Below are 67,467 nucleotides of genomic sequence, written 5' to 3'. Positions count from 1 at the left end.
CACAGAAGGGTCTGAGGTAATGCAGGCTCAGCTATACTGCAGTCTTCTCTCAACAACATTTTGTGTGCATTTCCCAATCATCACCCAAATGCAGATATCCTACTTGTATTTCCACTATGTGAAAGGTAAGGGAGTTTCCTGTGTTTCCACAGCCAGAGTCCCAGCAACTACTGGATGAACTGGGTACAAAGGGGAAAGGAAGAATCGCCTTGATAGAACAGTTGCTTAGTGAAGTAAGTTACCATTTCACCTTACAAATCTTTGGCCACTTACTGCATGAATATTAGCCTGGCACGTGATTTCAACTTCACACTTAGGAGGTAGCCTCCTCACAGTACAACCATCTTCAGGAACATTTTAAATGAGAAACATCTACTTTACATTTATATTATTTGTCCCCAAATTTCTATTTAGCGGGTTCGTAAGGCATTCTCCTCTAGGTTTCACCAGGCCACATAGAAAGAAAAAACGAGTGTTGGCGGAAGAGTCCTTTACGCAGAAAAGAAACAAAGCACACATCCTCTGCTTTTTGGCTGTAGAGTAAGCACAGCTTGACTGTGGGAATCTGTTTGGACTGCCCTTGTTGCATACACGTACTCTGGTTCTGAGCTAGGAGACAACAGTTTTCAGACAGAACATGAAGAATCAATAATATAATTTGGATATTTCTGTCCTGAAAATAGAGACCACTTGCCAGTATAAATTGATGTAACATATTAATGTTAAAGCACAGTGGAAAAATACGGCTTGTAACAGCTTACCTTCCTCCTGCATGTTCTAGGGAGCTGACCCAAACTGCACCAACACTGAGGGCCGACCTGCTCTGACGGTGGCTGTCCTTAACAGGCATGCAGAAGTGATCTCTCTTCTTGTACAGAAAGGTGCTGACATTGACCAGCAGTCAGGACTGTAAGTGAGCTGTGGTTCTCTGCCTCAGGTCTTTACCAAAAATGTACCTGTATCATTTCAATTAGAAAATCTACTGTTCTATTTAATTTCTTTCCCATCAACTTCAACTTAATACACTAAACCACATCGAAGCACACAAAAGAAATCAGTGCAACTTCTTGTATATTCTATTCCTATTAATTTTCCTTAGTTTAATCTGTTATAACATTTCCTTGCATACCAGGGTTTCCTTAGCAAAGAAGTACATTGCTGACTCCTTCCCTGCAGGCACAACAACACCGCTCTGCATGAGGCAGTTCTGCTTGGACTGGAGGGAAAGGAATGTATCCGAGCCCTGTTACGGTAAGTGCTGCAGCTGGGCATCCACCCAGTGTACCTGCACAGATCTAGCAGCAGTGGTGATGGACAAGAGCCTGCCCAACACTCAGTGCTGCCCCCTCACAGCTGGCCTTGCAGGAAGAGGCATCCAGGAAGTCTAAGCGACTCCACGTCAGTGCCTACATAGAAGCAACTCAGCTAATTCCAGTAACTTGGAATGAATTTAAGTAGCTTAAAACAATCTATTCTTTACTTACAGCTGCAATGCAAGTATTAAAAAGAAGAATACAAAAGGACAATCGGCATATGATTTGGCTGTTACAGCTGGAAGTAACGAAATTATTTCATTGTTTGCAAGTGAGCTTGGACAGGGAATGTTGGATAGCCTCACAAAACCAAGGGACATTGGTCTTGTCAGCATTTGATTACAACTGCCTTTTCTCCAAGATAGAGCTCAAGGTTCTCCGAATTCAAGAGAACTTAAACTTGCACATCCAGTCCAGTTTGGCCTGCAGACTTTGCTGAATCATACAATAAACTGATTATTTTGTAAAATATTCTCCCACTTACTCCCAGCAGTTCAGAACATAATTCTTCACTGTCTGTGCACTGGTGAAATTTCCTTCCCTAACTTACACAAGGAGAATGACCAACCTTGTCTTACAAGGCACAGCAACATTTCAAGGCAACCTGGTGAATGCTCCTAAAGACAATCTGACACCTGAGCAACAGCCCTGCAAGCTGGGCTTCGATACCATTATTTTTCCATTGTGAGGTTAAAACTGCATTCAGTTTGCTGCATTGCCTTCCTCTTTTACTTATAAATGCTTCTACATGAGACAACGGCCAAGTCTAACAAAAACTTGTAAGGATACTAAGCACACTGTGGTTTGGTATTACTAGACATTATTAGCCACCACAATCATATGTCCCTAAAGGAGTTTCAATCCTTTTTATTTCTAAAAGTAACCATAAGTACCAGTAGCATTCAGTACAAAAATGGAAAGGTCTGCTAGCTCTCACAAGTTTTTGCAGCAGGGCTACCAGCACTTCTCAAATGGGAAGAACTGAATTTACAAAACAGAATTTAAAAAAAGAACAAATAAAAGCACCAGTAACGGAAGAATAAAAGAATCCCTGCTGAAAAAGACAAATCTATGCAATGCACCACATCCCAGGTACTTCTCAGACCGACTCAGATAAGTAAAGAAGAATTCAGCGCTGTTTTGCTACTCAGAGGTGTGGCCATTGCAGAAGTGGTCCCAGGAAACAGCTTTTCAGACAGCATGGCAGTGTCAAGGCACACACACCCGGCACAGGAGCCTAAGGGCCCACGTTCTCTATCGCGTGCCGCACGTCCTTGGCTACATCTTCGATATCAGTCTCCTTCTGAGAAATCGCTTTTTTCTGCAAATGAAAACAAAGCCTTATGCTGCCTTACTGCACGGGGCACCAGTCGGTACCAGGGCCCCATAAGGGCTGGAAGCAGGGCAGGGCAGGGCGGCAGCAGGGAGCCGGGCCCGGAAAGCAAACAGCTCTTCCAGCCTCGGCGGTAAGGGAAACAGCACGCTGCCGAGGGGTACGTACAATTACGTTTTTGGCCCGCTTTTTATCCAGCTTCAAGAACTCCTGCACTGTCAGCTTAGCGGGATCTTTCTGAAGAGCGGCAAAAGCGCAGCCCGCGGAGTGCTTTTTGTGTTCCTCCCTAAAAAAAAAAAACACAAAAACAACGCCCAACAAGTTCGTAACGGCGCCCGCTCCCTTCCCCGGCCCGGCCCCGCCCCCCCACTCACAGCGGGTCGTCGTCGGGCTCCCAGCCCTCCAGCTCCTTGAGGCAGAAGAAGCACTGCACCACGTCGGGGCTGTTCTCGCTAGGGCAATGCACGAAGCCCGCCGCCGCCATCTGCGGGCACAGCCAAGGCCGTCAGCGCCACCCGGACCCCGCCGCCCCCCCCCCATCCCCATCCCCATCCCTCCGTTTCCGCCCGGGAAGGCTCACCCGCTCGGGCGTGCAGGCGCAGCCCTCGGTGAAGGGCCAGTTGCGGAAGGTGGCGGCGCGGGTGGAGACGAGGTAGACCAGCCACTCCTCGGGCAGCGCTTCAGCGTAAGCCGCCATTTTTCAAACGGCGGCTGTTGGGCGCGCGGGGCAGGGCGGGAACGGAGCGGCGCGGGGGCTGCTGGGAGATGTAGTCCGCGTCGGGGCTGCAGCCACCTTGCCGGCGTGGCTTAGGGCAGAGCGAACCTTAACGCCCACCCAGCGCTGAGGAACGGGCAGGACAAGCTCATCTCTAGCAGCTCCCCGATTGCGAAGCATCAAAGCACACACAGGCGCTTGGAGAGGTCTGGGCTTCGCTGTGCTCAGCCTCCGCTCCCACGTAACAGCAATATGTCAAGAGGCACAAATGACATCTGGTGCTCAGCTTTCCTGCAGCTGCTTTACAGCTGCGTCAAAAGCTCCCTCATCCTGGTGCTCATCAAGCGAGGGCAGGCAGAGCTCTCTGGCAGCCCTGGTGTGTTTTCACAGGGCTGCCAGCCCGTATGTGAGCACACACCTGATCTCACGCAATGCCTGTTAAGAGTCTGGCCCCATCATCTCACCCTCAGAAGACTCATGCTGAAAGCAAGGGGTGAATTTCTGCTCAAATAGTGCCTCCTTAGCGTGCTGTGCTCACCCACACAGCCAGCAGAGAAGTAGATATCATCTGTAACTGACATCTTGAGCATCCAAGATATGCCCCACCTGCATTCTGAACAGGTACTGCCAGCTTCATCAGTGCCCTTCAGATCTGGTTTGCTGGGATCCCTTCACCAGTCACAAATGCCTTTTTAGATCATCGCCATTTGTTTTTGCCCAAACTATCAGCAACACAATCTTTAAGACAGCTGCACTTTCTTCTCACTAAAGCCATTAGGATCAACAGGAAAGGACTTGATAGGGAACAGTTCAAAGCCATTTGAGACTTTCACAGGCAACACTAAGGAACAGGGTACAGTTTCCCAGAGCACGTTAAAATAATACCAAGGGATCAAAACTAAAGGCTACAGAGTCCCACAGATGTGGAATGCAACAAATACAACAGGCAAGTGGCTGATTTTTCAAGAAATAGAGGCAAATAAGCATGAAACAAGTCATCTCCTCCTTCAAGCTGCAGAGCAATTTCTTGCTCCTCAGCCTGCAGAACAGCAATAGCTATCTCCAGCCCCTATAACCTTTACTGAGTCCATTCCAGAAGCTCCTCAAACTCTTAAAAGCCACCTTTGAGAATGTGGTGCAGAATTGTTCTTCTACAGATTATCTTTTATGCCTGATCTGGCCAGCAAGGATAGAGCCTGCTAGGTCCTGAATGCACGGCCTCTGAGTGGATGCCCAGCAGAGAAGTAGCTACAGGGGAATCCTGCCAGCGCTCCTGTGGAATTTTGCCTTAGAGGGATGCTTCTTGCTTCTCTATTTGCCATAATTTGGTTTGCCAAGTGCAGAAAGACAACAGAAAGTCAGCTTAGCAAACAGGATAACTACAGATAGGCTCTTTCAAGGGAAGGGCTTTACTTTAATTCCATTCAAAAAGACATTTTTTTCCTTTCCAAGTACAGCTAATTCCTAACACCAGTAACATGGAAAATTTTCACAGTCATCAAGCAGGCTGAAATGTGCATGGATGTTAGGTCACAGTTCTTGGATGGGTTCTTATTTCCTCCCACTAACACTGGTTTTGATTGGATGGAGATACACATCAGCTACACAAAAGCATACTACATGTCCACCTTCCTGCTGTTACCAACATGAAGAGGCCATTAAGGCAATACAATAGCCAAGTACCTAAAAGGTATACACAGTAGATTTAAAACATATATTTGTTGTGCAGCTCTCTGTGGGTCTTGATGCAAAAGGTACAAGGCAGAGAATATGATTCATACTTAAAACACACTGACAGCCTTCAGTCAGAAAGCAGAGAGAAGTGCCAACTTCCTGCTCTTCTGCAGTTTAAAAAAAAAAAAAAAAAAATCAGAGAGAAAGCTGCTGCTGAAGTGTATAAAAGGGCTGGTATACCCTGGTATCAGACTAACTGTTGTATTTTGTTTTTCCTTAAATTCTTGGCTATTATTTTTTATTCTTTGCTCTCCTCTTTACTACGAGCCATGAAAACAGAATCTAAACGCTTCAGTGAACTGGAACCAGCTCACCTCTGCTCTTTCTCTCCAAGCTACAAACAGGTTGGTTCTACAAACCAGAGCCTGAATTTCAAACCACTGACTTTTGCTCCTGCTTTCTTCTAGCCAGAGTGCTCCTCTACAGCAGGAGGAGGCAGATACTGGCTGGAGCCTGTGAGGCTGGCTCTGCGGTTAGAGGTGAGCCCAAAAGGCTGATCTTCAGTATCAAGAACCGGCAGATAAGCTGTAAGATCTCAAAGAGCTCATGTAGCAGCTGCTGTATTCTATCTCACCTAGCTACAAACCCACCTGACATCTTGTTCCTGAACTCAAAACACTGCGTGTTACAAGAACTTCACAATGAGCACAGAGTCAACAAGGGTGAAGAAGGCCACAGGGAAGGAGCAGAACAAAGACATCTCCTCTGGGTCTTCCACTTAGGATCACGCAAGTTCACACACACTTCATTATTCTAAAACACAGCCTCAGTATTGCTATTCTGGCCCATGCAGAGCTTTCCTAAAGTCTGAATCCAACTATGTCACTGATATTGGACTCCCCTTCATGGATTCAAGACGTGGCTCCTAACAGAGCAATCAAATCACAGAAACACTGTAGATGACTTAAGTTTAGATGTTCATTTTCCATAAACAAAACATAAACAAAAACCCTGTAACTTGGGATAGGTTTCAAAATTTGAAATCCATGGGGCTCCTCTGAAGTGACAAGTTCTGGTGTTTTTGTTTTTTGGGTTTTTTTTTCCTTCCCTTTTTCTCCAGTGGCAATCCCCAAAGTGTCAGGAAAACTGCATAAGAATCTCTGTCTTTCAGTGGCTTCAGCATGTTTCTGTTGGCATTTCTGGGCCTGTCCCTCAGAGAGTGTGAATCAATCCTCTTGGATTGCACTTGCAGCACACAACATAGCACTGTTGATCTTAGAAGTCCTATCGAAAAAGGCCAATGTGCGTTCCAGCTCTCCTGTGACAGCCAGCATCCTCTGCTGAAAGCCACGGTAATACCTTGCTCGACAGGCTGGGCTTTTCACAGATCCCACAGTGGCTCTGGTAGATCAGCGCCGCAGTCTGAGAAAGAATGCATGCTTGCACTCCTTACTGTCCAAGGGATAATATTTGTCATAAAAATCCAAAATGTATTCTTCAGTCTTAAATCCAAATTTTTGGTAGAGCAGCATGGCGGGGTTGCTTGCAGAGACGTGAAGGGTTACATCTTTGCCCATGCAGGTCTGGCAGGGGAGGAGAAAAAAAAAAAAAAAGGCATCACAGCAAGAGAATGAAAAGCCTCTGGGGAAATGCGGAGGTGAAGAGATTCATCAGCTTTGGTATTTAAGTTACTGAGAAAATGTGAGAAAAATCCTAGGCCTCAACACAGACATTATCACACATAACACCAGCTGAAACATGAAGGCAATACTGCTCTTCCTCAAAGCCTTTGTTTCTGGGAAACACGGACTCTGACAATGAAATCAAAGCTTTGGATTCTCATCTGTAAGCTTCCCATTGTCAATTTCTAAGTAATTGTTAATTAAAAATAACCTCAGTGTACTGCACTAATCTCAAATACTTAGTGACAACAGCCTGAAGAAAAGACAAAACACGCCAAAGGATCAAGTGCTGTCCTCCTCCCCATCAGCAAACAGGGCTGAACTCTCTGGGACTGTGCTATAACGCCAGTGCACCTCTGGGCTGTCACACTGGAATTCCTCCACATAACACCCAGCTCCTCTCCCATCCTGCAGGGCATGGCACGCATCTCCTGAGAAGGCAAGAGAATTCAGTTCTGACAGCAATTGGCATTGCTGAAGTTACCATAAAGATCCAAGGTCATACTGGGCACCTTTCTCTCTGATAATCTAATAATATCACAATGTTTCCTGCTTTCCTTTAGTGCTTTAATAGCATCCTATATATGTTGAACATGTGGTAACTTTAAGTAGTAACAGCACTTAAGGAATTCCACACAGCATATCATTCCAAGTGAAAAGCTCTCATCAGGATTTAAGGAAAAGGAAAAAAAAACAACAAACTGAAATACTCAGGAACCACCTTGGGGAAAAAGAGGCTGAGATCATCAAGAAGATATACTTTGGCACTCTGGGCCAGATGCATTAGAAGGTAATTTCTGAAAACAAGTCCATCATCAAAGCACTACTTGCTTCAAAGCATTTTTTGTTAGATTATGCTGTTCCCAATAAAGCATCCCCAAAATAAGCACATTGATCTTTACCTACAAAGAATGAAACACTACCCTCCATCCAAACAGTGCACAAAGGTGGCCTTAGCTACAGAGAACAGCCCCTGGTGTCAGCCCATGCTGTCTACCACTGACAAATGTGCAGCAATGCAAAAATAAATCTAACATGAGCCAAACACACAACAGTGATGTCTCATTGCTAGTGAGTCCAATCAGCCTCAGCCCTACTTGGCTCTCCTCAACACGATAAGCTTTTTTGCTAGTTCACCTGAAAGTAGAATCAGAATTAATTGGCTGTGATGGGTCCTAAAAACATTTGTGGTGATTTTGCACAGCTGACTTGCAAACACATCCCAGCCAGGAAAGAGTCCAGCTGCTGGATCCCTGCAAACCTCAGCTCACCTCCCATGCCTGTTCCCACTGGGAGCTGACATCTCACATCAGCTGTCTACAGTTCACAGCAATTTAGTTAAATGCTTTAAGGTGGAGATGTTCGGGAAAGGCAAGGGGTGAATTTAAAATAGATTGCCCTATGTGCTGACACAATCTAACAACCAGTGAGAGGTGGGCACTGCAGAAAGCTTTGTTGGTAGAATTACCCATGGGTGGCCAAGAAGAGCTACTCGCAGTAGAAACTGCTTTTCTGAGGTACAAATGACTGTTTCTACAGATCTGCTAGAACTCATTCTCTCTTTAACCAAATAAACATTAGTGAAAGCAGTTTCAATGGTGAGCTCTTGCTAGTGCAACTTATCTCAACTAAACCAAGTTAAGGAACACTTCACAACAGCAGCTCTGCCAAGAGAGCTCAGGGAGTGCTAAAACTGGGTCCTGAGGAAGTACAGCTGGGCTCTGATAAGGACATCTGTCTGTACCCTTACTCAAAATTACGCTGGCTTTCATGCAATTCAATTCAAGAAAGTAACGGAATTAAGGATACCTTAATAAGAGCATTCATTCAGTGGTTTCATGAAGCTTAACTACTTTAATTTTTAAGGAGTTGTCCTTAGTTAGCTCAGATTAATTTTCCCAAGTGTCCTTGTGCAACAAAGCCTGGTACAAGCTGGTCTGAACAAATATGAATGAGGTTGCAAACACTTATTCTTTATCTTCAACTCCGCTGGATTTTATCCAGCATATTAGAAGTGAAGGAGAATGACTAGGATCAGTTAAGTGATTTAACACAACTGCACTGGTCATGGAATAAGCTTCCAGGTGTAGATAAGAAAAAATGCCATATATACCAACTGCAATATTAGCACTATTTTCCCCTTCCGTTCCCAAATTTACAAGATTGCTGTTATGGGAACTACTGACCACTGGAATAAGCACACCTAATCCCAAAAGACCCCATCACCTCACTAATTCTGAGGACCTTAGCAACACAGTCTTCTAAGCACATTTCAGTTTCTGCTTTTCAAGCAACTTCTCCCCATAAATCTTCCTACATGACAATCTGTGCAGCTATATGAGCAAACAAAGGGCAAGGGGAAAGGGGGAACACAGCACTACCTACTCTTGAACATGTGCACACGTACATACCAGGAAGAAGGGAGAGCTGGTGCTTTAGCAAAGACATGGGATTCTTTTTTTTTCCTATTACCTGGATAAGATGATAAATCATGAAGGTTGCAATTCCAGCTCTTCTCCACTCAGGGTGAACAAACAGAAAAGAGATGTAAGCTTCATTGTATTTCACATCTGGCACCATAAAGCCAAAGGCAATGATAACTTTTTTGTAAAGGACAACAACACTGAAGTCTGGATACTGTAGGCATTCTGACAAATCAATTCCTACAAAAAAAGAAATAAACAGTTGAAAGCACTACAAACCAAATGGAAAGCAGGGCTACACTGTCACACTTGCATGTAAATTTACATTTTTAAGCCCAGTTACTTGATTTCTTCCTCTTATCCATTTCCAAGCCCTGTGACTGACAGATGTTTCAACCAAACACTTAAACAAGATGAGACTTTTGCCACTGGTAACAGTGGACGCAGCAGTTAGAATGCACAAGGGGGAAAAACCTGCTTACCTGTTCTGGAGAAATAAACTAAAGCCAAATTAGCTAAAGGTAAAACTCAAAATCAAAAAAGGAATGGTTTAAAAAATATTTTACAAATTAATAACAATCTCAGTACCCAATTAATCTTTCCTTGGTTTGTATCCTGAGCCGTATCAGCAGTCTGTTGGATCCAGTCCTAAACACGTATATGGATTAAGACACTTGCACATACGCAAATATTTTCTGGATCAGGTCCCAGCAAATCTGGGATCCCCTTTGCCTACGGCTCTTGGGGCCGCAGTAACATGGAAGGACAAGGGCTTACTTCACCCATCTGTGCCTGCCAGCACCAGGCAGACACACACCGTTACTACCGCAACCGGCAAATGCCAAAGGACTTGTCTGCAAGCAAAGGGGAGCAACACAGAGTGCACCAGCTGGCTTCTGTGTGGAGTTTGTAACCTTACCCAATCACATGGCTGGTGCAGCCTAAGAGCATCTAGACAGCATGCTAAGGCCAAGCATTTAGCTCACAGCACAGAGAAGTGCTCGGTAATTTGTCTGCGTAGACAGGCCCTACACGAGGTGCAGGATCACACTATTTCAGCCTCACATAGGCAATCTGAGATATTCCTGTAACGGGGTAACAAAACAGCAGAGTACGTTCTGCAGTAATGTTTATCACTCATAATGAGATGTGAGACTTCAGAAAGCACTAGGCTTAAAAAAGTGGGTGAATTATTTTCTTGCTCGAGAGTAAGACGGGTGGAGTAAGACGTAGGAGGAATTGATTGGCAATAGGGAGCAGCGTTAATTATCTCAAGGCTGCAATTGACTGTGAAGTGCCTCAGAGCATGTCTGTACAGGAACACCACACTGCCCTGAGTGCTCCGGTGGTGGAGCAGCAGTGCCGTACCCGCAGGAAGACGCTTAGCTCAGTACAGTTTACCACTCGTCTGCTCAGGAGATGTTTCCCATTGGGGCATGAAGGCACAAGATACCATGAGAGACAAGGAGGAATCTTGCTTCACTTCAGCTCATTTGAGGTAACTACCCCTCAGCTTTTTTCTGCCTTGAGATAAACAAGAAAAGTTTTGACAGGAAGGACTTAGAGATGTGTAAGAACTAAGGTCTGGACTCACCCCACCTGGGGAAGTGCCTATGACTTAAGAACTCAGTCGGTGAGACAGTGTCTCTACTAGAAGGCACTGAGTGCTCTGAAGTGCACTAAACACAGTTCAGTGACAGTGCACCTGATAGGTCAAGTTGACAGCTGGCCTTCATGATCTTGTAAAGTCTTTTCCAATCTAAATGATTCTGTTTCTCTGAACACCACTGCTATGACATCCCCACAGCCGTGCATCCCATCCCCAGCTAATCAGCAGCTGCACCAGCCCAGCATAAACTAAACCTCTGGTGCCCACACAGACACTGTGCTTTACATCTCCTGCTAAAATAGACCAAGCTGCAATAATATTATAGCCCCAACCTCAGAAAATTTACACCTTGGAAAAGATTTTGAATTTTAGAGACTGGGAGTGTCAGCTTTCTGATTTAATGATGCACAGTCCCTAGTAGGGTGGAACACACCCACGCTCCTTATGTTAAATAAGACAAGGTGAGTCCTGAAAAGCTTGATGAATGCACAACCCAACTTGGCCAGAACTTCAAATGCATTATCAAAAGAGGATAGACTATGACAAAAGGGTTCTGTCTCTGTCAGGATTGCAGTATCTTGTGAGCTCCCAACTTGGCATATCTTGCCTTTCACAAGCCATCTTCCCCTGGAATGTACAGTTTGAACAATAAGTAGCACAAAGAGCTCTGATCCTGACTGCAGCTTAGGAGCACAGCTGAACTACAAGCAACGTTGAATCATTATCTGCAAATCAAAATGTAAAGCAAACAGTTATTCGGAATAAAGGCGTGGACTGTTTACACTGGGCTTTTCCGAATTACTCTGCAGTGTTGACTTCTAATCAGAAGCTTCACTGCTGTTATTTCACAAGAGTTAGAGGCTACAGTCTAACTGTTGCCCCAACTCCACCCAATAAAGGGCAGCCGCTGCCCCAGGGATCTTACAATTAAAGAGATGATACATAAAAATCAATATTCAAACTCTCTCATACATTGCAAATATCAAGCCTTGAAGAAATAAAGAACACAACACTGAAACTTGTAGCAGTGTGATTCCTAGATTTCACTTCAATGAGCATTAGACCTATGGTATAAAATTGTTTACATTCAGCCCACTCCCAAAACTCCACAGCAAAAGGTTCAACTGGTTCCTTTATTTTAGTAACTGACTATTTCTACTGGCATCAATGATGTTACTCAAAATAACCTATTTCTTTAAGTGCTGTGCTAATTAGGGCCTAATTGCCCAGTTCTAAATGATCTCAAAAGACAAAGACACCAAACCCACGTCTCCATCTCAACCACATTCCTATGATGTCAGATAATGGTTTTTTAAGAACTGAGCCAGACACCAACTGAAGAAAAGTTTGGCCCCAGAATGCTTTCTTTTCTGAACAAAACCACTTCCTTCTTAGAAAACCAAGCATCGAAGGAATCTTACCAGGCCAGAAGAATTCGTGGCACATAGAGTTTATAGTAGGGATGTGATTAGGGCGAACGTAGCAGTAATCAATGGGTGCTTCTGGCTCAGCCTTCCAGCTGAGATCATTCCTGTGTGGATACGCCCAGATTTCTGCCAGCAGCTTCAGTTTGGGGGGCTTTGTCTCATAATCACGCCTGCCAATTAACATGAAAAGTAAACACAAAAGGCAAGTGAGGAACAATGCCACTGCAGTCCATAAAATATTTTCTGACATGCTCTACTTGGAACAGAAGAACAGTCTTCCATTCATGTGGGAAAACAGCATATTGCTCAGCAATAGCACTGTTGTGTCAGAGATCAGAACACTTCGAACACATTGAGGCAGACTTTATGGCTGCACCAAGGATATTATGGGTCTGACCCAAGAGCAGGCAAAACTTGCACCTAAGAACCATGGTTCCTCCTCTGCCCTGCTCCCTCTTCCCTTGGAGACTACCCTTTCTAATGCCAGTTTAATTATTCAGCTAAACAAAACTATCTTTCCAAAGTTACCACAGGATACTGAATTGTACAGCAGTGAGCAAGGATGGCTGCCCAGAAGAAAAGCACCCTCTCCCTCAAGAACACCTCTTGCTCAGAGGCCACAAAAGGTAGGCTGTTGTTTCCAAAGTGAAGAGCGAATTCAACCTCTGGCCACCTGTACCTGATGTACGGTTTCAGGACACGAGACGTGTAAGGACTGACAATGCTGTGGTCTGGAAGCAGGTCTTCTGACCCTACCAGTCGATACAGGAACTTTGTTGTCTGCTGTCGATATCCTTTCATGGCAGGCAGCACTGTCTGCACATACAAAAAAAATTCAGAACATTTCAGGAAAACTAGTCAATGACTTAACACAAGGGAATCATGATAACAGAAAGAAAAAGGGCCTCCCATTACAACAGGATGATCTGGCCCCCAGGATGACTGTCCCACCTCAGAGGAACTGCAATGCACTCACAGATTCAGCAGCCGTAGCTGAAGCTGCGCTTACTGCACAGCGAAGCACTCCAGGTAACCTCTTTCCTACATGGCATGAAAGAATAGTTGGGGACCACCATGGTTTATTGGGCAGGACTGGAGTACAAATACATAGAAATCTGTGGTACTTATACTGACAGACAGTTGTGCTGACTGAGCATTTCCTGAGGAAAAAAATTGGAGCTTGTGAAATGATCAGCGAGTACACAGCTCCAAGTCATAGTAAGCCTTGTTCACATACATCTTTCAACTTCAAAGGCCAGATATTCAAAAGGTGATGCTGCTGCTGGCAGCAAAAACTCTAAAACAACCAGAGTCAAAGGATCGCTTAGATTTAATGGCACTCACTTGGTATCTGTCCAAGATCCTGAAGTCTTGACTCGTAGTTCTGTAGGTCGCTTGCCCTACTGGGGACCTGGAAACACCTTCTTTGGCTCCATAAATCCCATCAACCAAGAGCAGTGCAGCATTCACGACCTGGTCCAAGTCAAAAAGTGGCAGCCCCCTTTCCCTCTTGGCTTGCCTGACTATCAGCTTGCGCCTCAGTCTCCGGGCCTCTGGGGTCATGCTCAGGGCATTGGGACAGGCTTCCAGTCTCTTCAGCAGCAGCTTCTCCTCATAGATGCTAACAGAGGTATGCTTGGGAGCTCTGGGTTTGGCATCCTTCTCCAGCTGTGGTTTCCTCTTGTCTCTTCCCCTCAACTGCAGAGGCGTGTTTGACTCTTCAGGATCTTCACTGTCACCTTCCATCCTTTCTGTTTTTTCTTCTTCACTCTCCACTTCTTGCTTGATCTGCTCAGCTGTCTTCACTTTTTTTCTACTTGCTATCATGGTCCCAGCACCAGCAGTCCCACTTGGGGGAGGCACATACTCTATTCCTGGGTCTATGACTCCATCTCCTTCCATCTCCTCATCATCTGCTCAAAACATCATAATAATCCAGGAAGAAAAACGTAAACACACAAATCCCATTGCAAAAGGGGCTCTTGAAGAACTTTTCTGCTAAGGAACAATACTGTGGGATACCCAACAGACTCAATTTTCTGTATACTTCTAGGCCTCCAGATTTGGGACAGAGAATGCATTAAGGAGTCCAATTTCGGGACACAGAATTGATCCTTCTAAGATACCTTGCAATTTGGCATCCAAAAACATCACACACACTGAGCTGTAAAGCTCAAATATTAAGTTGCTGAAAATTCCTGAACACAATCAAATGGTGAACTGAAGAGCTCTATCTTTAGCTAGCATACCCTGGAGAAGCTTTGTTTAAAGTGATGTAACAATTACAAGTCACAAACGAACAGCATTTGTTGCTCTGCAGAATGTGATTCAGTGAGTCATGAGGGAATCACCTGAAGTTGATTCAGGGGAGATTGAGGTTGGATATAAGGAAAAATTTCTTCTCCAAAAGAGTGGTCAAGCACTAGAACTGGCTGCCAAGGCAGGTGATGGAGTCACCGTCCTTAGAGGTGTTTGAGAAACATTTAGTGTTGTACTATGGGACATGATTTAGTGGGAAAATATTGGTGGTAGGTGGATGGTTGGACTAGATAATCTTGGAGGCCTTTTCCAAGCTTGGTGATTCTATGATTCTATGACTACCTTCCTTCCAACAATAAGTGATTTACTCTCTATCTTCCAGATTAGAATGAGGTCTGGCTCCCCAAGGAACTGCCAGCATTCGCTATGTATCACTAGTCTGCAACCATCTTAACTTTAAAAAATCCTGCAGCTTTGAGAGCTCCTTTTTTTAATGTCTCCTTCTTGACAACTATGTGCAGCTTATTATTAAGAGAAAAATACAGCAGCTCTTACCATGAAACAGGGCCTGTGGTGGCATGACATCAGGGATGAGATCTGCTTCTGAGAGAAGGCTAGGAGTAGCTGAATGTGAGGCTGGCGTGCCAGGAGCAGAGAAATCCAGAGATGGGGAAGGAGAAGGGCTTGTCAGAGGAGTGCGATCTGAAGAGCTCAAAGAAGAAAAGTCAATCACCTCTCCTTTCTCAAGGACAATATCGGGACGACGGCCTCGACTGGAGAATTTAACAGGAGTGGAGGAAGTGCTACGGTCCAGGAAGCCGGCTGCCTCCTTCTGGGCTCTCCGAATATCCTTGGCTTCCTGAGTGCGAGACCTCTTCTCCTTCAGCTCCATGGCCGATTCAACTGGATTGCGGCTCACCCGTTTCCTGAGACCTTCCACAGTAATGATGGGATCCAGAGGTGGCTTTGAAGCTGCTGAAGAAGTAGCTTGCTTATTCTAACATACACTTAGCTCCTGCAATCACTGTATACGTACTATATAGTGATAAGAACACACTGCCTTGAAACTTGAGAGGATCTATTTTCAAGATATACAAGAAATTTACTTCAAGGCATGTAGCAAAGTCTGTGCGTCATTAAAACCTCACTTAAACCCTGTTCTTGCTCCTCTACATTGAAGGGAATTTGCATTTAGTGTGAACAAAATGAAAACAAAATAAAACACTCCCTAGGGTAAAGAAGAACAGAAGAATCACAGATTTCAGTTGCAAAGAAAAAAAACACCACCAAAAAAGCCCACGCAGATCTCAAAAGCCTTTAAATGAGTTAGCACACTGCAAAAGGGAAACAAAATATAAAAGGCTTTTCTTTTAAGCAAACTTTTGTCATGTTTTCCAGCTCTATCAGCTCTGGCCCAGCTAGGAATCTATATCCCATCTGGGAAACAGTTACCTTTCGCCTTTAGTGTAGATGCAGACAGCTTTTCCCCTTCAGGTTTCATTGTTGGGGGTTTATTATGAACCAGTTTCCACCACCCTGGTTCTCCAAATTCCTGGGCTCCTGAGCGGAAATACAAGGGGCTCCCCACAGAGAGACAGCCAGCAACTGTGCTCCACCATGTCGAGGTCTTTTTCCTACAGTGGGAGATATGGAAACAAGCGTTAGGTCCCTACTCACCAGCTGTGCCTTCACCCCTAAGCCTCCCCACTGCTCAGAGATGGTAAGGGCAGAGGGCTTCAGGCGCTGACTGACACAGCGGGATTATGTACTCCCTCAATTCCAGTCCTCCAGCAGAGAAAGGATTAAAGAATTTCTTCTCAGAAAAAGGACAACCCACAATCAACAGGCTCTGACAAAGTGCTGCATACCTACGTTCCATAAACGCCAGACAAATTGAGCACAGCGAGATGTTATTTTTCTTCTTGGGACAGTGAGTTGCGATACACGTATCTGATGGAGGACAGGCTAATTCTGCCACTAGAACCCCTGCAGTGCCCTTTAAACCTGGGAGATTAACATCAAATGTCCCAGTTCAGAGTCTGGAGCGAATAGATCTGGCAAGCACGAACACCACAGCGGTTCCTGAACTGTTACACATATGGTTTAGCTGTCCCTGCTCCACCAGAGGCTAATCCAGGCAAAGAAGGGAACCAACAGACTCAAGCCAGTACTCATTTCATCTGAAATCAATCGGAGCAGGACTACCTCGCCCATAAGGCAGGTCTCAGGAGGCAGCAGCAAACACTGAGAGGCAAGGCTCCCTGAGAGAGGGACAACTGGCCATCAGCTGCCCTCCTGCCAGGGTCCCGTTGGTTTCCAGAGGGGACTAACATTGCTGGGTACAGAGCAAGGAGGTACAGGCTGCAATGAAAGCAAACAACAAATCTGGATAGGGAGACAGGCCAGATCTCACAACAGAGAAATCCTTGAAGCCAGGAGGAAGTCTGTGAAACCAATAAATACACAACTTCATAGGCTTGCTCACTTCCTTTCCTGCCTCCATAGCACATGCATTAACAGTGACATTTGATTTTGACACTGGCAGTATGCTTAGAAAACAACACAACATTCACTTATGCAAGGCACAAGACACTGTCACAAGTTACCATTTATGAGAAGGGTTCTCATTCTAACAGCTTCCTCCTCAGTACACACCGAGTGAGAAAGAATTTACTGTACTGTGCAACACCTATTAAGAGCTATTTTATTAAGATCCAAAACAAACTAGAAGACAAAGCCCAGCTTCCCTTTGTCGTGAACTTGATCATACAAACTTTGGAGCTGAGGAACAAAGTACTTTGCTGAAGCTCTTTCTTTCAAGTCCAGACAGATGACATCAGGATTAGCCCATCCGCTGTGAAAATTTAGTCAGACTGAAAAGCTTTGTGGGTTCATACAGTATTTAAATGAAGAAATAACTCCAAAACATATACAGCTACATGGCTACATTTTTTATTTTGCTTTTTTTCCCCTTCACATTGAGAAATGCTTATTTTTTCCTCAAGATTGCCCCTCATGCCTATATTCAGGTTCTTAGCATTAAATACTTCAATTTTCTGGCTAGCTAGACTCAAGAGACATCCCTAACTAACCAGGGCTCACGTTGCCCACCTGTATACCAGCTTTTAATTCATTCAGCTCACCAACCAAAGCTTCCAGGACACAGCGTGTCTTTACCTGTTTCCTAATAAGAAAGTCCAGTGTTTCTCAATAAAAGCACAAATATCTTCTTTCCATCTGAAGTACCCCTGACGGCCAGTTCCTTCCAGAGACAAATTGTACATTGCCAGCATGACAACCTGGAACAGAAAGCAGTGGAAACCAGTGCACCTTTTCTGCTTCTCCTGGTGAGCTGCCACCCAACTGTGTGACACTATGCACACAAATCTTTGCAGCCTCATAGATATCTTATTTTGCAACATCTCTTAGGCAATTTCAGCAGTCTTTCTTTCATGCTGCCTTTTCTCATCTCTCTATTGTTAGATGAAAATTTTTCTGTCTTCCCCCCCCCCCCCCCCAGAGATTTCACCACCCTAGGGGAATAAAAGCTGCTTAATTACACAGGTTTATGAAGAAACACAAACTTCTGCAGTGGGATAAATCAGTCATACGGCAACTGGGATCTGAATGCAGTGTGCAAGTATGAAGAGTCTTTTTCAAAAGACAAAAAGAATTGTGACAAGCAATCCCACTACCTTATTCATCAGAAACATAGCAATCAGAGTGTTCCCAGATATTCACTGTTGCATATTAAATTGAACACAGGCTAAACTATGTAAACCTGCTGCCACTAAATCAAATACTAGATCAGGTTGCCCAGGCCCCACCCACAAGGACAGGGCATCCACATCATCTCTGGGCAGTCTGCTCCAGCACCCCACCAAACTCTCAGGAAAAAACCTCCCCCTGACATCTAATCTAAACCTCCCCTCCTTCAGTTTAAAACCACTCCCCCTTTTCCTATCACTATCTACCCATGTAAAGTTGATTTCCAACACATTCATCAACTCCCTTCAAATGCTAGAAGGCCACAATGAGGTCTCTTCTCCGCTTTCTCTTCTCCAAATTGAACGAGTTCAGTTCCTTCACCCAGTCTCCATAGGAAAGGTGCTCCAGCTCTCTGAGCATCTTCGTGGCCCTCCTCTGGAGAGGAGAAGGCTCCAAAAGCTGTACTTCTTTCCCATGTTGGGGCCACAGAACTCCAGATGGGGCCTCACAAGGCCACAATAGATGGGGACAGTCGCCTCCCTGTCCCTGCCTAGGGAGACTTTCCTCTTCACCAGTTCTGATTCCATCTCTCCCTCTGACATGCCACCCTCCTTCCATTCTGCTGAAGAGGGCAGAGCATAATGCTGCTGACTTTGCTCTCTGGTGCACAGTTGGCAACACTGACTTTTTCACCCTGCAGCCCTACACAGGACGCCAGCAGAAAGCACTGCAGAACTTACACCTGATGTTTGAAATGATCTATTATGAGACAGCACACGACTTCTGTCACAAAGAGCAGAAAGATGTCTTGTATACACCTCCCAGTGCTCAGCATTTGGAATCACTTAATGCTGGGCAGTAGCTACCACTTGATCAAATCCATTTATGCAAAAGCAACTGGCACTTCCTGCGTGCCCCTCAAAGTAAATCTGCACTCTACTGGGAGCAAGACATGCATCACCCTATCCACACAGTGGTTGCTGTCTAATGCAGAATATTTTGACTGCTCAGGTGTGTAAGTGACTGAACTTGCAGAATCCAGCAAGAACTGTTAGTAAGCAAGCAGCCAAGTTAGAGCTTTGCATTCAGGGAACTGGCAAGCTTTCTGTTTGTGTGCTGCCACCTCACTAGTTTTATATTTGCTTGTATATATAAAAAACTGTTCATGCCTAGAAGCCAAGTTGCATTTTGCTTTTCCAAATTCGCCTGAAGCCATGAAATTCACGTGCAACATGAGTGAGGAGGGAAAAAGAGGAGGAATGTGGTTTGTGTGATTATCTTGCAACTTACTTGCCAAATACTCAAATTCTAATCTGCAGGCAATCCTCTACTAATTAATTTCTGCAGTTCACTCATATGTTTGTCATCTGTACCCAATCCTCCTTTTCTAGGTAATACAAACATAACAAACAACAATTCTCTGAAGTGCTGTGGTCGTTCTCCTGGCACAGACATTGTACTTACTTGTTGCCAAGTTAATCTCAGCCGCTCAAATTGTTCTTTTCCATCTTCTGAGCAATCTGAGCAAGTAAATCTGAAAAAGTTATCTCCTTTGAGATAGCTGAGCTGTTCTCTCAGTTGACCTAAAAATCAATAGGCAAAAGATCACACTTTCAGTCCTTCCATACAAAGAAAAGCTGCAAAAAAGATCTGGATTCCCTACAACATCAGGCAGAAAAACACTTTTGCCTTTTCCTAGAGTCCAAAGACCCAAGCAGTACCCAACAAGTGCTGGCACAAGCTGTAATGTAAGGTATGGGTTCATTTTACAGTTACAGCAGCCAGCAGTGACTATCAAAAAAGCACAGGCGTTAGAAAGTCTCGTTCTACTTCACAGCTGAACACAGCCAAAGGACTTCCTCCACATTTTTCATTAGTTTTTGCTTCCCAAGAATAATCTATATATTGCAATAAATAGCCATTTTCCCCATTCTAGTTGATAACAAATAACAAAAAAACAGCTGATCTGCTAACCCTGCAAGAAGTTTGAATAAATGTCATCTACTGGGGTAGAGACAAATACAAAGTAGCACGCATTAAAAGCTAAATGTTCTAATTCTGCTTCAACAGCAAACAATGGACAAAAAAAAAAAATCAGGATCCCTAAACGCAACAGAGATGAAAGAAAGCAAAATCAGAAGAGAGGGAAACAGAGGATTATGGCATTTCTGAAATACACAGGAAAGGTCTGCCTCTAAAAGCGTTCCATCTCTTTCATTACTGCTCTTGGGATTTGTTCCACAGCAACAAGAGGAACATCTATCTTTGTAAAACAGAGCAAACTGAGTGTTAGATTGAGTGCCCTGACATCTCATGCTACCTTTAACTCTATTCCTTTTTATTATTATTATTAATACATTTCAAGCTAGTATGTCCCACTGTCTGCACAGCATCATTTTAACAGTACTATGCTGGCTCCACCACATTACTAGCAATGCTTACACCATGCCTTGAGGGATTTCTACACTAGACTCGTGGCAAGTTCTAGGATATTAATAAGGGCAGTTCTGATACAGCTGTGAAATAGGTGTCACAATGAAGAGTTCCATAATGCTAAACACAGAAATAATAAAAACACAACAACTAGATAACAAAACAGCAACAAAAAACAGTGCTTAGCAATACCTAGGTTTTGGATCTAATAATAGAACCAACTGCTTAGAATTCCTAATGTAAAGCCTGCTATTTTGGTAGCAGCATACACCTTATGTCAAGCAGCAACAGCAAAGGGATCTGCTTATTTAGCTTGCTCCAAGCACCCCCCAAAGCTAGACACACTTCTGCAAAAGCTAAATTGAATTCACGTTATGAGAAAATCATTAATGCTGAGATTTATCCATATGCTGCACATATGCAGCAAGCTAACTAGGGAAGAAAACAATAAAAAAGAGAAGTAGCTCCACATCCAAGAGGTTCCTCCACAGACCTTTGCAGAAAGAGTTCTTTATTTGAGAGGAGTGAGAGGACAACTCACTTGGCCAAAGTCCCTTGGCATGCCAGTGACAGGCCTCAGGACAGCACGTGCATTTCTGATGTCCTATCCTTGTTTGGCAGTAATTAGAGCAGACAGCCCCCCCTCTTGCAGGGAACACCAGCTAACAACACCCACACAGCTCATGGGTTGAGGTGCCCAACACACAGAACAAGCAGCATGAGGCAGCTGAGCTCTGTGCTACACCTAGACAGCACTTTCACCCCACCCCCGTGACATAGCTAACCGAAAGTCACACAGAGCAAACAGGACAGCACAGACACCTTGTAAATCACAACCCTGGTGATGCCAATTGCACGTGGGAAAGGCTACAAGAAACAACAAAGCCAGCCCTCTTACTTGCTGGAATCCACTTCTGGCACTTCTCGCAGTAGTAGGACATCTCCTCCATCCAGGACGCATCACCTTCATCACTGTTCAGTGAGTCTCCACTCTGGTCATGGGATAAATCCACCGAGGCCTGGTCCTCAGACTCTACAATCAGGAGGGTTTCCCCTTCCACCTCACCCTCCTCCAAGCCCTCCGAAGTCGAAGTCCTCGTGGCTTCATCGTCATGGCGGCTCAGCAGCCCGCTCATGTGGACGTTATTAGCCATCCTTCATGGCCTACAGCAGGATGGGGTTTGCATGAGCCCGTCCTCCCCGCATTCACAAGTCCATCCACACTGGATGCGCCAAGTCTCCACAAGTACTGGTGATGGAAGAAATATTTTGTGTGTGCCCTATGGCTTTTGGTACAGGAATACAACGTGTCTGAAAGAAACAGTCTTCCACAGCTGATCTTTGTTTACTGAAATACTTGAAAGTACTTAGAATGCAATCATCACAAGTGCCTTGAATCAAACCTCTGACAAGTCAGGTCCCACCTAGGACTGCTGGGATCCCTTTTCCATTAGCATCTTCTCTCTTTCTTCTGTAAGCTGCTTTGTCAAAGCAATCTGCTCTTCCAGCAGGCGAATGTTTTCCCTTTTCTGATTTTGTCGCTCCAGATCTCTGAGGACACCACTGTGCAGCCTCTGAAAGCACAAGGGACAGGGTTTATCACAGCCTGTTCAATCGTGAACTTGACCAACCCTACCTGGGCTCCAGTCCATCTTGCAGGACTGCTCACCGTGCCATACTGCCTCTGCAAACCTCCTACAGCCATAACGCTCTGTGGTGCACTGGTAGCTCCCACACCGCGCAGGATAGACACAAACTGTAACAGTCGGGTATCTCTGCCCAAAGCCTCTACCCAAAGCCAAGCAATTTCTCCAAAAGTGCTATTCTGCTTGGAGAGAATTTGGTGGCAAAATAAATTTAAGGAAAAACCGCCATTTTATCTTGATTTGCTTATGTCTCACTCTTTATTTTTTTAAATTATTATTTAAAAAAAAATAAAGCTAGTAAACTCTCACTGTAAGGCTGGCTGAAGATCCACAGCCTGCTTACGCCAAGCTCTTGAAACAGCAGGGCACTTCATTTGCAGGCTGTACTCTTATCCAGAACATTTGTTATACATGAGACACACGGCACTGATGAGCAGTTTGCACACTGACAGCTAAGTCACCAAGCAGATGTAAACAGCCTTAAGAAGATTGCAGTTACTCTTTTGTTTCCTACTTAAGCTTTTCTGTCTCTGCTACCCATAATCTCAGAACGGTTTGTGTTGAAAGGGACCTTTAAGACCACCTCGTTCCAACCCCTGCTATGGGCAGGGACATCTCTCCCTAAACCAGGCTGCTCACAGCCCCATCAGCCTGGCCTGGAATGCCTGCAGGGAGGGGCATCCGGAGCCTCTGGGCAACCTGTGCCGGTACCTGGGAAGGCACCCGGCAGGTTTTTGCCGGGCACCTCTGGAAGCCGTGAGTGAGAAGTGCATTTTGGGAGAGAGAAGCTCACAGCAGCGGCCTCATCAGGTGCCCCAACCAAAGGCACCTGCCATCGGTTAGCAAACGAAGCAACAACTACAGCACACAGAAGGCGCAAAGGGCTGCGAGCCCCATCCTGACAGCGGTAGAAATACGCGAACGGACGAGAGGGCATCACACCGCTCCGGGCCGGCCGGCCTCCCCGCTCCCGCTCACCTCACGCTCCCGCCGCTGCTGGACGTGCACGGCCGCGATGGTGGTGGCGGAGAGGAGCGCGGTGACGACCAGCACCGCTCGAGAGCTCCTCGACATCGCCGGGCACGCGCACGGCCAACAGCCGTTAGCAGCGCCCGCCACAACCGCCTGCCCGCCGCGGGGGAAAGGCGGGACCGGGAGAAGGGGGGGGGGTGAAACGAGCCCGCCCTGCCGAGCGCCGAGCGCGTCGAACCGCCGCCGCCAGCCCTGAGTAGCGGAGGGCCGAGAAGGTCAATGGCATCCTTGCTTGTATCGGCAACAGTACAGCCAGCAGCAGCAGGGAGGGCATCGTCCCTCTGTACTCAGATCTGGTGAGGCTGTGCCTCGAGTGCTGTGTTCGGTGCTGGGCCCCTCATTACAGGAAAGACACTGAAGTCCTGGAGTGTGTCCAGAGAAGGGCAATAAAGCTGTGAGGGATCTGGAGCACGAGCCTTAGGGGGAGCAGCTGAGGGAGCTGGGGTGGCTCAGTCTGGAGGAGAGGAGGCTCAGGGGAGTCCTTATTGCTCTTACAACTGCCTGAAAAAAGGGTGTGCTGAAGTGGGAGTTGGCCTCTTCTCTCAGGTAACAGCAATAGGATGAGAAGGAATGGCATCAAGTTGCACTAGGGAAAGTTCAGGTTGGATATAGGAAACATGAGTGGTGAGGCATAGGCACAGGCTGCCCAGGGAGGTAGTGGATGGAGTCACTGTCCCTGGAGGTGTTTGAGGAAAGGGTAGATGTGGTACTGAGGGACATGCTTCAATGGGCAATATTGTGGGAGGTGGATGGTATGATTCTATGATCACAGGAGGGTTGTGGTCAATGGCTTTATGTCCAGGTAAAGGCTGGCGATGAGTGGTATCCCCCAGGAGCCTCTTTTGGGACCTGTGCTCTTCAGCATCTTTAACAGTGAGCTCTAAACTAAAAGAGAGGAGATTTAGATTCCATATTAGGGGGAAATTCTTTACAGTGAGGCCCTGGCACTGCTGCCCAGAGTAACTGTGGGTCCTCTATCCCTGGAGGCACTCCAGGCCAGGTTGGATGGGTCCTGGGCAGTCTGAGCAATTGGAGGCAGCCCTGCCCATGGCTGGGAGTTGGTGAAGGGGCTCTAAGGTCCCTTCCAACCTGAGCCATTCTATGATTCCATGATTCTGTGTTGAGTTGCTGCTTTCAACTCACAAATTCCTTATCACCAGCAGATGGGAGGTTTATTGTGAGAGGCAGTCTTATCCCTGACTCCTTCCTATGCTTTTTGTCCGAGTGTTTGCCACTGCTGTCTGTCAGGTGGGAACACAAGGATTTTCAGCTCCTCTAAGACAGGCTCGGCTATTTCCAAGTAGAGCATGGAGGTGCTGCACTGTAGTCAGCTTTGATGACACTAGTGTGGACCTTTGCTGTGAGAAGGTGGCCAGGGCACATCCCCTGAGTAGAACCGGAAAACTGAATGCATGAAGCCAATCCTTCCTTGTTATAATCTTCTTCATCTGTCTGCTGAACAAATGTGATTAAAATGAAAGGTAAAATTAGTGGAAATGATAGCATTTCAATTTAATATAATAGTTTTGCTCACGTTTTTATGTTTACTGTTATTAAGACGTGCATAAGTGCTTGTAGCACAGCCAAGGCCACCGGGTGCCAAGAACAGGGTTGGGCCAGATGTAGAGCGGGTGTGAGCCAAGGCACAGTGCCTTTGGCACCATGGAGGGGCACAGCTTGCCCAGCTGGAAGCCAAGTGCCTCTGTGCGAGCCTGGCATTAATCACTTCAGGGCCCAAAACCCCAGACAGGGAAAGTTGAGGCTGTGGTTTCACAGTGGGGAATTCTGGCTCAAGGTGTTCCCATTTTCCTCCCATCCCTCCTGAGGGCCAAGGGTTGCTGCAGTGCTCACCTTCCCCAGGGTCAGTCTGCTGTGGTCTACCATTCTGGATAGTTGTTGTCTTTCCATGCTCAGAGTAAGCTCATTGAGGAGGTGACCTTTTGGAAAACCAAGCTAGCTGTGGGCTAGACTGGCAACTAGGTCTGGCTTAAAACCCCGCAGCAACTACGTGGAAAAGTCCCCCTTTCTTTTTGTGTGAAGCTGCTCTCCAGCTGGATGGTGTGGACAGGCAGTGTGCATACAGCCAGAGGCGTGATGCAGGGATGGAGAGCAGGAACGGCATTGGAGGGAGGGAGACTGAAGTGCCCTGCAGTGATACTGCTGGGGAAGCCTTTCAGCTGGCAATTAGCACAAGGGGAAAAAAAGAAGATTTCAGAGTTATCTACAACAAATACAACCTTAACCACCCACGAGCCATTGCAGAGACATCTCACAAGACTTGTGGTGCCACTGGTGGTAGCTTATTGCAAGGAGTCAAGCCACACTGCTCTGGAGCAGAGAGTGAGATGAGATATTGAGCTTGTGCTGAGGGAAATTGGCTCAGAAGAGCCTTTCGGGTTTTTTTGCTGGCTCACCTGGTTTCTCTCCACTTAGGGTTTCCTCGAATAAACACCTTGGTTTGCTAATAGAGGGTTCCTGGCGTGTTGCGTCTGTGCTATTCTTTGATGTCCTATTTCCTGTGCCTCTGTTCCTCCTTTGCTAGCCTGGGCATAGCAGCATGCATCATCTCCCAGAGAAGGGCTTGCAATTCAGCCAGGAAAGGGTTTATTCGCATGTGAAGGAGGCTGTGAAAAGCTAGAGGCCATTTCCCTCCTGGGCAAACAGCTCAGATCTCTACAGTTATCTTGAATAAGCGTCTGAAGTCAATGCTTAGAGGGCATTTTTATCCCGGTTTCCTAAGAAAACGAAGCTTGTGCAACCTCTGTGCCTCATTCACCCCCTCCCTTCCCCTCTGTTCATGCACAGGCGTCTGCCAGTCTCCCAGATGAGGCCGCGTTGGAGTTTCTGTGTCAGGAAGGTTTCTGTGTTCATCTGCCAGTTCCAGCCCTTTCGATAGGCGTGGAGGAGTTCTTGCTGTGCTGTGTGTGAAGGCGTGGTTACACTGAAGCAGGAGAGCAGGGTGAAGGTAAGGGGTGGCTGCAGCACCTTAATCCATCCACCAGAGAATCCAGCCCACGGAGCTCTCACTTGCAGCTCACCTAGCAGGTCATCAGCTGCTGCAAATCCCCAGGAAAATCCCATGAGATGTGACAGGGATGGATACAAAATATGAACTGAATCCATTTCCAGGTTTGATTTGCAGCCTGAACACAGCCCCAGTTGTCCCACCTCTCACTCCCAGGGACAAACCAATCTACAAGCACACAAAGCATCATGAGTGAAAACCCCGAAGATGTGTTTCCCTCTTTGCAGAGCCAGCTCTTCCTCCTTACGCAGCATTTGTGCATACCCTCAGCGCCCCACCAAACAGCCAGAAGGCAGGCAGAAGGTTCAGACCCCACCCAAAGTATGCATGATCCCCTTCACACAGTAGAGCCCAACAGGGCTTTCCAGCGCTGCAGGCAGGAATGCACCCCCCAACTGCTGTCCTGTGTGCATGCAGCCAGCAAGAAGGCTCAGGAGGACGGGGATGAGTGAGCAGAGATGTCTGAAAGGGAGAGAGCCTCTCCTACTGCTGTCAGCACTGATTTTCTTACTACAGCAGTACTAACAACAGTGACAGAAATTATCATTACTGTGTTGCAGGCATTTTTTTCTCACCGCAATACTGTTTCCCTTCTAAGAAATGTAAGAATCCCCCCAACAGCTGCAGACCCGATTGCTGCAACGTGGACATTGCTCAGGTGCAGCCTACCTGTCCAGGCAGCCCTTTTCCCCATTGGATTTGCAGGGCAGGGAGTGTTGCATCATCAATACGAAAAAAATTCAAAAACAGAGGTGGGAAATGACAATATATTAAGGGCTTTCTGTCCCTGCTCTGTAATTAAGAGGGAGGGCAGCCGAGGGCTTCTCTGCATGCAGACTCCGCAATCAATATGAATGAACGAAATGCACGCACTGAAAGTGTGTTATTTCAGCTGGGTGAGCTCCTCTCCAAACAGACGAACATGTGCATAACGTGGGCTGGTTTTACTTTCCGCCAGGCACCAATGAAGTGAATGCTACCAGGGTGTCTGTGAGGGGATTCCACGAGCCCCTGCCCCCCTCCCACAGCAGCGCGGATAGGTTGGGCTGCTCATCCCACAGTCTGACTCCGCTAAGATCTGAATGATGAGGATAAAGAGAACGCCCAGGCGGAAAGCAGCCCGCTCTCTCGATTGCAGCAAAGAGCAGCGCAGGGCTCTCTGTAAAACAGTTACTTCTGATTTTAATTTGCCTGCGCGTTTCCTCCTTCGAGGGCAGGGCAGGCAGGGCAGGCGCCGCTGTGAGCGCTGCCGGATTTACAGCCACCGGCGCACAGGTTGGCCGGCGAGCCCTGCTGCGCCCCAGGTAACCCGCGGCACGGGCCGGGCCGCCGTTTCTCCCTGCTTTGCCCAGGGCACGGCTCTCCCGCTCCCTACCCCACCGATTGCAGCGTCGGGGGGCTATGGGGTGCTGCAGCGGGCGCCCGGATAGGGAGCTCCCCAGGCTCCCGGTGGTGTGGGGAAGGGCGGGTGAAATGCAGGTCGAGGCCAAAGTCTAGCAGCGAGGAGGCAGGAGGAGGATGTGAAAACAGCTCTTTATAATTATATTGGTGGCAATTTCACAGACCCTTGTCCGCAGACGGAGTGAGGCAGGCAGCGCTGCTGGGAGGCTGCTGTGGGCAGGGATGCCAAAAGGCGTGGTTTTGTTTTTTTTTTTTGTTTTCTTTTTTAAACTATTTTTTATTTTTGGTCTGGTAAACATTATAAAGGGCATCGGTGATAAAAACCCTTGTGCAAAAAGGAAAAAAAAAAGAAAAAAAAAAAAAGAAAAAAAAGAGAAAAAGAAAAGAAAGAAAGAAAGAAAAACGTTGTCAAAGCAATTCTGAGAGAAATCACTCCAGAGCTTGCATGACAAAGGTGGCCCTGCTGGAAAAAGATCTCGTCCCCGTCTGAGGCACCCCCACCACTGCGATTCCCTGAGGACGGGGATTGCTGCTGGGGCCGTGGAGCTGTTTGGAGCCGCCCAAACAAACTGGCTTCAGTGGGAAGCTGGGGAGGGGCAAAGGTGCCCCTGGTTTCCCTGAGCCCTGGCTGAGAGCAGCCCTGCTGGGAGCGGCACCTGGGGCCATTTTCAGGTAGCGGGTGCCCGTGCTGATGGGTAACAGCTCCGGGCATGTTGGAACAGATGCTGTGCCTCAGCACGGGGGAGCAGGAGAGGGAAGGCTCTGGCCCTGACCTGAGGATCAGGCACCTCAACAGCCCCTGGCCCAGTCGGGGGCAGACCAGGCAGTGGGGATCAGTGGTTCTCAGACAACGTCCTTTCTTTCCACTGCTGCAAACACCTCGGGATGTTTCCCGAGCACCTGAGCCCAGCCCAAGACAGTTATTTCTCTCTCCATCTCATCCTCATCTCTCCTTGTTGCTCCTTTGTGTCCACCCGCTTGTGAAGGGAATGCACCCACCGCCCAGCTGCCCGCTCCCAAAGGTCGACTCCCACCCATTTGAAATGGTAAAGAAGTGTGACAGGCCCATATGCATACAATGGGTTTTATTGCAGCTGTTCGTCCTGCAGGAATGAGGAAGTATCTCCCTAGCCCCAGAGATGCCATTTGTCCTTTGAGGATGGAGATTTTCTCCCTGAGCTGGAGGGGGATGTTAGATGTGGTCGGCAGGGAGCGCAGCCTGGAGCCTGCCCCGTTATCAGCTGTGCCAGCTGCAGGAAGTGGGGCTCATTATTTTTAGGAAGGGGTTGGCTAGGTCATACCCCAGCCTTCTTCCACTCGCAGCAGCCTTCTTGGGGAGAGCTTCAGGCAAGCAATGCAGGGAAAATGTGGCTTTTTGGGGGATATTTCCTGGCGTTCACATGGGTGGCATGCACCATCCAAGCAGAGATGTGGGGACGCAGAACTGCGGTGGTGTGGAGAGCTGAGCAGGATGTGATGAGGGAAAGCGTGGTGCTTGAAAGGAAATAAGGAGTACAAGGTTTCCATATGCTACCCTGCCTTGAGCTGCCCCTTCAGCAGAAGCTCTTTGTTCTCATGGGTACTGGCACCTCTGTGCCCAACAGGATCCAAAGCCCACCAGCACTGCTCCTGTGATCAAACCAGCCCTGTACCAAGCAAGAGGAGAGAAGGGACAACACCCCACCTGAGAAGCCATATAGATATATGTCCTGTCTACAGAGCAGGCAACCATCTCCTGGCACCTCGGTGGGTTCTCTGGTGTCTGATGAAAGCTATGCTCTTGGTGAATCCTCGCCCAAGCATGGTGGGAACATGAACAGGAGTGGTTTTCTCTCTTTAGCATGCATGTGTGAGGAGCTCATGGCTGTGTGACGCTTGGCAGCCACACACGCAGTGCTCCAGGGGCACTTGGAGGCGACAGTGGGAGCAGCTGGGGCTGCTCTGGGTGCCTGAGGGAGCACAGCCACGGCGAGTGGGTGGCAGGGAGACAGCACTGAGCTGGGAGAGGAGCGGACGGATCGGTGCGGAAAGACAGGGAGACGCTGGGAGTGGCAGGGGCTGTGGGAGGCTGGGAGCCGGTGAGTCAGCGCGGCGGGGCGCTTGGAAGCACGGCAGGGCTGCTGCAGGCCCAGCGCCACGTTCTCCTGGCTGGCACCCGCTGCTGCCCTCCTTCATGGCTCAGCCAAGGTGAGCAGATCGCTCTGCTGGTTGGGGAAATGCTGTGGCCTCCTCCTGAGTGTGTGGCACACCTAACTGGGGCAGACGTGACAATGTGGCCTGGGAGTGGTGCTGCCTGGCGGCCGGGCCACCTCTGTGAGCAGGATGCTGCTGGGGACATCACAGCTGGTGGTGCTGTTCACATCTCCTGCGCCCAAACAGAGGACCATCTGTGCTTTAGGTGACATGTCACATCCACACATTCTCCATCCAGCCTATTTGGCTCAAAATCAAAAGAAATCACCAGAAAGCACTGTGCATCACTGGCGTGGAGCTCATCCCCTCAGGCTGATGTCTCTGTATTTCTAGGTGGCATGATGATGGCCACGCTCAAACCTTCTGTCTGCAGATAGACCTGTGCCCTCACCACTCCCTTAACAGCAGACAAATGCCTTTGCTTATACTTATTTGCTTCTTTTCCCATGTATTTCTCCCTCCACTCCTTTCCTCTCTGCCCCCTCCAACCCAGTCCCTCCCCTTACTCTCCAGACCCAGGTCTCAGCTCTTGACCTTGCCTTTCCCACTTCCTTTTGGCATTATATGGACCGGCACGGGGCTGGCAGTGAGGACAGCCCTCTACCAAGGACATGAGCCCATCCCCATGCAGGGCTGCATGCGGGAGGGATGTGATTGCGACAGCGTCTCATGGCTGCTGTGCAATGTTTGATCCCATCTTTCTCTTTTCATTCCCAGATGATTTGAGTCAAATGAAGCCCATTTTAGTAGTCAAATATGTAAGGGTGGGTCCCATTGTGCTTTGACCCTACGGGGCGTTTTGTACGTTTAATTTGATTTACACCCAAAATGTTAATATGACGTACCGGATTTTCTCCCACACCCAGCTAAGGCTGAAAATTAAGCAAGGTCCCACAGAAAGGTTGGTACCACGCAGTCTCGTTAGCACTGCTATTTGTTAAGCAGTTACAGTGCTCGGGCTCTGCATGGCTTTTCTCCCACAGCTGATGGGGAAGGACGGAAGCTGCCCTGTGCCACATCCATGGGGCTGCTTTGCTGGGGGGAGGCACAGCCCCAGGGTACTGCTTATGGCACCACATGCATTTGCCTACAATGATGTTTGCGGGGTCATGCTGAGAGCCTGCTCCCCATGCTCCTCTGTGTTGAATAACAGCATGAAGAAGCTTGCCCATCACCACCATGGTGCCCTGGTCCTCTTGCCTTGCCAGAAGCTGCAAGACCACCAATGCTGGGCACACTGCAGCCCTGACCACTCATTAGGGCTCCGGAACTGGCCATAATTATAATTCCTGATTTAGCCATGTGAGTGAGTGCACACATGGTGTGGAGCACCCAAAGGGAGCTGAGTATGTCCTCCGGTACCTTACTGAGTGGGGACCTCAAAGCAGGGATTGAAAAAGGCAAGAGCATGATGAAGCAGTCCCAGAGAGCTCTTGGTACAGGGGTGCTGTGATTAATGACATTTGCTGCCTCTTTTGGCTTAAAAGACAAGGAGTGGTTAAAATAAAAGAAACCTCAAGTCGAAAGCCTTGCAAAAAATCAATTAAAACCTGTGTAGTTTTATCCTGACCTGGAGCAAAATCTCAGACATAACAGAGAAATCACTTAGCCTTAAAGAGAAGGAAAGGAAGAGCGTTCCTCGTGGTATCGCTGAGGTGCCCTGGGGCACACTGGGTTCCACCTCCCCTGGCACCACAGGTCCTGCAGTCCCTGTGTGCTGAGCTGCCCTGGGTGGCTGGGGGGGTGACGGTGGCACTGAGGAGAACAAAGCTGGGCACTGTCCCTCAAAGGCAGCTCCTTGGAGAGGGCTTCTCAGCTCTTCCCTCTGGGCGCTCTCAGCAATGGAGGCTGTGAAGACAGGTGGTGATGCTCTCCTGCCTCACTTCTACCAAACCATAGAATCACAGAATTGTTCAGGTTAGAAAAGACCCAAAGATCACCATGTCTGACAGTCAGCTCATCACCACCACTAACCACGTCCTTCATCTCCAAATTTCCAACACCTGCCTCGGCATCCTCTGCTTGTGTTCGATCATGAGAATAAATGTTTCCTAATATCCAATCTGAACCTCCTCTGGTTCAGAGGACCTCCAACTGAAGGCCATCACCTCTTGTCCTACCACTGTTACCTGGGAACCCAGGCCAACACCCACCTGGCCACAGCCTCCTTTCAGGCAGCTGGAGAGAGCAATAAGATCTCTCCTGAGTCTCATCCAGACTGCACCATCCCAAAGAGCAGCTCCCATCTGGGTGCTCCATCCTTAGCCCACAAGGGGCTTCAGTCCCACTGGGGACATGAATTGAACACAGATCTTCAATTTGGACGTTTCATTTGGAGGCACGTCCTTTTCAGAACCTTCAGGTTTGGCTCTCAACACCAAATCCTTACCCTGGTGGAATCAGCAGCAAACCCACCCTGACCCCCCTCCTCCTCCCTCCCATCATCTCCCTGTGGCATTTTGCTCTGGGAGGAACACGGCAACCTTGAAGGAGAGCGATGCCTGGAGGCCCCTTGGCACAGGGCAGCGCCATGGAGATGTGCGGGGAGGAAGGACTGCGCGGTGCCAGGCGCAGGGCAGGGAGCACCCAGAACGCTGTTCGGTGCTCAAGGACACACCACGCGCGGGGCTTTGCTGCGCTCAGAGGCTCTTCAACGCTGTTTTGTGGGTTTTCTTCTGTTTCTTTTGCTTCCTTCCCCCCAACCCGTCCTCTTTTCTTTTGTTTCGTTTCCACTTCGGGAAGAGGAGAGAGGACAAGAGACAATTAAAAAAAAAAGGGAGGGGACGAGGGGCGAGAAGTGAAAAGTCGGAGGCCTTGACACGTTTTTTACTTTAAATAAATGAATAAAACAGAATAAAGCTTTTCCATCTTTTGTTGTTGTTTCCTTCTCGCTCGCAGAAGGAAAGCCGGTGGTGAAGCTGAGTAACGCCGAGAGCCGCTCTCCTGCCCGCTGTCGCCCCGAGGGCACGGCTGCCCCGCACAGCTCCGCTCTGCTGGCTCTGCCCCGCACCGCCCCGAGCAGCCCCGCACACGGGGCCGGGGGCACCGCCGCTCCGGGCTACGGGAGGGTAACGGCGAGAGGTTCCCCCCGACTCCTCGTGAGCTTTTTTTATTTTCTTTTCTTAATTTTCAGACGTTAAATTCTTTTGCAAACATTCATGCCTTAGGAAGGGCTGGAACAAAGCTCAGCTGCTCCAACCGGTCGGACAGGTAAGCAGACTTGTTGACACCGTTATGTTTGCAGCACGCATGCTCCTTCCCAAGTTTCCTGGTGCATTTTTCTATTCCACCTTATGAAACTTTCCCCCCCCTCCCTCTGCCCCCCCACCCTTTCCAGCCACCCCTCCCCTTCCCCTCCCCGCTCCTCGCGCGGCTCTGCCCCGGTGCGTGCGGTCCCGCTCCCCGCGCACGGCTGCGCTGCGCCCCGCCGGGCTGCGGCCGGCCCGGCCCCGGCAGCGCTCCTGTGCGCCGCACCGATCCGCGTGTGCCACACCGCTCAGCTCAGCTCAGCTCAGCTCCGCGCCGCGCCCCCCGCCCTCGCCATGCCCAGAGCCTTCCTGGTGAAGCGGCGCAGCCCGCAGCCCGCCGTGCGCAGCTGGGCTGGGCTGCCCGACGACGAGCGCGCCGACACCTACATCCCAGGTAAGGATCCGTCGCTCCGCTCTGAGCCCCTCGGGGCCACGGGACCCCAAATAACGGAGGAGGGCGGCCCCATTTCGCCACCGGGACGCCGCGGGTGGGGAGGGCGGCGGGGGAGGTGGGCGGCGGGGGGAGGGAAGGGAAGGGCCGGGGGTGTCCTCCCGGTCCCCCCCCTTCCCTACTCCTCCTCCTCCTCCCCGCCGCCTGTCCTTGCCCGGGGTATAACGGGAAGGCGGCGGAGCTGCGCCCGTTTGAACTTTGGGACCGTTCGTTGTTTGAGTTTCCGATCGCGGAGAGAACCTCCCCCACCCCCTCAACCCGAGGGCTCTCCCGCGGGTTCAGCGCCGCGGCCGCCCCCAGCCCGCTCCATTTGTCTCCCCATCCTCACCCGCCACAGGCGGCCTCGGCTGCGCCCCGGGCTACGAAGACAGCTGCAGCCTGGAGAGCAGCGGCAGCAGCGGGACGCGGGACCCCGATCTCGGAGACCCCCCAACGCCGCAGGCGGCCCCGGAGGAGCTGGGCGCGCCCGGGGGGATGCTGCTGGATCTGGCCGTCAGGCGCCCCGCCGTCAGGTCGAAAATCAAGGTAACGGCCCCGCGCACTTTGCCTTCTCGAGCCCTGCCCCGCCGCGCCGCTCCTGGCTCCGGTTCCGCGCGGGTGGGCCCCGCTCCTCGGCACAGAGCCTCCCGCAGAGCCCCGTTCCGGGCGGGGAGCACGGGGCGCTGCGTGGGTCGTCCCGCTCCCCACCTTCCTCTCGGCTTATCGAGAGACGGGCCCTGACCCGGGGCTGCACAGGGCCGTCCGCACCTTAGAGGGGAACCGCGGGCCGAAGAGAAGGAAGCTCTTATCTCCCCGTTAGCTTCGCTGCTGCAGGTAGGAGCGATGATAGGCTCGATCCCGTGGCAGAGCCGGCGAGGCGAGGCTGCGCTTTCAGTCCCAAGAGAGGTGGTGGGATGTAGGGCACAGGGGGGATGCAGGGTGCGGTGGGATAGTCGGTATGGAGGGATGCAGAATATGGGATACAGGACATGGCGGGATGCAGGATGCAATGGGATGCGCTGGGCTGAGCGCTGTCCATCCAGGAGCACCCCGGCCGCCCCCGTGTTGGGGCGGAGCTGCGTTACCCAGGGGCCGGTTCTCACCGCGTTAAGCCTTGAGCGCTGCTCTGCGGACCGAGCTGTAAGCATTCCCACAGTCCGTGGTGGGGTTGCGGCGGTGCAGCCATCACTTCATGTTTTTCCACCCCTTACGTGCAGCCAGGATGAGGGGGAGCCCCACCTGTTGCCCGCACACGCTTTCCCCTCTGCTGCTCCTCTTGTTTCATAGAAACCCCAAGTGCTTTTTCACAGAAACCCCAGACTGTTCCTCTCGCTTTGACTTGAGCCCATTTCTTACAACTTAGCCTGCATGATTTGCAAAAGATACAGCCCAGTCCACGAGAACAGATCTGTGCTCAGCTCTGTTTCTGCAGCGCTGGGTTTTCTGCAGATGCCACAGAAACTTGCCGGGAGCCCCTGAGTGCTGACAGCGTGTGCGTGCGGTGCTGCTGGCTGGAAGGGCTGGCGGCAGCTGCACTGAGCATAATTAAAATAATGGCCGGGCATTTGCATAGGAACCTTCCTTGTGAGGAACGCTCTTCCTCAGAGCTGAATCATCCGTGTCTCCCTCCGTCAGGTTGGGTTGTGGAGCTGGCACAACAATTTTAGTAGTAGAAAGGCGATTAACCTGTAATAACAGCCTCAAATGAATTAACGAGCGAGGGGGGCTGACAGGAGATCAGGGCCATTGTTGTAGGCTCCGCTGAGTCAGCACAGCCTGACTTTGTCTCACCACATCACCTCTGTGGGCAGAAACACCGCTAACCCCGGGCGCTTCGGTGGGAAATAGCGATGTTTGCAGGGAGACGTCAGCGCACGGGAGCTACTCTGAATGGGACGCCGTGCCGCGTCCTGGCACGTGACAGAATCGTTAAGGTTAGGAAAGATCACTAAGATCATCGAGTCCAGCCCTCAAGCCATCACCACCACGCCTGCTAAGCCACGTCCCTCGCTGCCACACGAGCAAGCCCTCCCCTTCCACTTTTGGTTCCGTTCGGGCTTTGCCATGCCCGCAATCCACTCACCCGGTCTCTCCCGTTCCCCAGTTCACCACAGGCACCTGTACCGACGCCGCCGTGCACTCCTGCGAGCTGTGCGGCAAGGGCTTCCGCCTGCAGCGCATGCTGAACCGGCACGTCAAGTGCCACAGCCAGGTGAAGAGGCACCTGTGCACCTTCTGCGGGAAGGGCTTCAACGACACCTTTGATCTGAAACGCCACGTCCGGACCCACACCGGTGAGACGGCGGCGGGATGGGTGCGAGAGGACGGGCCGAGGGTAACCGGCGGGGTGGGAGCTGCGCGGGCGCCGAGTGAAGGCGTTTTGCCCTCTAGAGGAAACGAGCAGCAGTTTCTTCCATCGCGCTGCACCGCCACAGGCTTTTCTGTGGAAAGGGGGCACTCAGGGGTCAGTTTTGGCATCTGGAGGAGGCACCGTGGTGTATGCTGTGCTTCTGGGTTCTTCTGGGAGACCGTGCGATGCATTTGGTGCCTGCTGAGCCCAGCAAGCAACACGCATGGCTTCTGCTGCACGACACAGCTTGAGCCAACTGGGAGCTCCAAGGCTGTGCTTCAGCCGCAGCCATTCAAATGTCAGGGCTGGGGCCCAGCTGCATTCTGAATGAGCTCAGGTGGAAGCAAACCATTTCAGAGCCTTTTGCTAACCTGGAAGAAGGATGCTCTCTTTTGGTTTCCTTTTCTTCTTTTTTCTTCCTAAGTGAAAGCAATGGGACGAGCACACATCAAGCCCACCTCCACCACATAGGGCACTCTGTAAAGCCAGGCTGCTCGCACCAGGAGCCTTTCCATTCCCACCATGGGGCACCTGGTAGTCTCTGCCTCTCCCAGGCATGTTCCACCTTTCTGCATTCGCTGCTCCCTCCAGGACTGCTCTGCAATGCCCTTTTCTTTGGCATATAGGATTAGGCAGAATTAAGCAGGTGCATGGCTAGCAGCACAAGTCTGTTGGTAGACAGGATTTGTTCCTTATCAGTAGATGTCACGAAAACAACGCTGCCCATTTTGATGAGAGAACGTTGGCCAGGACCAGTGTTCTGGGCTGGTTTAGGTTTGCCAAGTGGACAGGAAATCTTCCAACTGAGAACAACGGGCTGTGCCTGAAGGGCAGAGCCAATGCGTCAGGAAGAGGTGGTGTTTTCTACCCAAGTCCTCTTCTTTGGATTCAGAAACTCACCTTGCTTAGGGCAAGGTCTCTGACCAGAAGCCATAGGCATCTGTGCTGTGGCTGGGACAGCTGAACTCAACAGTCAGGATTGAACTGATTTTGTAAAACTGTGGAGGAAGAAGGATCTGGAGTGAACAGAACTGAAACACTACAGTCCACGTCAGGTGACTTACAGTTAAACTGTCCCCAAATTTAATCAGAGAAATCCAGCGTTACCATTTCTCCTCTCCAGCATAAAGCCAGGCTAAGCACAGGCTGTGCTTTTTTCTCTAGGGTTTGCTTTCCTGAATTTGGTGTTCCAGTGGAAATTGCTTGCAGCCAGATGTAACAGTGGAACAGCCAAATGTGCTAACCCAGGTGCATGGCACATACAGAGTTCAACGTTAAGTAACTCACATGCACAGTAAAATGAAATCGTGAAATGATTCAAAAGTAATGGAGAAGCACAGACCCTGGTCAGCTGCCATAAGTGCAGACCCACACTGATGGTGGGTGAGCATAAAACCACACCCAAAATACTGTTTGTAACGGATGTGTTTTTTGTTTGTGAATTCTGAGAAAGATTTGGAGTTTCTCTCCAACTGCAGCTCAGTGTAACTGAAGCCACTGGTGCAGTCTCACAGCAGTAGGTGTTAGGAAATTAACACTTCAAGTTTGACAGTTCTAACACTTTGGAATAAACTCCTTGCCCAAGACTTGCAAAAATGCAATCAAGATGCTTTTGATTGGAACTCCCAATTAGTTGGGATTTCTGGTAACAAGATTCCAGCAAGTAAATGGCAAACTTAACACAGTTCGATGACTAATTTAACACCATGGGAACATGGCAGCTTTGCTCTTCACCGTTCCTTGCCTATTGCTCACTGATACATACTTTTATCAAAGCGGGCTTGGGATAGCACGTTGTATCAGCTTTAAGGCTGGCCTTAGTACTGAGCTGCTCTGTAGTGAGAAAAATCACACACCATGTTTGGGTTTTTCAAGTGTTGATAAACCCCCAGGTGTTCATCCACTGAGCACTGAGGAGCTATTGTTGTTAAATCAGTTGATTGGTGATAAAGTGGATACTCTTCTCTGCTTTTTATAATGAAAGTATTCAGGCATTCAAATCACAAGCCACTCGTGTTCTTCCTCCTCCAAGAGACACACAGAGACTTTTTTCATCTCAGTACACTATTTTGTAGAACCCAAGCCTGTAATCACAATAATTAATACTCTATCTTATGAAAACACTCTTGCTCATTGGAAGCGCTGTGATCTCTGTATGTCCACGTTAGGCAGCCATCCACTGAAGAGTCACTAAAAGAGGATAATTACTTACCAAGACACAAAATTTCGTTCATTACAAGCAACAAAATGAGCAGTTAGCTAAAACCAACAGCTCTATATAATCACAGAACTAAAATTTTAAGTCAGGTCTTCAAAGGAATAAGTGTTGCAAGAATAGATAACTGTTTCTTCTTTGGGACCAAAGCTGTGATGGCCACCAATCAGCTTCAGCTCCTGCTTCCATCTCCTCAAAACATTTATACTCTCCTAAATATATCAAACCACTTGTGATTTTGGCCTAAAAGTAAAATGTTCTATTCACAGTTTCTTGGGCTAGCAGCTACTTAGTGGTAGATGTCTGCTTGCTATCTAAGAAGACAGCCTTGCTTTCAGCTGATTTCTTGGCTATAATAAATGTAAACTAGAAAAACAATGACCCTCTTTTGGCATTGTAGGAATTCGTCCTTACAAATGTGAGGTTTGCAACAAAGCATTTACCCAGCGGTGTTCCCTGGAATCCCACCTCAAGAAGATTCACGGAGTGCAGCAGCAATACGCCTACAAACAGAGGCGGGACAAACTGTACGTGTGCGAGGATTGCGGCTACACCGGCCCCACGCAGGAGGACCTGTACCTGCACGTCAGCAGCGTGCACCCCAGCAGTGCCTTCCTGAAAAAAACCTCAAAAAAACTCGCAGCGGTCTTGCAAAACAAACTGAGCCCTGTCCTGCAGAGGAACTCCAAAGATGACGACAAAGATGAGTAACGCGGTGGATTACAATGGTCTGCAGGAATGAAGTTTACACGTAGGACTACATATATATTATTTTTTTAAAAAACTATTTTGAAATAAATCCCTGAAAGAAAAGGGATACTTTTGTTAATGGGACTCTCTTGATACTGGTAGAACCTCGACTTGAAAGAAATATTCCCACAAATCATACAAACGTCAGACTTTATCTGGTCAAAAAAATGGAAACCCTAACCCTAAGATGGAGTATTTACTGACCCTGGCATTCAGGTAACCTGACTGCCATTTCAGCTCTCCTACTCATCTGAACGGTGCTGACAAAGAAGCTCACCTTTCCCCAGCACATTTCTTCAAGACAGTAACAGTTACCTCCTGCAAAAATTACTTTTGAGGTGTTTGGGTGAAAGGGGCCACGTAAGAGCAGCTCCTAGTATGCTGTTCTGATGTGCAAAGTTCATTAAAATTGGCTTACAAACAGTACAGGGTATTGGTACTTAAGTTTAAATGTGCAAATAACCTTAGCTCTGCCCCTGTGCAGTAAATGAACAATTTGCAGAGCCGTTATCCAAGATGAGCTGAAACTTTATTTAAAACAACACAGACCTTTTTCCCTCCTAAACTTCCCCTTCCAGCAGAGACTCGCATTCTAGGGACTTCAAGCTGTGAAATCATTTCAACCTATTTAGATGTAAGTGTAACCTTAACGCTGACTTTTCTGGACTCCTCATGCTCACTTGGGAATTGTTACCAAATCCTTTTAACGTAAATCAATACCAAGCCAGAAACCCAAAGAAATCCTTTTAACAATTGAAAGTTATGTATTTTCTGTCACGATGGAGTGTAACTGTGTGTGTATTTTATGGTGTGCGCGGGAACGTGGGTTGTTTAAATTTTTAAAACTCAGGTGCCTGTTCATTAGTACAACAAAGCTGTGCAAAGCAGATAAGAGTGTGACACAGGCTGTCTGCCTCATGAGACGAGTGCAAAGCTGTATGCATAACTGCCCCCTAATCACTGTTAGTTTAGATGGCTCCTAGTAAGACTGATGTTACCAGAGAAAGTGGTGTGCTGATGACAAGGGACGAGTACTACGTCCTTGCTTTTAGGACTCCCCTTATATCCAACACCGTAAATCTCTTCAGAAGCTGCTGCAACCCTTACTGGGCACTCAGGTGTCTAAGTTAGGAAAGACAGGGTGGGGTGGTAACTTCCTCAGCAACAATCCAAGTTACACCAGTCCAAGCACATTTATTCATGTCTCATATCTTAATGGCCACAGCTGCTAAACACAGTTTAGATTAATTTAAATGCTAAACAATTAATGGTTTTCATTGGTAATTTTCCCAATATTTATTTTGGGCTCAAAATAGAAGTATATTTTTGGAAAAATATATCCCACTCTGTACACATTGAAACAAATGCTCTGTATGAGCAATGAACTGTAACTCACCTGGCCAGGACCTTCATAACCATTACCACTTAAATTGTAAGGTTCTGAGTATCTACGTAGGAATCAAAAAAATAAAAAACAAAATCAAACCTCAAGATACCTCAGTCTTGTACAGACATCTCCTTGGGTTCTCACAGGGAAGAGCTTTCAGCAGTTTTCCTGGCGGTATTAGTATTTGATCCAGCACAAATCTACGTGCTTGAGGTACTGAAAATGATGATAATAAAGTGATGCTACTATGTTAAGAACAAACTTCACTGCTGTGTACCAGGAAAGTTTGAAAAATACTTTAATAAACAGTAAACCTAAGGAAGAAAAAGCATCTGAAGTATTTAGAAGATACTTTGCAAAAACTGCTAAGGCTCATGCGCTAATCTCAGCTCTTCTGAGATGGTGCCATTATAACTGAACAGTGTAGTAATACAGATGTCACTTCCCTTAACCCTCACAGTCCAGTCCCAGGCATGACTTGAGTTCAGCTATTGGGAGGGAGTGTCAGCAGAGGCCACCTGAGCAAGTGAGTAGAATTCACCTAACCGCAAAGGATCCGTATGCTTAGCTCTACTGAAACAGCAGCCCTTGGAGCAGTGGCGTAGCAGCTAAAACCATTCCCACCTATTTTAACTGGATGGGGAATTTGTGGTGCTGTGTGTGAGGAGGAGGTAGGTGTTCTTCCCACTGTAGGAACCACTGCTTTTGACTTCCTTCCGTTACCACTGCTAAATGATACCTTTGCCAAAGAACGAGACACGTCGAGGTGGGTCATCTATGTGATTTTAGACAAAGAAAGCATTCACAGCAAAAGAATAATGTAGTGTGTATCAGTACACAGAAGCAAAACTGCCCTGGATGGATAGCAAAGTTCCAACAAACTTGACACTACAGTTGCAGTAACTGCCCTGAACTGTCTGACAGGTTTTTCTACAGAGGACAGATACTCCCTGTAGCAGACGCCTTGGGCATGTCAATTTAACAGTCTGAGAAGCAATGCTAAACTGGTGACAAAGTGGGTCTGAGTTTGCATGGGACTGGCAATAGCTTGTTATGGGACAAAACTGGCAACACCTTTACCTCTTTAGTAGTTTGAGAACTCCTATAGGGATGCCTGAGGCAGCCAGGCTTTCAGAAGTGCTAGACATGAGTAACTTCCACTGATACTGTCTACCTTCCCCTGACTCTCTGATGTTACAAATTAATCCAAGACTTAAAAATAGGTTTACAAACTGGCACTGCTAATGAAGTTGGCAACCTTCCTCAAAGGCTTTTGTAATAAACAAATGAACACAGATGAAGCCAACAGATGCCTATGCTGCCCAGGCTCAACTAGGCCTCATTCAGTAGGAAGCAGGGTGAGGATGAAAACTTACAAAGCTAAGGGACATCTAATGGCTGTCTGATGCACTGATGCAGGAGGCAATCCCATCCCAACGTTGCTCAATTTTATTTATCCAATCCTAATCAACACAGAGTTCAGAACATTTTATCACTGCCTACTTCAGCCCGAAGCATCGTCTCTCTCACTTATGCTGCCCTTCTTTGCATCCACAGAGCTGTCTAACTGACCATCTCCAATGGCACTGACCTACCCACTTGCTCAAATCCTGTGATGTGGAGATGTACTTGCCAAACAGGTAGAACTGAGTATTCACACTGCTTCGTTACAATTAGTCATCTATGAACCCAGTTTCTCAGTCTCCATGTTTGTCTCCTTAGAAATCTAATTAAGCTCAGAGTAATCATGCCGTCACCACATCGTGGTTTGAATAAGCACGGACCGGCACAACCAGCAAAGCTTTATTGCGCAAGTGTTCACAGTTCAGTACTCTACAAGAGTCGAGTATCAAACACAACACAGGCTTACATTCCTTCTGCGGCAAGCTTGCTCATTATTTTTTTAGGTATGGTTCTGGCTGATTTTCTTGAAGCCTGTAAGTCAGTTGTATTTCTATATGTAATCTGCAGCGATATTATGAAAACTCGTGCATGTAAATCAGAGAAAATAAAGAGAATGAGGAAAAGTTTTTCCAGATGTAACACACAAAGTGTTGTCACCTGACATCATGACTTATTCTATGTCTGTAAACTTGACTGTATGAAACAAGCTTCAAATTAACTCCTCTGTTTTAGAACATTTATTCCTCACGTTATTTTAAACAACAAAACAAAGGCAATCTCAAAAAAAAAAAAAAAAGTGCTTTTCAGAATGCCCAGCTTCAAAGTCACAGAAATCTGTGACTGCAAAGAAATCCACTTGCACTGGAAAATGCTTAAACCTGTCACTAGAAATAGTTCTGCATGGGTAGGCTCCTCGTCTGCTCAGACTCACAAGAAAGTCAGGAAAGCTGAAAATAGTTGCAGACTTGCCCTGCGCAGTGTCCATTATCAGCCCACCACCAAAGGCACGCAGCCCATTTACATTTTCACATTTCTCTTCCTTAGCCCATGGGCTTTTTACACAGCCTGTTTTGGAACCTGCAGGAGCTACCAGAAGTAATAAAACTTCCTGTCTTTTAAAACACATGCTAGAAATTTCTATGTGTATCAGTTACAATTCTGCTCCTCTGCTCCTAAGCCACTTCTGTTAAACAAGCAACTTTTTTTGTAATATTTAAAATAAGTACTTATGTGAGCTTTGGTTGTAGTTCATAGTGCAAGTTTTGCATTTGTTGCTGTAAGAAAAAACACAAACAGTAACAGGCCTGTTAATAGATATCTTTGAAATGGGCAAGATCTACCTTGACTGAAACCCAGTCAACAATATTCATTTATTTTTCATTCTCAGAGTCTCAGCTTTTTCTTGAAAACAAAAGGAGGACGATTGAACAGTTTTACTTCATCTAGCTAACTGATGTATAAACCTTCCTACCAACTTCAAATTGTATAGACAGGGAGGGAAAGATATAGGGATGATGCAGGTTCTGCTCTGTCTTGCCACGTCCACTGAAGTCTCCTACAACTTAGACAAGTGTGCATTTCCCATTCTGATTTTTCTTCTTTCTTTCTTTTTTTTTTTAAGGGGAAAAAATGATTGATGCTAACTCGAGTTACTAAGAACAGAATTACTAAATAAAGACTTAAACAAAAGATTTGTGCTTCGGCTCTGTGCTCAGATCACTTGCCTCTGCATAGCTTAGTTTGGGTCAGTTTCTGTCCATGTATTCTTCAAGACGCAAAAGCCACTTATTCCAGTACTGTGAGCAAAGATCTGGATCCATGAAATGTGGATGTGCGGGGCAGCCGTCCTTATAGGCAACCACAATGAGTCCACAATGAACCTACAGTTAAAAGCAGAGGGCTGTTAGAGATTGAACATTAATATGCAACTTCAATCAGTAGTTTTAGCAACAGGACCTCACTGCAAAATACCATCTTAGATCTTAACATCTCAGAATGGTCAGAGTTGGAAGCCACCTCCGGGTCTGCCTGCTCCAGCAGGGACACCCAGAGCTGGGTGCTCAGAACCACATCTGAGGGATTCCAAGGAGGAGCCTTCACAACTTCTCTGGGCAGCCCATGCCAGTGCTCTGGCACCTGTACAGTGAAGTGCTTTCTGATATCTTAAATAAGAAACATTTAATTTGTAAGAAATACGTTCTGAAATACTTCATACTTGACAAACAGCTGTAATATCCAAACCTTAAGGAAGGTGAAGAGAAAGTGGTAGGAATCAGAATAACAGAATCCTTCAATTACCTCCTATATTGCACTTTAAGGATCTGCTTCACATTTTGCCCCTTCAAAGCTTTGGGTCAAGCAGGCCTGGCTACAGTTACCTTTGGAGTCTTAAGAGCATCACATGACATGAGCAATACCTTCCCATCCCATTTCCCTGTTTGCATGCTCTTTTGTTTTATTTCTTCTTTCTTTTCCTAGTCCTGACACAAGATAAAACTACACAGAATGAAGCACCAAGGACTCACAAAATACCAATCATTACAGCTTTACTGGACCTTCTAGGACACAATTGTTCCCACTGAACAGGGCTTTCCTTAAAATCAGACAATATACTATGGACAAGCCATGGCAGCAGGAAGAATAGTAGAATTATTTTGCAGTAAAGTTGTATGTCAGTTTAGCCTGACCTAAGACAGGACTGGTTACAAATCCTAACAACAGTTCATGCTAAAAGCAGTAAGAGGGGAGAAATGAAAGGAACACAGGCACTACTGCTTGTCTTGGCTGGCAGCAGACTTACTGACCTGGAAGTCATAATTGGCATCATGATTTATGGCTCCAATATATGCTGCAACTTGCAGTGGGTTGTCAAAAGTATTCTGCAGAAATGGCTTTGGTTTCTCTGATGTCTTCCAGTCAATCACACATAACTGTCCTCTGCATAAGACAAGAGAGAATGTATCAGCTTAACTTCACTCACAGCAGGAAACAAGGTATAGCACAGCAAAAGAAGTCATATCACTTTCAACCCATTTCCACCCAAAGTCATGCTGCTCATTATTACTTCCAAGCTAAGAAAATCTTCCCCTTGCTGGTGGTTTAAATCTCAAAAAAAGACTTCCTGCAATTCCTGGTAACTGCCCTGCTCACACTCTGGTCAAAAACAAATCCTCCACAAGGCACTATAACAATTCTGTCAGCAGATTCACCTCTGAGTCCTTCCATTTCACCCTTCTTGAATATCCTTCTAGCTCCCCCTCTGTAGCTCACCAACACACTTGCTCCATCACAGGACACAGCTCCCCACATGCCACATAACACCACACAGCAGCTGGACATTATTTGGCTTCTTAGAGAACCAGCACCTCACCGATACTTAGCCACGCAGTCTACCAGGCCCAGATACTGAAGAGTTTCATGCTGAACTGCACTTTCCAGAGCTTTAACTTCACTGATATCTTTTAGGACATGTTGCACGCTTGATAGGTAGCCAGAAACAGCAGAGTCTTCTCCTTGCTCCTTAACAGCCATCTCTTCAGGCAGAAATATAGATTCCAAAGCTGCATGAAAAAGCTCTCCCTGGAGGAAAAGATCTAGGAAAGATGCAACATTTTAGGCAGTATATATAATATGTGGCAAGCATGCATAATAGATATTTTACAAAGTAACTCTTAAACTAGCCACCTTTTAATACTGAAGGCTTAAGGATGTAGGGCAGGGAATACAGTAAGACAGCAAAATAACTATCAAGAGAAATTCTCTCTCATATTAATGCTTACTTTACTTTGTTTTGGTTTCATTAATTCCACAGAAAGAAAATAAGAACTTGACTGTTTAGTCAATGGCATTATTGTACTGTGTATTCCAAATGAGAATTTCTGTAAATTTAAAAACATTATTCTATGTTTCTCGTCACATTTGCTTTCTATGTTGTACAGGTTCACTTGAATGGAACAAATCTGAAGTGGATGGGCATAGTTCTGTACAGTAAGGGCTTATCTCAGAAATGTTGCAGAGAAGAATAATTTTAAATAGCTGTATCAGGTTTGTGTCTGTTTTACCTAGTAAGCTTATTCAGTCAAGTGCTTAGTAACTGAGAAGAGCATAAAGAACGATATACAGTTTTCCAAAGAATAACTGTTCAAGTAAGGAGAGCTAGAGGGTATTTACCAGCCTTTCTGCAAAAGGCATTATGCTCCATGCCTCCTCTGACTGTCTTCAGCCCTACAGCTTGAGGGAAGTCACTTTTGTATGCGACTTCATTAAATGAGAACCTCTAAAACCTCTGAACTTCATGGAAGAAGCTGTATATACCATATATACACGGTTTCTGATGAACTTCAGCATATACAGCAATATGTGCGGTCTTCTGAACAATCAGGACGATATAATTTCAGAATGCTTCTTTTCACCTAGTTATAAAATACCTTTGTATCTCCAAACAGGCTGAATAAATTCAGCTGGAAAACATATATTTGTAAAGAGAAAGTAGCAAACAGAGAAACAGCAGAGGCAGATAGGATAGAGCAAAGGAGTCTACAGTGTAATTCTATTTTCCCCGCTCATTTCCGGATCAGTTTTAACAGTCCTCAAACAAAGATTAGAGTTTACACTGACAACATGTGCCCTCATAATATACTCTGACCTCTGAAATTGAAACAACTTAATGGATTTTCAAAACACTCAACTTCTAGAACCAGACATTGCAGCAATGCTAGTCTGGACAGTTGTCACCATTGGGACACACCATTGCTTCTGCTTTGTCACCACACCATGATAAGACTTACTTTTAGTATACTCTTCAAAACCATCTTTCCCAAGTTCCAGTATCATTTTTTGCTTCCATCTTTCTAGATAAAAGGCCTGCTGTGGAGAGATGGTCTGTTGAAGAATACGGGTAACACTGGGTATTTTGTTTTTTTGTAAAGCAATTTTCATGGGGCGGTTTGAATTGCTGCTCACAAGCGAAATTGTCTTTTTGGGATTTATTAGAGAAACCCAATTCTTAGGAGTTTTTGTTTCAACTTTATTTGAAGATTTACGTTTAAGCGGTTGTCCATATAATAAATTGTCTTCTTCAAATATTGTCTCTGGTGTTTGAGCACTGGCTTTGTAAGATGTAACAGAGCATACCAAGCTTTTGTATTTTTCCTGGTCAACTTGTTCATAACTGTTTGCTTTTTTCTTCTTGCTATAAAGATGAGCAGAGGTAGCCAGACACATATATGGGAACTGCTTTTGGTAAAATTGTGGCTGAAAAAGCATTTCCAGTTTCTCAGATTTCCGAGCCAGTAGCTGTAGGAGTTTCATTCTGATGAGAAGCATCTGTGAGCAACTATAGTTTTCTTCCTTCTGTTAGGACTGGTCTGTAGGCTATCATAATTTCCCCCTGTAGAAAAATAAATTTGTTATTTCCAAAGTCATAAAACACATAACTATCAACCTATTTTTGCCTTTTGCCAAATAAAAATCTGCTATGGTGCCTTCATACACTTAATGCCATCAAAACTCCTTTAGATTACTAACACAATAACAGAAAAAACACATTAGCAATGAAACAGAAAACAATTCTGAAAAGAACCAGTGCTGGCTGGCAGAACTGGAATCAGCAAACATAAAGATGTTTCCAGTACCAAAAGGAGCAAAAGAGGATGCTCTTACAGCAACAATATCATGAAACTCAACAATGATTTGTAACAAACAGTCCTAAAAGGGGCAGGGGAAAACAACACAAATATGCCTATAAACATAACTAAAATAAATACTTGAATTGTGTAATTTAAATCAATACTACATAATTGCAGAATTGATTCTCCCACTCAAAGTTATGTGATTACCACCACAAAGATCTCTGCCATCTATCCTGTGCAAACAAAGAATAGGAGCAACACATCACCAAGCAACATTAGCATCTTGCTTTAAAACTCTTCTATTTCACCACACTTCTTATACAGCACTTCACACAGCACCCAAATTGTGGGCAACACAGACAGCAAAAAATATGATAGGAGTTGTTTTGCATGGACAGATCCTGAACTCATGTGGAACTGCAGGGGCAGCAAAGTGTGGGTGCAGGAATCTGTTGCACAGAACAGCTTGCAAAAAAAATGGGGCTATACCAGCTGCAGCTGTTTAGATCAAGGAATCTTGTAACAAAAGGATGAGACCTTGGACTCCGTTCCCATAAATACTGTTCTCGATCTACGAAGGACAAGACCTTCCAGCTGTAGAAGCTTAATCAGGAGTAAGCAGACACACTGTAGTTTTTCTTCACTGGCTTCACTTTTTCACACTGATTCTGTATGGTTTAGGCAAATAATAACTGATCTAACAAAAAGCTAACATAAAACATCAAGGTTGCAAACAGCATGTGACCTGATGCAAAATTAACTTGCCAAAAGCAAATTTAAACCTGGACAATTCCATAAGATTAATCAGAACTTTGTGTCACGTAGTGGCATTTCTGACCCAGGACCAGGAGCACTACGGCTAGCTATGCAGCACAAACTCAACCCGAGACAATAAAACACAAACCAGCGCAATAGTATCTAAACTTGCAGCTTCTCAGAATATTGTTTGATGACCATTACTCTGCTCACCCAAGCCTATCGATCAGAACAGAATAAACAATGGATCAACCACTGCGTATTTGTTATACTAGTCAGCGCATAAAAAAATAATTTACCAGACTGGAAAAACAAAGCAGAGGAAAAAAAAAAAAAAAAAAAAAGGCTTAAAGTAAAGAAAAAAGCTTCCTTGAGCAATCCCAGTTACAGCACCGAATCCCCGAAAGGATGGCACAGCAGCCATTCAACCACTCTCCCTCAGCGAACCCCATGAGAGCCTTCTCCCCTCCCTACCGACCCCCGCACAGCCTCACCCCGCTTCCCCCGCGCTGCGGAGCGCGGCGTGTGCCCGCTAAGGCCCCCAGCCCGTTCTCGTTTCCTCAGAACGAAGCGCCAACCGCCGCTACCTGCGCGCCACGCTTCCCGCCGCCGCCTGCGCGCATGCGCGACAGCAGCCTCCCTCAGAGCCCACGCGCTTGCGCTTCGCGGCTTGTCCAATTCGTAGTTCTTCCCCGCCGCCAGCCCTTTCCCACCGCACCGGAGACACTCGGCGATAAATCCCACGGTATCTGTTCTATCTTCCTCTCTGTTGGGTTTTTGTTGCTTTTGTAAAGCTCCCCAAATCGTGAAGAGAAAAAAAAAAAAAAAAAAAGTTAAGCACTACGCCGCCATCTTAGATGAAGGCAAACAGCACGCTGCCCTCACCTAAGATGGCCGCCGCGCCGAGGGGCCGGGCGCAGCGGCCCCGCCCCGCGCTATATGAGGGGCGGCGGCGGCCGTGAGGCGGCAGGCGGGCGGCTGGTAGTACCGAGATATGGCTCTGCTTCGGGACGGCGTGCAAAGCAAGGTGAGGGGGCAGCGCCGGGCCGTGCCAGGAGCTGGGCCGCAGTGCGCTTGGCCTGCTCCGCCGGGCTGCCAGCGTTGTGAGGTGCGGTCCCAGGCGGTGGCCTGCGCTGAGGGGCTGTCAGCTGTCACTGGGCTGTGCCTCCCTCCCTCCCGCTCCAGCTGTTGTGTCGGGCACCGACTTAGTTTTGCGTTCCGTGTGGTGCTGCCTTAGGACGTCGAAGCCCTGACCGAGTGCTCAGGTCTCGGCGCTGAACGTGTGTGGGATGGTTTGCTGCGTTCGGTTGCTGTTTCAGAGGAAGTGCAGCTTAAAGGCTGAGACGGGAACTTCGTGAGGTGTTTAATGGGAGTGCGTGCTGGCAGTGCTTAAAGATGCCTCTTTTACCAAGTGGTCTGCCTGGTTTAGTCTGTATGCCTTAATAGCTGCCAGCAACACCCCGGGTGGAAGGGAAGGCAGCCTTCCAGCAGGGGTCAGCTGCCTGGCCAGCCTCTGTAATCTGGATCTGAATATAGTTTGCATTATGCCTAAACTGAACTCTGGAAGATGAATTGTGCTTCAGGCTGTTTGTGTTGCTTGAGGGTTGTCTTCTCAGTGTCCTCTCCAATCTTCTGGGAGGTGCCTTGAAGGACTTGAAAGGCTAGAAATGCCCCCTCTAAAAGAGGGGAGACTTAGATATAAAGAGGAAACTTTTTACTTAAAGATAGTGAGGTTCTGGTGCAGCTGCCCATAGAGGCTGTGGTGCCCCATCCCTGGAGATGCTCAAGGCCAGGTTCGATGGGTCCTGGGCAGCCTGAGCTGGTGGGAGGCAGCCCTGCCCATGTCTGAGGGTTGGAACTGGATTGATTGGTCTCTTCCAGATGTAAAAAATACATCTGCCTTGAACAATCTTGTTAAATAACCTCTTTCCTTCCATCTGCTTCCACAGAACATGAAACTTTTAAAACAAACTTGACCTATTGAACTGACAGAATCTTAAGTGTCTTGCCTCCTAGTTCTTCACTTTGAATTGCGAATCAGCTGCTACTTCTTTCTGCTATGCATTAAATGACAAGCATTAGATGAACTATCTGTCACTTGAGAGTAGTGAGTGAAAGCCTTTGTAGGCTGCAGAATCTGCAAGTGAGAAGGTAAAACATCAGCTGTCTTGCAGCAATGAGTAACTGTGTATTAACCTGCCTTTCTAACATAATGGGCAGGAGCACTGAAGGGAGGGGAAAATGTTCCCACTAAGGGTTCAAGTAGCTTTAAACTCCAGCAGAAAATGACCAAAGATTAACTAGCTATTCAGGTAGTAAGGCTGTCTTGGGATTCCAGCAGTTGCAGTGAAGATAGAAACGTAGCTATCTTGTCTGTTCCTGTTTAGGTATGTGGGCAGTAGATTAAGTTTCTGGCTGTGAAGGAAACATCATTGTGTGCTAACCTTGAGTAGGAATTGTTGGTGTGTATAAACTAAAACTGACCCTGAGTAGGTAAAGCAGAAGTGGCAAGATGTATAGGAAGAGGAAGGGAGGGACGGTAGGATAAGGGGGATTGGAAGTGCAGTGGGAAAGATAGTGTCCTGGAGAGGAAAAGGCACTTCAGAAAGTGAAGCAAGCAGTGGGACTGCCAAGCAAAGCTTGTGTGAATGTACTGGATTTGTTCAAATGCTTGATTATTCAACTGCAGACTTAAGTGTTCAAAATACCGTTATAGATCAAAATAGTGAGAGTGAGTGTTGTGGCTGCTCTTCTTCACAATGGTCAGTGAAAGATGAAATATTATGTTTCTAGGCTTTTGCTGGGAACCTGCTGTTAGCACTTCAGAATGGCAGTTCTCTGTTCTAGCTAACTTCTACTAGATGCTCTGGAAAGGAGTTGCCTACTAGGTCTTTTGCTCTGCAAGAAAACACTTTATAGGGAAATGAACTACTAGCAAGGTGAAAGTTACTGAATAGGAATAGTGTGCTGTCCAGTCTGTAGGAGTCTATAAAGCTGGCCTAGTGGTTTGGACTACTGACAGAATCTCAGATCCACGGGAGATGAAGATTGCATGTGTTGCAGAGTCCCTTTTACTGTTCCTGGCTTCACTGTGGGAGGTTGGCAAAGCATTCTTGGAAATGCTGAGTATAGATTAGGGGCTTTCTTCTGTTGCACAATTTCCATCTTAGCTGGGTGTACTTCATGTTATAGATGAAATATAGACTGGAAGTACTTTGCCTCAGGCTGTGCTCTGCAGGCAAATTGCTATGGCAGGGTAGATTTGGCCTGTGTTGCCGAAGATGGTGCTTGATTCCTGGAGTGCAGGGAGTTCCTATGTGCTGCTACTTGGAGCAAGGTGAGTTAGAGGCTTTGGCTTGAAATGTGGGAACCCTGAATGGTGGCAGTATCCTTCCTACAGCTCCTTTCCTCTGTGGAGAGCTGTTTGACCACTTGAGAGAAGAGCAAGTCTGGGATCCCTTTTACAGGAGAGCAGAGTGATCAGGGAGCTTATTGCACAGCCAGTGGCAACAGGTGCTGTAGCCATAGAGCCTGCTTTCACAGGATCGCAGAATGGCTTGGGTTGGAAGGGACCTCAAGGATCATCAAGCTCCAATCCTCCTGCTGCTGGCAGGGTCACCAGTCCCCATATCTAATCCTAGACCAGGCTGCCCAGAGCCCCATCCAGCCTGTCCTTGAACACCTCCAGGGACGGGGCATCCACGACCTCTCCGGGCAGCCTGTTCCAGCACCTCACCACTCTCACAGTAAAGAACTTCCCCCTGACATCCAACCTAAATCTTCCCTCCTTCAACTTAAAACCATTTCCCTTGTCCTGCCTTTCTGCCTGATTGGAAAGCTCTGCACTCAGTGAGGAATAGCATCTCACTGGGAATAAACTAAGCTGCTACTTTGCTTGAAACAAAGATTAAGAGGGAATAATGAAATAATTCCGCCACTGGAGTTGTGTGGTACAAAAATCACAGATTTGGGAGAGTTTTCTGTAGTGAAAGTAGCAAGGTAAAGACTGCATACAAGAAGCCTGCTTCAGTTTTCCTGGTTATGTGTAACTTGGACAACTTCAGGACTATTTCAACTAAATGCCAGAGAAATAATAGCAGTTCTGTCCCAAAGGCTGTGAAATCAAAGCTTCTCATCTACTGTGTTGGCTCTGCTATGTGGATGCAGTGTACTTTCAAACATATTTTTAGTATCTTAAGGGGAATCTTAAGCTACTTGTGCTGAATATGACTGAAATGCGATTCTAGGAAGTAATACTGAATGTGTGCTGGCCACTTGAAGGGCTGCTGGTTAACTCCTGGGTGTTGAAACGAGACATTCTGTAACTGAAAGCTCTATAGAAACTGCCAGAAAATGTCATAATATTCTAGTGGCCTTGAGAGAGCACTTAAACTGGTTTAACTAAACTACTCTGTTTGGGGGGGGGCGGAAAAAGTGGCTGCTGGGTAGTGGCAGATGTAATTACTTCTGTCCTATTTGTGGCTGCAGGTTGACTGACAACAAGGAGGCAAGAGGGGAGCTGGCTGCAGCTGGTAATTGGTAGAAGGTTCTCTGAAGTGTAAGCTCTCACTGAAGTGTTACTTGTTCCTTCTGGAAGCCAAGTTGTGCTGCAAACCCGTGGATTAATCTGACATTAAGAATGAATATGGATACTTGTTTCACTACCAATCAAATGTTGTATGCAGTTGCTTGCGCTAGCAGATTCTTTTGTTAGAATGGAGAAGTGACTGAGTCACTTCAGGAAAACTAATGCTAAATTGCAAAGAATGTGACTCTAAAGCTTGGGACACTTGCCAGAACCAGGCAGCTTCTGTGGCTGAGGAGCTCCACTGGGAGCTTGCGAGTATGAAGGTGTGCTTGTGCTGAGTGAGGCCTGGTCAGAAACTTGCCAAGCTGAAGCCTGAGTAGGTGATGATCAGCGCTGGATTGTACTTAGGTGGTCCAACTTTCTCCTTTAAGCAGTAGAAAAACTGCTGTGAAATTCTGCCTGTATTGGTCAGTGGTATTCTCCTTGCTATCTTTTCTCTTTAGTGTCGAGATTGAGTGATTTATCATAGTGTTCTCATTAGTACCATAATATGAGTTCTGAAGCTTGAAGCAATCAATGTGATGATTATCTGTTTTTCTGGAGAGCTCTGTGTGGTGTCCTGTTCTAATTGCCAAGTCAGGCTAAGTAGGAGCTATGGTGATTGATATCTCTATTGAACAGGGATCAGATTTTCTTGAATCCACGTGAAGTCCTGAGGGTCCCACTATAAGTTGGTAAAGAGGCATGAGATGCTGAAGGCATCAGTACTGTAAAAGTTGCTGCAAACCATAAACTTCTAAAATCGTCCTGCAGAAGGGAAATAAAAGGTGGCAGTAGGGATGCTGTGCCCTGCTAGTTGGAGTGTTCAAGTTTCCAACCCAATTCAGCTGCTTCCCTGCTGTGATGCTGAAGGAGCTACCATCCTTAGCACCTCTCTGCTGTGAGGGAGGCATGCTTTCACCAGCTGCTGAGCTCTGGTCTTATCCCCCAGCACTGAGGATGTGAGGAAGAACAGACTAGATTCTGGTTGCTGAGATGGGGAATCTTAGTTCTGCTCATTGTAGGGAGGAAGCAGTGATGTTCTAGCTGCGAAATGTGTCCTAATGGAGAAGAGTTGTTAGGCAGGCAGTCTGGGGGGGGTCAACTAGGGTAGTTTCCCAGGGAGATCTTGGACTGGGTGCCTGGTATGGTAAAGGAACAAGCCTTGGGGCCTGGAGATGAAAAAAGGCTCTGCACAGCCTGCTTGTGACTGTAAGCACGTTTTTTTCTCATTGCTGCTTATGGGATGGGTGAAAGAGGAGTGATAGCAAGATCCTGAAAGATGAACTGCTGGTGCTGCCAGGGCAGGTGATTGTGTCAAGACCAGGCATTAGTGTAGAACATCTGCTCTGGCTGCTCACTGGTTTAGTGCCTTGTAGAGCTCATAAGTTTGGGTGGGCAGAGGAGGAGGTGGGGGGGAGGGAAGAGCTCCTTGGTTCCAATTCAGTGGAAAAATGCTATGGGGGAACAGTGCTCTGCACAAAGCTGGGCTGTGTCAATGCTTTCTTTGTAGTGTGAGCCTTTCTGCCATGATTGTGTAATCTGAAAGGTCTCTGGCCTGGAGTTAGAAGCCACAGTGACCTTCATAGGGCTAGAATAGACCAGTGGCTTTCTGATCCTCAGTTTCATATTCCTGAAAGAACTGATGCTAAGGCTTGGATTAGAGTTGATAATCCTGTGCTACTCTACAACAATGAAATGTTTCAGCCTGCAGTGATCTTTATGCATAGGCTAGATAGTCATGTGTTTACTGTAGATGTTTAGGGCAGGAGAAAGTGCAAGACTTCTTCAGCAGTTAGTTCTTAATTATTGTTCTGGTTTTTGAACCCTCCTGTTGTGGGCTGTTTGTCTTTATGTACTGCTCTGAGTTGTGCTGCTGCTGACTCCTAGCTGTTCTTTGTAAATGAGGCCCTGCTGGAGCGCTAAGCTCTGCTTAAGTAGCATTACTGGGGAGTTATGAAGTTGTAGGTTGCATGTTCTTGCCAAATTGTTCTGATCTGACAAAGCAGTACCATCTTACATTCATACATTTATCTCTACCTCCTGTGCAGGCAACTACTAGGATGGAGAGCTGAGGATGGCATCTAATCACAGGTTACTTCCTCTGTGACGCTTAAGAAATCTCCCAAGTTGAGGACTGGCTGGTTTGTGTAACCTTTCCTGTAGTTTAGCTGAGAGGAGGCAGTTTCCTTTAGCTTATCATGCTTTTCACAGACTCAGCGGTTTGTATTGTTAGTTCTGCTGATCCTGTTTGGACAGTGGAGATAAGTAAGCAGGATGCAAAACACAGTAAGAGGGGCTGCATCTCACTGCTTTGGCTGCTGGTGTTATCTGGCATGAAAGCAGCTGGGAAATTCTGAAAGTTGCCTTTCATTCAGATGGCAACAAACTTCAAGCTCTGCTCCTTGTGAAACTATTCCTTGAATGGTGGCCTTCTACCTAGCCTGCCTCTAGTACTTGAGTGGAGTGGTGTGGCTGCTGTTGGAGATGTTTGAACCACACCTCTGTGTTGTGATGCTTCATCTGTGTCTTCCTGGGGAGAGCTGTGTGCATGTAGGGGAGTGTGATTAGCAGCCTCACTCTGTGGCTGGGTCCCCATGGTGTCAGGAGTACCATACATTCAGACCTAAGCGGTGTCTGGGCTGCTAGGGCTGCCCTTACAGGATACACTCTGGAAGCACAGTGTTTGGGGTATCCCTCTCTTAGGTGTGGGGACCTGAGCGTATTTGCTAACTAACTATTAGTGATAGCTGGAATCTAGCCAGCAGCAGCCTGGCTAGAGGCAGCTGTGTCCCACCCTGGCAGCTGTGTCCTCTGCAGGCTAGTGGGGAAGCTTGCTGTCTACCAGGATTTCAGTTCACAGATGGCCAGATGGGGGGGGGGGGGAGTTTTCAAAAGCTCCTGGAAATGAAGCTTTCACCTCAAAAAGGACAACCCCTCATCAGTTCTTATGCAGCTTTACACAGAAGCTTAAAGCAGGATTCGAGCAATGTGTTGTATGATGGCCTTGCTCAGGTGCTGTCTAGTGCTATTTACTTGTGGGTTTGCTGCTGGATCTTGTGGTTAGCAGGTGGTATGTGCAGGCTCCTGGCTTCTGTTAGCCAATATGCTGCAGGGTGGTGAAGTGGTACCGCCTCAGCCCATCTCTTGAGCTTTTTTTCTGGTAATGTATTCAAAATAATCTCTAAAGGATGGCTTTGGGATTTGGCCTGGCTCTGACAGTTGCTCTTCAGCAAACTTCCTGTGTTGTGACCTTGATCAGCAGTTTCTCCCTTACGCAGGAAATAAGAATGATTTGTTAGACTGCAGTGCTGGGGGAAGAGCCTCTTACGAGACAAGACTTGTAATGCAAGAACCACCGTAATGTAGGCTGGGGCTATTGCTGGCTTCTAGAATAGATGTCTGAAATTGGCAGCAACTTGTGTTCTTAATAGCAATAGCTTGTATTTCTTGATATCTAGATCACTGCATCTACTTGATGTAGGAATTGGATGCATGTATCTATAATCATCAGTTATCTATGCTACATATGCCTAAAATCCTTTGCTTCCTTCTGAGGTCATGTAGCTGTCTGTGGCTGTTTGCCCTGAACATTTAGGTACAAGCAGTGTAGTGCAAATCATTGAATTGAGCATCCTTCATAAACAAGAGGGAGAAAATGAGTAAAGCTTGTGTTGTAAAGCAGTAAGGTTCAGCATAACCTGGCCACTGCCCTGGTATCCCAGATACCTTGACTTAAGCTGTTGGAAAGAAGTGTCTCCTGCTAAGGAAGGCACTGGATCTGTTTAAAGCTCCTGTCTGAATCAGTGTGAGGGTCTGGTGTGTCTGGTTTTTGAACCTGATATGCTCTGTGATCTCTGGTTAATGGTTTATTTGGAGCACATCCACATAGCATGTTCAGAAACCTCTTCATAGGTGTTCCAATAGAAGCAAATAGCACTAAAATGTTGCCAGGCAAAGACTCTGTCTAGGTAAGGTAAGACTTGAATTCAGGAGAGGTAGAGGCTTGTAGTTACAAGTATAAATAGCTTTCATAAAGCAAAGTTCAGGTATCTCTGAAGCTAGTTCTCATTCTAGCTCATGGGGGCTTTCTTTAAATAGCACGTGTGCATTCCAGCAGCTATTAACTTGATGCCAGGTACTTTGAAAATAGGATTATACTGATGCAGGGTTAGTACTCCAGTATTCTTGGGTTCTCGTCTTGTTTCTGGCAGACACTTGGATTTTAGACTTCTAGGAGTCTAAGGAGGTTTTAGGCATCTGCTCCATTTTTCCCTGGGGGCAAAGAAACCTTCACAGCTGTTAGAACAGTTAGTGGAAGTGCCACTGTGGAACCTAACTTTGTGTGCAGTAGTCTTGGGAGATCAGAGTGGCAGCAGTGGCCAATCTGAGCCAAAGGAGGAAGAGCCTAGTTTGGTGGATAAAAATCACTTAATTCTTGTGCCAAAGCAGCTGTCTGATGTAAAGATAAGGAAACAGGTCACATGACTAGGCTCTTAAGAGCTGTTCTTCCACATATTGTGGAGATAAAAATTGAGGAGAAGTATTAGTGCTGTTACTTCCTTCAAAATGATTTAACAGTCTTTGGCTTGATGTGCTTAAGTAAATAAAGCTGAAGAAGTACTGGAGGGAAGATGCTTCTTTCTAGGAATACTTCACTAATACCCTGAGTTGTTCCTAGACAGTTGGGTCTGTGGGCTCTTAAGTAACACTCTTCTTATTTTATGTGCTTGGAAGAGAGGGTTGTGTTGGGCTGTTAGACCCCTGTGCGTGCTGCTCCTTGAGGCAGCAGTCTGCTGCAATGTGGTTCTTGTTGACAATGCCACTGACTGATTTAGCTTCACTAAGCCTACTCGATGCTTGACCAGAGCTTGTTTTGTGATTTTGTGAATTCCGTTGCAGCTGAGGTCTGTATCTGTAGACCTGAATGTTGATCCTTCTCTTCAAATTGATATACCTGATGCTCTGAGTGAAAAGGACAAAGTGAAGTTCACGGTACATACTAAGGTAAGGTAACGGGGCTAGAAAGTGCTCTTTGTAGATACAATGGAAGTAATCTATGTATTTGTAATGAGCATACCTGCAAAAGTGGGTTTGGCAGTGAGGAAAATCTAATTAAATGGAGCTTTTCCACTTAAAGGTGGCCTGAGGATATAAAGGCAGAAACTTTTACATTTAAGACTTGAATGCGCCCTTTAAGACAAGGTAACTGATACACTAGGTTGGATTTACTTTTAAATAAATAAATAAATAAAGTAGCTTGAGACTGGGAAGGCTGGGGGGAAGGCAGCTACTGTGAGGTGCCACTAAATAAACTGTATGAATGCTGTTCTACAGCAGTGCCTTTTCTTCAAACAATGTTCTTAGTAAGGCTCTCATTTGAGTGCCAGCTCAGCTGAAAAGGAGTAGGCGAGGCTCTTACTAGGCAAAATAGCTTCCTTTGAAAATAGAACTGTTTCTAAAAGCACTCATTTACAAAACAGTGAGGCTTCCTTATCTTCTCTTCCAGACTACGCTGCCAGCTTTTCAAAGTCCTGAGTTTTCAGTTACAAGGCAGCATGAAGATTTTGTGTGGCTGCATGACACACTCAGTGAAACTGAGGAGTATGCAGGACTCATTGTAAGTAGTTCCTGAAAATGTGATTCTAAACAGAATTCTGTGGTAATTTAATGTGGAAATTAGTAAAGACACAAAGTCTGTTTTTTACTACTGCTGTTAGTATTTCATGACATGGATATTCCTTATGCTTTCTTCTTACTCACTCAAGTGGTATAGCTCTAAGCCTTAACTTTCCCTATAGGTTGGCTGGGAGCAGCAAAACAGCCACAGGCCTCAGTCCCTGACACCACAGTGGGACTAGTATCTGCCCGAAGGTGGATCAGTAGACTGATCCATTAAGTTGGCTCTCTTGTCTAAAGGTTATTCAACTGCCACAGCAGGCAGCTGGCTATGCAGTGTGTAGTAGAGGTTTTTTTCTCTTGTTTGGCTTCTAAGTGCACAGAGCTGGAGGGAAGATGAGGGATTTAGGCATCTGAGCTTCCTGGTTGCAGAGCCTTGCTGGCTTGACACGACCCTGCAAAAAGACTGTCTCCTACAGATTGCTAGAAGTAACTTTGTAAAGCTTAGGATTGTTACTGTTTATCCCTAACCAATTATTTCTTTGCTAGATACCTCCAGCCCCTTCCAAGCCTGACTTTGATGGTCCCAGAGAGAAGATGCAGAAACTAGGGGAAGGAGAAGTATCTATGACCAAAGAAGAGTTTGCCAAAATGAAGCAAGAGCTAGAAGCGTAAGTAGGATGAATGTATCTATCAGAATGCTGCTAAGGGCTGGATGTAAAGACGCCTTCTGGGAGAGCAATATATTTAATGGTAACTGATGTTGAAGGTGCTGCACCCTGATATTCTGTAAAATCCTGGAATTTGGGAGTACGTTAAGCTTCTCTCAAACCTGGAAAATTTCCTGGTTACAGACTGAAAGTAGCTTCTTAATTGCTAGCTGGCTGTTTCAGAGGCACACTGAATACTTTTACTGGAAAACTTGAAGCAATTCTTTGTGCAGTGAAGTTGCAGATGGATCTCAGGCTTTTTTTTTTTCTTTCAGTGAATACCTCGCTGTCTTCAAGAAGACTGTGTCATCACATGAAATCTTCCTTCAGCGGATTTCTTCTCACCCTGTGCTCAGCAAAGATCACAATTTTTGTGTTTTCTTGGAGTATGACCAGGATGTAAGCCACCTTCTACTTTGCATGTGAGGCAGGGTGTTAGAAGTGCTGCCACTCTTCTGTGTGGTTAGGTTAGAATGTTATATAAGTCTACCCACAGTGTCAGCAAGATGTTGCCAGTAGTAGTAGTAGTAGTTGAAAGATAGAGGCCTGTCTTTAGGTCACTTTGCTGCATTTCTTAACTGTAATCAAGTTAGGAAGCCAACTTGATGTGTCCTTGGATCTTAGGAGCAAATATTGTGCAGGTGTGTTTCTGCTGTCTCTTTCATGATCCTTTCAAATGAAGAATATCGGTGTGCTGAAGTTGGTACTGCGTCTGTGTTGTACCTCATAAGTGGTGGATGCTGATTGATGTTACCTATGGAGAAGCTGAGCTGTTCCTGGGAATGAGAAAAATCTGTTGTGGAGTAGTTGAACTGCTAGTAAAGCTATTTGTACTCCTATAGAACTTACAGGGGTGTTAAGGAGAGCTTGTAAATCAGGCTGCTCTGTCATACGTTAGACATAAGTGATGTTAATATTCTGTTAACATTGAAGTAGTCATCTTTTCCCAGCATCCATCCTGGATTAATTTGAAGCTGTCTTGGACTCTCTTCTAGCTGAGTGTTCGGAGGAAAAACACGAAAGAGATGCTTGGTTTCCTTCTAAAAAGTGTGGTAAAGAGTGCAGATGAAATCCTCTTGTCTGGAGTCAAGGTAAGGTAGTTGGTTTGCCTCCTATTTGCTTTATTCTTGATGGCTTCTTATTTCTTAAGGGACATTACTTATGTGCTTTAGGCTTAGTGTATGTGAGGCTTAGATTTACTACTGCAAACTTTACTGCTGTCCCAAGATGTGCAGAGTGGCCTTTTGATTTTAAATAAATAAAAAAAGACACTGAGGGTATAGACTGCTGAAAACTTGAGTGTATTTCAAGAATCTGATGTGCAAGAGTTGCCCTAACATCTGATCCTGCTGGGAAAGAGGGAATCTTCCCTTCAGCAAACATGCTTTTGTCTACTTCAGAGGTCTGAATAAAACAAGTTATGGTTTCTGCTCCTACTGGTGAAAATAAAATATCAGGCTTCTGTAAGTGGTTCAACTTCAGCTTTTCTATCTTGTTGCCATGGTAGCTCTTTCTAATAGACTTGCTATCCTAAACACCATGTCATGAAGCTGGTGTTACAATAGATATGTTTTGTATGGATTTTAAATAAGCTTGTAAACTGCTTAATATTCAACTACTGTGCTGTTAAAGGTCTGGGAAATGAAATTGTAACAGCTGTTAGCTTTGAGGGCTCTCTGGTTACTTCAGCCTGCAGCACTGAGTAGTTGTGTGTCAAATCCATCTTTGCTTCAATGTGTAACAAAAAAAAAATCAAATATTTAGAAATTCTCAGGGTCTTTTCTTGAACTCTACTTTTCAATAGAGATTGACAGGCATAAAACTCAGGTAGCTAATGGTGTTTGTTTAGACCCTTCCTTAAATAGAGAAATGCCTGTGCTCTGTGGTAAAGTAACTTAACAGGTTATACTCTCTTTCAGGAAGTAGATGACTTTTTTGAGCAAGAGAAGACTTTTCTTGTAAACTACCACAACAGAATCAAGGACGCATGTGCAAAAGCAGATAAGATGACAAGATCTCGTAAAAGTGAATCTTTTCAAAGACCTTTCTAAAGACCTGCAGTCTCACTGGATTTAGTGATTTCTGTAGCCTGAAAACCTTCTCTTGTTCTTGCAGATATTGCAGATGACTATATTTATACTTCAGCTTGCTTGAACAGCCTGGCATTAGAAGAACCTACAGTTATCAAAAAGTAAGCAGTGCTAATTGCTCAGAACATTCTGAGTTTTCAGAAATTCAGGGGGTTGAGTCATAGCTAGTTTGAGTTTCTTGAATTGTACACAAATGGCATTGAAACTTTCTTTCACCTGATGCATCAGAGGAAAGAATATCAGCTGCGTTGGTTACTTACCTAACTGATCTCATGCCACTTGTGTGGCAGAGCTGAACTGTACTGCTCAAATCTTCTTCAGTATAGAAGCCCTGAATTTTATTCATATCACAAACTCAGAGAATATAGGAAGAGTTACACCCCTGTATTCTGATGTATTAAATACACTTACAGCCTACACTAGAATCTCTGAAGTTCCAAAATAGTTTTTTTTTCCACTGTGGAAGCCTGGTCATTCTAAGATAAATTATCTTGATAACAATGTACTGAGCTTTGCTAATGCAGTTTACAGCTGGAAAAAAAACCAACAAAAAACAACACCAACAAAATGGTCTGTCACTCTTGGAGAGTAGCAGTGGGAAATTCTTTACAGGATTGTTAATGCTACTTGTTTATTTTAAACGGTGCCTAGTTGCTCAACTCTGTTAAAAAGGAATCCAGCACCTCTTGCATTAAATCTTTTGTCCATGTTTCTGCCTAGACCATCTTTTGAATCTCTTGTCTGCATCTGTATCTAATGCTTATGCATTTTCCTCCCCGAGGTACTTGCTGAAAGTTGCTGAACTCTTTGAGAAACTCAGGGTAAGAGAAGCTTTGGGAAAAGTAAAAATAACACAGATCTGTAAGTCTGGATGACACTGTCCTGTTACATGCAGATTCTGTAATCTCTTCTGCAGAAGGTGGAGAGTAGAGTTTCGTCTGATGAAGACTTAAAGCTCTCTGAACTGTTGAGGTACTACATGCTCAATATAGATGCTGCTAAGGTGAGAACTGTCTTCTTTGTGAAGCTTGTTTTTGTGGAATTGTGACTCAGTTATCTCTGTGCTTTGAGAAGATAGGAAGGTGGACCCTTGTCTCACTTAAGAAACCCGGCACTTTTGAATGACAGCAGAATACAGAAACTATGTATGACACTACTGTCTAGTCCACTTCTGAAACAGTTAAGACATCTGGCCAGTTTCTTTGGCATGTAGAGGTAAAAAAAAACCTCGGAATCACAGAATTGTAGGAGTTGGAAGGAACATCTGGAGATAGAGTCCAACCTACGTAAGTTGGGACCTGTTTTACGTATGGGACCTGTTTTAGCATGCTGCACAGGTTAGTGTCCAGACAAGTCTTGAATACCTCCAGAGAAGAAGACTTGACAACCTCTCTAGGCAGCTGGTTTCGGTTCTTTGTCACTCTGACAGTAAAGAAGCTCTATGGGAGATGCTCCAGGCCCTTAATTGTCTTTGTCACCCTCCACTGGACTCCTAGGAGATCTCTGACTTTCTTGAACTGGGGAGCCCAGAATTGGAGACAGTACTCCAGTGTGTCCTCACCTAGGATAGAGTAGAGGGGGAGGAGAACCTCCTTCTATTTGCTGGCCACGTTCTTTTTTTTTTTTAATGTACCTCAGGATACTGTTGGCCTTCTTTGGGCACAACTCAATGGATTCTTGTGAGTTAGAGTCAATTGAGTTCAGTTTGCAGTACTCTGATACTTCCAGTGTTTATAACCCATTAAAAATGCTGATGACAAATTAAAAATCCTTAAGTAAATCCTAAGTACTGGATCCCTCTCGCATAGTTATGTGTTAAACGTGTGACAACTATTGGAGTCTGGACTTCCAACAGGTAGTGTTATTGCTACTCGGTGGGGAGGCCCACCTTACAGAAGGATGAAACTGTTTTAAAGGGAGTAATTATAACTAAAATAGCCCTCAAACTTCCTTGATTAAGACATAAATCACTGTCTTGAGCATGTGATACTGTACAGGTGAAACACTTCTGTGACTTTGCTAAGAGTAAAGAGTGTTAGAACAGTTTGTTAGAAAAAGCATAATCTAGTGCTGGCAGAAGTGAAACCTCCTGCTAAAGTAGTTTGTATCTCAATTTGACTGCAGTCCTCTTAAGATTTTTACATGTTATTCCTGTCTGCTTTCAGGATCTTCTGTACAGACGTGCAAGGGCTCTTGTTGGTTATGAAAATTCAAACAAAGCTTTAGACAAAGCTAGGCTAAAGAGCAAGGATGTCAATCTGGCTGAGGCACATCAACAGGATTGTTACCAGAAGTTTGAAAAGATTTCAGAATCTGCAAAACAAGGTGAGAAAGACTTTGCTGTACTTATCTTCAAGGGAGATTTTAATGCAGTTGTGGTTTCAATGTTACCTTGGACAGCTGTAGTCTTCTGAACACTCTCCTGTAGCAAGTAGTCTGAAATTCTTAGGGACTGTGTAAATGTATGTAAAAAATTTATGCAACTGTATCTTCAGAAGAATGATTGTCTGAAGCTGAGCCATGTCTGCACTAGACCAACCTTAAATATAAGCCCTCATTTGCTTTCTAGACTGAGCTCTTGTTCTTAGCTTCCACACCAAACAACTGTGGAATCAGGCTTTTTCTCTGTCCTCTTGCTGCTGAGTGCCTGATACCAATCTCAAATGCTGCTTCTTAGTTGTATGCTTTTGGCCAGTATTAAAGAAAAATGTACCTTCAGGTTGCACTCAACTTCCTTCCTATTCCTGGTTTCCAAATGCTCCAGCCTCTCCCAGAGCTTGTGTGGCTCACTATTTTATTCATGTTGTTTTCCTACAAAACCCTCTGTTTCAGAGCAGATAGGCAACTTGTCTGCTAAGATAACACTACTATGTGATTCAGTGCGTATTCTGGCTAGAAGCAGTGAGACTTAGCTCTTAAATCTTTTTGTGGTCAAACTCTGTACTAGAGTTGCACAATATGAAACACAAAGGGCATTACTGAAACTTCAGTCATTACTTTGTATATCTCTCATCTATGCTTATGCTTTCTTCCTACAGAATTGATAAGCTTCAAACAGAAGAGAATAACAGCCTTCCGCAAAAACCTAATTGAAATGGCAGAACTGGAAATAAAACATGCAAAGGTGTGTTCTTTAGAATTTAACAGAGGTAGCTTGAGATAAGTAAATAATGTGCAACCTACAACTTGCTGGGTTTCCATTTAAGTAATTGTAAAATAGAACAGTCAGGTTCTCTGAGATCTAGAGAAGAGGAGGAAAAGGAATTGAAAGTCTGTAAGTATTTGAATATACAGTGAACAAGTGCTGGCAGTCTCAGACTGTCTTATGGGACAAAGGCTTTCAGCCTGTCATTCCTAGGACACTGGCCTGTTGCCCTGTGAGTAAGAATTTTCAGTTTAGCATGTAGCAGGCTGCCCTTTCATTTAAACTTCCTGTGAAGCCACTTCATCTATGGGATTTGACCCCTCATGAATATGCCTGATAGTGGGCAGCTGTGGATGCGTTACTGAGAGCTGTGGGCACGTTCTGCAGCTTGTGATCCAGCTGTCGACTCTTTTTGGCTTTGTGAAGGGAGGCTCTGTGCTGAGCAAACTTGATGGAAGATGGAGAGGCCATTTTGCGTGCTGTAATCTTAATGTAGGAATGCATATACTAATTGTAGGGTCTGCTAATTTAGAGAACAAAGTGGGAAGCCTGAAGAAGTAACTCTAGCCTCTTTTGGGAAGTCTAAAGAGTCTAATTTTCCATTCCTTGGACTTCATTATGGGTAGCTACTTCAGTGCTGTGCTTAAATTAGATATAAGAAAGGCTCTGTTTGGCCCACTTAAAAAAAAAAAAAAAAAAAAAAAAAAAAATTCTAGTCTCCTGTCCTTTTCCTCCCTCCCACAGACAAGGTCACAGTTGCAGGTTTACAGAGAGGAGCAGACCACTGACTGCTTTTGACAGTGCTTGAATACTTGTTTCTGCAGTACAGTCTCTTAATTGTTGTCACAAGCTACAAAATCTGGGGATGGACCTGACATCTTGAAAGCTCCTTCATTGTTGAAAACCTGATTTACACAATCAGTCTGACTCACCTGAAACTAATTATCTTCCTTTCCAGAATAACGTCTCTCTCCTGCAAAGCTGTATTGACTTGCTCAAGAACTAAGGAGCCTTATTCTGAAAATGTGAAGGAATTTAAAAAAAAAAAAAAAAATCAATTGCACTCAAATGGCTGGGGTAACTTATTGGCTCAATTTCATAAGCTTAAAATAAATATTGTCACTGAGGTTATTTGACTAGTACTTAAATATGTTGATAGTGATGTATTGACTTCCTTGGTATAAATGAGAGCAGAACTGCGTATGAGTTTTCTGGATGTAGCTACATCCTGTTGACTGATAACTCAAAATGAGTCAAATGTTGGGGGGGGAAAATTAATTTGCTGTTGACTGATTCTTCATCTAGTGGAAAATCTTTTTGGAGAAGAATTCCTATTTTCCAGGATCGCAAAGCAGTCTGTTGTTGTAGACTTGATATTTGAAAGTTGCAAGTGGGAATAACTTATGTGTAGAAATTTTATAAAGTAAATACCTTTAACATTCCATTTCCCAGATGGATTTCTACTACAGTATATTTTGAATTTGTATAACTACATTCAGTATTTGTACACTTGGGTGATACAGCAAATAAAGATATCTGACTAAACAAGCTGTTGCTCTATGGCAAGACTTTGTGTGGGATCTAAGTGACATAATGGGGCTTCCAGGTACAGAATTATCGCATTACTCATCACCTGGAGCTTTTCATTCTGTGCACTGGAGGTGTATATTTGGCTCGGTAGGAATGATCTTGAAATGGATGTTGATGTGAAATATGGGGAGTTGAGATCATGCTGCTGTTTGAGAAGTGTTCTTAAACTGTTGGTTGCTATATGCTATACGCCAAGGAAACTAAACCTAGGTCTGGATGGCTTGGACTCCTTCAAACCGCTTTGCAGAGCTTCATTTGTGTTTTACTGATCTTGACGACACCTGTTAGTATCAAGAGGTTGTTTGAAACTTCAATGGTGCTGCAAGCACAGCCCTTGTCAGTCTCTGTGTAAGCTGTAAGTCTTTACGTTTTATGTGGCCAACTGGGCATTCACTATCATAATCTAGGTACTCCAATGTGGCATGGCAGTGTAGCTGTCGTTTGGTGCGTGAGGATACGGGTCAGCTAGAGCTGTCCTAGAGACAGCTTTCTGTAGAGTAGAAGAGAAACTTGAGCGTATGTTTTTTTGTTTGAACTTCTAATTGTGCTGAAAGCAGACTACATAGCTATGCTCTGATCAGACTGTTTGAAGCAGTTTCAGCTAGACAAGCTTGTTGAATTGCTTACTCTTCCATAGCCCACTGCTTATTTATTTGGACTCCACTGTGCTGCTCTTGGCAACCACATCTTACAGAGTTGTTAGGTAGGTTGCATTGTCTGTAACAGGGAAACTCTGCTTGCTTGTCCTGGGGTGTTCAAGCAGGCAAACTTTCCTTAAAAACTGTGCGCTGCACCTTCTGCCATTACTTTGGCTCCTTCATTCAGAGGAAAGAGCAGGCTGAGGTTTCCTGGGGTCAGTTAGTATGCTAGCTGTGCCGTGATGAACGTGGCTGTGACTCACAGCAACTGTGGTTGCTTCATGTCCTTTTGCACCTATTTGTACCTATTGCATGTTTTATGGGGAAAGTAATATTGCCTTGCTTATGGTGCTTGACAGCAAAATGCTGTTTATATAATGGATCTTCTGAACCCAGCTGTAGTATTTGGGTTGTCTGTGGTTTTTTTCAAACTTTTCATTGAGTTTGGTTTTAGGGAAGTTTGATGCAGTATTTTAAAGTGGATTTCATCAGATTTAAACATTCAGAAGATTTTGTAATTACAGTTCTATACAAACGCTGTAGTCAGCAAATTCACAATAACTGCAAGCGAAGCAGCTATAAAGCAGTCTTTGTCAGTGACACGGTTACTTTGCAGGAAGCTGCCTTCTTCCAGCTGTGCCGGTAGAGTGCGTCAGTCTGCTTCAGTGCCTGAAGCACGTTTACTTGGAAAAATACCACTCAGCACAGATTGTGTTCCTGGAGGCCAGTGGGTGGCAGTCTGGGACAGCCGGTAACTAATAACATCACGTTTGCTTTCAGGTAGAGTTGTGATGGAAGTACTGGAAAACTGCTGCATACCCTAGTTTCCTATCCAACAGCTAGACATATGTTGAGACTTATGAGAAATTGACTGCGTATGTGAGCATTCTGCTGATAAGGACCAGTAAGAGTTTAATGTAATATGACTTGGCATGTAGCATGGCCTTGAATAGAGCCTTGGAGCAAAGAAAAGAGCGTGCAAGTTGGTGTGATAAGACAGTTGATCATCAATATGACATCAAGTGTTTAAAAATATTGCTGAGACTCAGTTTGAAAGGCTGTCTG

The 67,467-nt window shown here is 46.1% G+C and overlaps 7 protein-coding genes across 15 annotated transcripts in view; 3 read left to right on the top strand and 4 right to left on the bottom strand.

The window, feature by feature from the left end:
• DZANK1 (double zinc ribbon and ankyrin repeat domains 1) overlaps window positions 1-1,753 on the top strand; it is a 19,083-nt gene extending 17,330 nt beyond the window's left edge. For 2 of the 6 annotated variants that reach the window (XM_042814291.1, XM_042814282.1), the window contains exons 17-20: window positions 153-233; window positions 782-909; window positions 1,177-1,251; window positions 1,487-1,753. In XM_042814291.1, coding sequence (XP_042670225.1) covers window positions 153-233; window positions 782-909; window positions 1,177-1,251; window positions 1,487-1,652 — 450 coding nt within the window. In that variant the 3' untranslated portion in view covers window positions 1,653-1,753. Of the gene's footprint in view, window positions 1-152; window positions 234-781; window positions 910-1,132; window positions 1,252-1,353 lie in introns of all 6 variants that reach the window. The other 4 variants (XM_042814274.1, XM_042814265.1, XM_042814308.1 and 1 more) reach the window with 3 other exon arrangements.
• Window positions 1,754-2,158: 405 nt separating this feature from the next.
• On the bottom strand, window positions 2,159-3,358 carry BIRC5 (baculoviral IAP repeat containing 5). Its single transcript, XM_042814319.1, has 4 exons — window positions 3,227-3,358; window positions 3,021-3,130; window positions 2,815-2,932; window positions 2,159-2,634 (listed from the first exon to the last, which is right to left on the bottom strand). Exons 1-4 carry the CDS (start codon window positions 3,341-3,343, stop codon window positions 2,551-2,553), a joined length of 429 nt encoding a protein of 142 aa, XP_042670253.1. The 5' UTR covers window positions 3,344-3,358; the 3' UTR covers window positions 2,159-2,550.
• Window positions 3,359-4,754: 1,396 nt separating this feature from the next.
• KAT14 (lysine acetyltransferase 14) lies at window positions 4,755-21,987 on the bottom strand. 2 transcript variants are annotated; one of them, XM_042821265.1, is made up of 10 exons: window positions 21,475-21,987; window positions 19,608-19,726; window positions 17,613-17,734; window positions 15,888-16,069; window positions 14,991-15,410; window positions 13,521-14,089; window positions 12,856-12,992; window positions 12,171-12,346; window positions 9,190-9,380; window positions 4,755-6,618 (listed from the first exon to the last, which is right to left on the bottom strand). In XM_042821265.1, the coding sequence occupies exons 1-10, from the start codon at window positions 21,728-21,730 to the stop codon at window positions 6,445-6,447; spliced, it is 2,346 nt and encodes a 781-aa protein (XP_042677199.1). In that variant the 5' UTR covers window positions 21,731-21,987; the 3' UTR covers window positions 4,755-6,444. The 2 variants fall into 2 exon arrangements, with proteins under 2 accessions (XP_042677199.1, XP_042677207.1); XM_042821273.1 differs by having other exon boundaries at window positions 14,991-15,407.
• A 5-nt stretch (window positions 21,988-21,992) lies between these two features.
• LOC122161705 (protein PET117 homolog, mitochondrial) lies at window positions 21,993-23,308 on the bottom strand. Its single transcript, XM_042821285.1, has 2 exons — window positions 23,201-23,308; window positions 21,993-22,150 (listed from the first exon to the last, which is right to left on the bottom strand). Exons 1-2 carry the CDS (start codon window positions 23,294-23,296, stop codon window positions 22,001-22,003), a joined length of 246 nt encoding a protein of 81 aa, XP_042677219.1. The 5' UTR covers window positions 23,297-23,308; the 3' UTR covers window positions 21,993-22,000.
• Window positions 23,309-33,415: 10,107 nt separating this feature from the next.
• Window positions 33,416-40,357, top strand: OVOL2 (ovo like zinc finger 2). Of its 2 annotated transcripts, XM_042811063.1 has the most exons (4): window positions 33,416-33,515; window positions 33,910-34,097; window positions 35,656-35,845; window positions 38,517-40,357. In XM_042811063.1, exons 1-4 carry the CDS (start codon window positions 33,416-33,418, stop codon window positions 38,825-38,827), a joined length of 789 nt encoding a protein of 262 aa, XP_042666997.1. In that variant the 3' UTR covers window positions 38,828-40,357. The 2 variants fall into 2 exon arrangements, with proteins under 2 accessions (XP_042666997.1, XP_042667007.1); XM_042811073.1 differs by lacking the exons at window positions 33,416-33,515; window positions 33,910-34,097 and adding an exon at window positions 34,302-34,385.
• Window positions 40,358-41,019: 662 nt separating this feature from the next.
• On the bottom strand, window positions 41,020-48,698 carry MGME1 (mitochondrial genome maintenance exonuclease 1). Of its 2 annotated transcripts, none has more exons than XM_042811050.1 (5): window positions 48,631-48,698; window positions 46,445-47,046; window positions 45,028-45,250; window positions 44,462-44,594; window positions 41,020-43,537 (listed from the first exon to the last, which is right to left on the bottom strand). In XM_042811050.1, the coding sequence occupies exons 2-5, from the start codon at window positions 46,980-46,982 to the stop codon at window positions 43,403-43,405; spliced, it is 1,029 nt and encodes a 342-aa protein (XP_042666984.1). In that variant the 5' UTR covers window positions 46,983-47,046; window positions 48,631-48,698; the 3' UTR covers window positions 41,020-43,402. The 2 variants fall into 2 exon arrangements, with proteins under 2 accessions (XP_042666984.1, XP_042666977.1); XM_042811043.1 differs by lacking the exon at window positions 48,631-48,698 and adding an exon at window positions 48,538-48,616.
• Window positions 48,699-48,968: 270 nt separating this feature from the next.
• SNX5 (sorting nexin 5) lies at window positions 48,969-65,722 on the top strand. The gene is made up of 13 exons (XM_042811035.1): window positions 48,969-49,070; window positions 57,513-57,617; window positions 58,120-58,230; window positions 58,779-58,900; window positions 59,215-59,338; window positions 59,935-60,030; window positions 60,859-60,964; window positions 61,055-61,130; window positions 61,811-61,850; window positions 61,946-62,032; window positions 63,195-63,354; window positions 64,068-64,153; window positions 65,133-65,722. Exons 1-13 carry the CDS (start codon window positions 49,038-49,040, stop codon window positions 65,178-65,180), a joined length of 1,194 nt encoding a protein of 397 aa, XP_042666969.1. The 5' UTR covers window positions 48,969-49,037; the 3' UTR covers window positions 65,181-65,722.
• The last annotated feature ends 1,745 nt before the right edge of the window (window positions 65,723-67,467 follow it).

The sequence above is a fragment of the Centrocercus urophasianus genome, unplaced genomic scaffold (assembly GCF_019232065.1).
Source record: "Centrocercus urophasianus isolate 14NV4802_14NV808 unplaced genomic scaffold, USGS_Curo_1.0 seq_10, whole genome shotgun sequence".
Classification (NCBI taxonomy): domain Eukaryota; kingdom Metazoa; phylum Chordata; class Aves; order Galliformes; family Phasianidae; genus Centrocercus; species Centrocercus urophasianus.
This window is presented reverse-complemented; position numbering and strand designations above follow the sequence as displayed.

Bases quoted from the DNA above. Each gene is read 5' to 3' on its own strand.
- BIRC5 (XM_042814319.1), bottom strand. From the start codon at position 3,343: ATGGCGGCTTACGCTGAAGCGCTGCCCGAGGAGTGGCTGGTCTACCTC. The intron at 2,933-3,020 runs GTGAGTGGGGGG...TTTTTTTTTTAG, and splicing joins GAGCCCGACGACGACCCGCT to GGAGGAACACAAAAAGCACT. The intron at 2,635-2,814 runs GTACGTACCCCT...TTTCATTTGCAG, and splicing joins AGCGGGCCAAAAACGTAATT to AAAAAAGCGATTTCTCAGAA.
- KAT14 (XM_042821265.1), bottom strand. From the start codon at position 21,730: ATGGCTAATAACGTCCACATGAGCGGGCTGCTGAGCCGCCATGACGAT. The intron at 14,090-14,990 runs GTAAGAGCTGCT...TGTTTTGAGCAG, and splicing joins ACCACAGGCCCTGTTTCATG to ATGATGAGGAGATGGAAGGA. The intron at 12,993-13,520 runs GTGAGTGCCATT...TTGTATGTGCAG, and splicing joins GGATCTTGGACAGATACCAA to ACAGTGCTGCCTGCCATGAA.
- LOC122161705 (XM_042821285.1), bottom strand. From the start codon at position 23,296: ATGTCGAGGAGCTCTCGAGCGGTGCTGGTCGTCACCGCGCTCCTCTCC. The intron at 22,151-23,200 runs GTGAGCGGGAGC...TTGTGCTTTCAG, and splicing joins AGCAGCGGCGGGAGCGTGAG to AGGCTGCACAGTGGTGTCCT.
- OVOL2 (XM_042811063.1), top strand. From the start codon at position 33,416: ATGCCCAGAGCCTTCCTGGTGAAGCGGCGCAGCCCGCAGCCCGCCGTG. The intron at 33,516-33,909 runs GTAAGGATCCGT...CACCCGCCACAG, and splicing joins CGCCGACACCTACATCCCAG to GCGGCCTCGGCTGCGCCCCG. The intron at 34,098-35,655 runs GTAACGGCCCCG...CCCGTTCCCCAG, and splicing joins CCGTCAGGTCGAAAATCAAG to TTCACCACAGGCACCTGTAC.
- MGME1 (XM_042811050.1), bottom strand. From the start codon at position 46,982: ATGCTTCTCATCAGAATGAAACTCCTACAGCTACTGGCTCGGAAATCT. The intron at 44,595-45,027 runs GTGAGGTGCTGG...TGTCTTATGCAG, and splicing joins GACTGCGTGGCTAAGTATCG to AGGACAGTTATGTGTGATTG. The intron at 43,538-44,461 runs GTCAGTAAGTCT...TTTTAACTGTAG, and splicing joins ATGCCAATTATGACTTCCAG to GTTCATTGTGGACTCATTGT.
- SNX5 (XM_042811035.1), top strand. From the start codon at position 49,038: ATGGCTCTGCTTCGGGACGGCGTGCAAAGCAAG. The intron at 58,901-59,214 runs GTAAGTAGGATG...TTTTTCTTTCAG, and splicing joins ATGAAGCAAGAGCTAGAAGC to TGAATACCTCGCTGTCTTCA. The intron at 59,339-59,934 runs GTAAGCCACCTT...ACTCTCTTCTAG, and splicing joins TCTTGGAGTATGACCAGGAT to CTGAGTGTTCGGAGGAAAAA.